This window comes from Ammospiza caudacuta, chromosome Z, assembly GCF_027887145.1.
Source record: "Ammospiza caudacuta isolate bAmmCau1 chromosome Z, bAmmCau1.pri, whole genome shotgun sequence".
Taxonomy (NCBI): Eukaryota; Metazoa; Chordata; class Aves; order Passeriformes; family Passerellidae; genus Ammospiza; species Ammospiza caudacuta.
In genome coordinates this window covers 64671890-64743358 of record NC_080632.1, presented here as the reverse complement: position 1 = coordinate 64743358, position 71469 = coordinate 64671890, and the positions used below count along the sequence as shown (strand labels likewise).

The window sequence follows — 71469 nt, the reverse complement described above, 5'->3', positions numbered from 1 at the left end:
TGGTCAGGGCACTGGAGGGGTGCAGGTGCTGATTGAGGACAGCTGCACAGGATGGAGCAGGACACCAGCCCTGACAGGATTTTCCACAGAATTAGTCAGGATGTGGACCCTGCCCGGCAACCAGAGAAAAAAACAGATGGTAGTACTGGAATTTCCATCGTGGTGGCTTTTTGGGCTGTTGAGAAATAGCACGTAAGCATTCCAGGGATTAAAACTAGTCATATCCAGGGAGAGTTATCGTATTCCCTCACTTTTTGAATCCACAAAAACCAGTGAATTTCGGTTCCTAATTGTGTTGTCTCATCTCCTGACTGGATTTTATCAGTCCAGATTAAGGTGACCTTCGTACATTTCATATTCTCTCAGCTCAAACCAGCAGTAAGAGTGACATCCTGGAACCTATACCCAAGGAAATCCCTCTGGCGCCTGATTTTTGACACAGTAGCTTGTTCAGGGTGACCTCTTAGCATGAGGGGATAACCAGAGCTTTGTCTGACCCCTGAGAGGTACACGGTGGTCCTCAACAGCCACGGTGACTGGTGCTGTGACCCACAGCTTGGTGACAAGGAGAAAATGCTCCAGATGCCACCAGCAGCAACCAAAAACCTGATGGCCAAGCAGCCCTGAGTGAGCCTCGCCCCTTCAGAGGGACAGGGACATCTCTGTCTGGAGCCCAGTGCCCCAAAGCCAGTGGAACCTTGCAAGGACACACGATGTGCTGCTGTGCTGCAGGCCCAGCAAGATTCTTTCCAGGTGATTTAAAATTAATATCACTTTCAACTTTCTCCTGTGGGGGAGAAAGAGTTGGTAGACAGGCAGCCTAATGCCTAATTGCTTTGCAATTATATTTTCCAAGGAGATATATTAATATATATTGCTAAATCTCATGTTCTTACTGCTATAATTAAGGGTCTGTCACGGTTTCCATTACAAAACCATAATTTTAGGGATTTATAACTATACCCAGACCACATAAGTTTGCTTCAGGCTGCAATTTGGTATACGAAGATCTCAAGCTAAGAACAAAATAATTGACAAAAGCTTACAAATATGCAGTTTCTGTGCTACTGATTTATTTTTGCAAGATGTAAAAAGTAATGCACACTCATACATGTGTACATATATTATATGTCTATAAATTTGCTGGCACATTTTTGCAATTAAGGAATTCAGATGTAGGTAGTGTATTAATCCAAACTGGAGTTCAAATGACATTTGCAGTTGAGGTTCATTAATTCTTTTATTTCTGACAACAGTACAAATTTATAAACTGAAAGTATCTCATGATTTTTATTCAACCACTGTCAACATTTTTTTCTTATATATCTCCAGAAAGAAAATTTAAGTTCTCTCACAGGCACTTAAACTGAAGGTACTGCAGGTCTATGATTCTCTGGGCACATAATGTCATGAACCTCATTCCAAAATTTCTTTGATTTGGGTTTGAGTCAAGAGCATGTAAAAGCTGAGGTGGGTTTTCTCTTTTGTCTTTCACAGAGAAAGATTTTCTTTTTAATGCTCTTCTCTTGGCTAGAATTCACTATTATCCCCAAACCAGTGGCAGCATTTGCAAGACCAGCGCCCTTGGATTAAACCTTGCTGCCCAAGGCTGATTTGCTGCTTTCTCTGGGATGATCTTGCTTTTCAGTTGGTCTAGTCCCTCGTGCTAATTAAAAAGGACCCTCTTTGGCAAAGTACCTATCTGCTCTACATATGTAATTTGGATCCTTCCTTCCTGCCATTATAAATAGGGCCAGGAGACCAGCTCCTTTGAAAGGCCTTTATTAAAGACAGCTCCGGGTGCGGAACCCGAGGGGTCGCGTGCAGCGCTGCTGCTCCCACTGGACAATGCTGAGGAGGAGGAGCGCAGCTTTGTGTCTCGGCAGAGCTTCCCTCCTCACGAGAGTCCTTGGGAAGGCAATAATGGCTGGTGGTCCAGGGGTATCCTCCAAGCTGGGTACTATCAAAATTATGGTGACAGGAGACAGAATCCAGCTCTGGTCAAGAGTGGGTGACTTAGTGTGGGTTAAAGTCAAAGTTCATGTGCTGGTTTGTGGTTTTGAGAGGGTTCCTATAGTTCCTACAGCCTCTCACTTGAATTCAGTCCGGGGGCAAGGCCTCCTGGGAGCAGGGGAACAGGGGAAGTGGTTCCCGACAGAAATGGATACAAATCTGGGGTGAGACGGAAAGGGGTACAAATACAGAGTATGGCGGGGAGAGATACAAATACAAGGTAAAATAGTAACATCTAACAGCGGCAACTAAAGGCAAGTCTTAGAATTCTAACATTCAATGTTTAACAACAGACTAACATGGGTACAAATACAGAGTATGAGGGGGAGAGATACAAATACAAGGTAAAATAGTAACATTTAACGGTGGCAGCTAAAGGCAAGTCCTAGAACTCCAAAATTCAATGTTTAACAACAGACCAGCACTTCAAATTAAGACCTCATCAACTTCATTAACATCAACTACCTATTACTACTCTGAAAAAGAGCTCTCATCTCCAGGATTTCATACCTCACACTGCCTTCCTGCCTCCCTGCCTTCCTGCCTCCCTGCCTCCCTCCCTCCCGTCCTTCCATGGAGTTATTGCCAGTTAAATCACAAGCCATGCCATTAACTTACAAAATCAGTAGTGTTTGAGGCTTTTGCAGGCAGCATTCATGACAGACTTGCACAAGCACTGATGCTTTCAACCAGGATTTTATCTGTGAAATTATTAGCATGAACCCACAGAATTACTGAAATGTTGAAAATGCAGCTGGTCTTGATATACTGTCAATAACTCATTCATTCCATGAATGGTTCTGAGTGCAGATCTTGTGGATTTAACGCAAACCACGTTTTGCACTCTCGACCACTCTGCTTGAAACTGCTCAGACTCTTGGCTTTGACAATCTGGAAAGGAAAAAATCCTCACTCTGTTCTGCAATCTAATACCAACTTAAAGCTGGACAAAGAGATTCTTGTAGGAATTTCTACAAGGTGTTGCAACAGACACCTCCCTTTTCTAGGGAAAAAGAGGCTGTATCTTTATGAGCTAATTCATTTTTCACCTCTGTGGGAGACAGAGTGCAATTACTTATTTTGAGAGCAAGTTGGGGAAGGGGTTGTGGAAGAGAAGGATGCACCAGATCCAGGCATCATCAGCATTAAACTTTACAAAGAATCAGAATATAGATAGATATAGATGAAATAGATAGATATAGATATAGATATAGATATAGATATAGATATAGATATAGATAGATAGATAGATAGATAGATAGATATAGATGAGCACAGAATTATTCTCTGTGAAAGAAGAAAAAGCTAAAATTCACTTTAGCAGTTGTTATATTTATTTAAGATTTCCATTAAAAATAAACCTCATTACTCTTGCTCCCATATTCACTACAGCCTGAGCTAGCATCTATCACCACTCTGAATTGCCAAGAAGTTGGCTAATCATCCATTTCATTACTCTTTCTGGCAGCTGTGCAAGATGGCACACAACTGGAAGTAAACTGTTAAAAGTTCCAAAGTGTTCCGTGATTAGTGGGAATTAATGTGAATCAGGACTTGAAGAGCCAACACAGATTGCTGTGCATAACGTTTTCAAAGGGAACCTGATTTCTTACTGGAAAAGCAAACAGGGTGAGTGACGTACCTTGGAGTGGCTTGGATCTTGATGTACCTTGGTGGTAAGGATCTCCAGGGTCAGGGACTCTCTGCTTTGTTTCCACTCATACCCTGGGGTGGTTGCAGCCACCTTTGGGTGTCAGTTCCCAAACTGTGTGTCAGAACTGGAGGACTGAGTTCATTGTGGGGACAGGGCTCTGTGGTGGTGCACACAGGGAACCTTGGGTTTGTGGTGCCAAGAACATCCCTGCATCTGCAGTGGCTGGATGCCAGGCACCCATCAAAGCTTCTCTCCCACTCCCCTCCTCAGGTGGACAGGGGAGAGAAAGTATAACAAAGGTTGCATAAGTTAAGGAACAACGTCACAGGAAAACCAGGCTGAACTTGGGGGTGTTAACTCATAAATAAATCAGGGCAGGATAATGAGAAGTAAAATAAGTCTTGAAAGCATGGGGCATGGGGGTTGGGTCAGTTTATCATGTATTTTTTCTCCAGCTGTTCAGGCAGAGGAGTTATTCCCCTGCAGCACTGTGGAATCCATCCCACAGGAGTCAGTTCTCCATGAACTGCTCCAAGGTGAGTCCATCCTACAGGAGTCAGTTCTCCATGAACTGCTCCAAGGTGAGTCCATCCCAAGAGCAACAGTTCTCCATGAGCTGTTGCCATGTGGGTCACACTGCCATGGGGTCAGTCCTTCAGGCACAACCTGCTTCAGTGTGGGCTCCCCTCTCACAGGGTCACAGGTCCCTGACAGGACCTTGCTCCAGCACAGGCCTCCCACAAGGTCACAGCCTCTCACAGGCATCCCCCTGGTCCTGCATGGGCTCCTCCAGGGGCTGCAGGTGGATCTCTGCAGCCCTGTGCCCCCCATGGGCTGCAGGGCAACCTCAGATCCATGCCTGCAGCACCTCCTGCCCCTCCTTCTCCACTGGGGTCTGCAGAGTTGCTCCTCTCACATACTCTCACTCTGCTCTTCACTGTCTGCAATTACATCTGCACAATAACCTTTTTTTCCTTCCTAAATATGTTTTCTCAGAGCCATTAGCATTGTCTCTGATGGCCTTGGCCAGGGCTGGGTGCACCGTGCAGCACTGGCTCTCCTGGACTTGGAGAAGTTTCCAGCAGCTTCTCCCAGAAGCCAGCCCTGTAGCGTCCTGTTTCCAAACCCTGGCTACACAAACCCCATACAATCTCTGGGCTGGGCAGTTGGCAGTGGAGGTTGAGTTGTCCAGGGCCAGCACAGAGGGGGACAAAAAACTTCAGGGCTTAGGTAATGCCAACACCTGGACTAACTGGACTAGTGCCTTATTTTCCTCCAGAGACCAAACTGAGCCACTGCATTAAGCACATCCCTTTTCATCCCAAACTCCTGGTTGAGAGCTACTCCACCATCACATTTTGCTGTTCTTCTGCAGTCAGTTTCTGCAAGACATTTGCCCTGCAGAGACAGGTCCGGGGCCACGAATGCTGCCCTTGGCATTGCACCTGGGCTGAGATCCCGTGTGGGCACGGGTGTCCTGATAGAGCTGGGACCGTGGCTGGTGCTTCCCAGCTTGCTGTGAGAGCAAGGGCTCTTTGCTGCTGGCTGTGTGCTCTGTCCCGGTGCAGCTGCTGTTGGATGCTGTGAGTTATCTGGCAGCAGAATTCAATTTATAAGGATTGATTCAAAAACAAGTGGATGGAAGAGTAATGACAAAACATAATAAAACACTTCCCAAAACCACACCACCTTAAACAAGCATTTGGCAGCTGATTTCAGTTTCTTTTTTTAAAGAAGGCCTTTGTCTGGAATTAGGTGCTCCCCTGGGTTCCGAGTCGACACCAGAAAAGCTGCCAATTGCCCAGGACAACATGTGAGATTAAAGAAATATGGTGTTTCCTTGCACTGCAGTTCCTGGGAAAAGCATGTGAGATTAAATAAATATGTTATTGCCTTTGCACTGCAGTTCCTGGGTAAGAAAACATCACCAGTAAATCATCCAGGCCCAGAAAAACAACCAGGGAAATATACCCCAGAGCATTGAGCTTGTAGTGTTGCTAGGTTGTTTTTTTCCCCAACAACCTTGTATTACACATCTGAAATGATCTCACTGATTCTGCAGAACAGTTTTTTGTCTCTCTTGTTGGCAAGACACACAACTTGGCAGTGTGGTGACTTGGGTGAGTTAACACACCTCAGGTCACAAGCACTCTCAGAGAAATTGATGGATTTCTTTTACTCAACTCCTTTTTTGTTCTTCTTGTTATGTGTTCTTATTTTGCCAATTAACAAAACAAAAGACAAATAATATTCAAAGCAGTTTCCTTTTGCTGTTCCTCCTTTTCTATTTTTCCAAAGGCGAAAGAAGTCATAAAACAATGTTCACTTCCCAAGCAAACCTTCTTATGTATTCTTTTGCTGTTAAGCACAAATAACATCAATATGCAGACGGTACAAAATACAATTTATATGGAATTAAAAAAAATATTGGTGAAAACATATGCATTAAAAAAAAAATCTTTGCATAGGTAAATGCAAAGCATAATTTTATTTATGCAGGTCCAAGAGCCACACTGCATATACCCGTGATGATTCCAGAAGTCACATTGCTTTTCTTTATTGTGCCTATTTATTTTATAAAATGCCTATATGTATGCCTATACACATGCAGGGGTGGATCTGTACAGTTCTCAGTAATGCATAAATATCTACAGAGATGCACGCATGCATCTCTTTTGGGTTTTATGGTATTTTAGGGGTTTTATCATAAGTGGTACATTTTATTACTACTTATGGAACTGAGCTCTTGTTTCAATTTTCTTACAATTTTATGTCTTTTCTGTTTCCAGTTTCTGGCTTCTGCACAGTGTGAAACTGTGAAGGTTACTCTTCTTAAAACAGATGAGTGCACAGCAAGGGAACCAAGCTATTTAATAAATTAATCATAAAAAGATGGTAAATGGTCAGACACTATTAGACAATATGTTTGATTTGGGAGACTGTTTCTGTGAGATTGTCAGGTTTTTTTTCATCAAACATTTAAATCATGCTAAAAGAAGTGAAATATCAAGGTCAGGTCTAAAACTGTTTCATTCAAAATGCAAATGCTGTTTGACCTTCCTGTGCTCTCGGTTTCTATCAGTGTAATTTTACTGGTGCAGTTTTATTACATTTGTCTCAGGATGAAGGTGCTGAAAGTATTGGATTGTCTTCCCTTGTAGCTTTCTCCCCCTTCTCCATTCTTCTTTAGTAAGTTTTAAATTAGAAGACATATACTAAGAGATAGTTCAAAGGCATGTTAAGGAAATTAATATTGTGTATCTCAGACACTGAAATTAGGACTGCAGGAACTGTTTCCCTTCATAAACTGTGATGACTTGCACTCACAGCCTTGGTCTTAGCCATCTCATGGTAATTGCATCTGTGTGTCATATCCAGTACTACCAAAAATCACCCTCTAAAATCATTAGAAGGAACTCTGTCATCACTTCAAAATGAGGGTCACCACTTCATGGATTGCAGCTTACATCTCTGAACGTCAAAGTGGGCCAAGGCCAGCCCCAGACACCTTTTATTTTCTCCTTTGGATTCACAGTATCACCCATCCATGCTCCACAGGACATTGATGCCTGATTACAGTTCTTCTTGACGTGTGTTTAAATGACAGGATAACATCTAAGAAGCTGTGCTTTAGGATGTTCCAGAGAGGTGTGATCCCTTAAATTCCCAAGCAGTGAAGTCATATATAAAGAGGAAATGCTACTCTAAATATTCTGCATTTTACTCAGGAGATGAAATTGTTAGCCTTCGTTTTCAACTTGCTCTTATTTCATAGCAGTTTTTTAAACTAAAGATAGAAATAAAACCAGGACTAGAAGTATTGCTGCACTGTCACTTTTTACTCAACCCAGTCTGATTAAAGTTGCCATGTGCTTATATTTATACATTTACAACATTTTAAAATATTTGCAATAAAATTCAAGCATCTCCTGGTTGAGAAGAATGGCATGTAACCTTTATATACTTTTGTATACAAACCTTAGAGAAATGTCCTTTAAACTACATGAAGGAATTAATTCTCAGTCACTTCAGGGTGATATGTTCTGAGTGAGAGCACTGCCAGATACTGTGCATGGTCCACAAAACACTTCTGTGCTCTAAAAAGAAAATTTGGGGTAGTTCTCTTTTCTTTTATTTTTTTTTTTTTTTGTAACCAAATAGGAATATAACCAGTGTTCTCAGCTTTTTATTACTTCTTTTTACTGAGCCAAGTTACACACCCAGCACTGTTTCCATATGCTGTTGAATTTCAGGTAGGAATTAGGTTAGTGGTGGATGAAGCGTGAGATCCCTGGCACAATGATAACATCTGCTCATATAAAACCAACATCATCCTGAGATGCACACACACATTTATCAGCCACGAGATTTGGAAACTGGCCTTGCTCCAGCTGGAGAGGCCTCGTTTGGAAGACTGCTTGCACTTCCTCACTCTCAGCTCTGGAACGGTTCACACAGCAAAGGGAAGAATAGAGCATATGGCTGTGAGAGTGATAAAGGGACCAGGAGATAATGGATCTCTGGAAAAGCAGGAGAAAGTGCAGGGGCTTGACATCTCCTGAGAAAGTGGGACATGCAGCAGCATCTCAATGAGGTGACATGAGGTGTGCAGAAGCCTGAGTGAGTGGCTGTGGAGCTGGAACGAGCCAGTGTTAAATGAGGAAACAAAGAATTCTGGCAGCATTTCCATACAAGACAGTGAATATAGCATGAGAGATTAAGCTGTTAACAACATTAGCAGAAAGGCAATTCAGAAAGTCTGACAGTTGGCAGGAGGGCATAGACATTAGTAAAGAAATAGAACAAAAGCAGGTAAATCAAAGAGTGTGCTGTGTTTTCCCCTGCTCCATTAAAATTCCCTTCCTGCCAGGGCAGCATACAGCCCCTGAGAGGGCAAGACACGTGGGACACCACAGCAAAGCCAACTGGAGGGCCACCAAGAGAGTTACCAGATCCAGAATTTGAATTTTAGAAGCCTTTAATACTTCAGTCTCCAGTTACAGTAACAAAGCTGATTCCAAGGGGCCCAGGACTGATATCAGTCCAGGGATCGGGTGAGGGACACAGAGGCATTTTCCTCCAGCACTGGCCCCCAGCAGTGAGAGTTTTCACCCTCAGGGCATGGGCACCCTTCACTGTGAGCCACAGCGTGTCCCCTGGGGGGAGAAATTCTGCTGGAGCCAGGAAATAAACAATCGGATGGATGGATGGATGGATGGATGGATGGATGGATGGACAGATGGACAGCAGTTCAGGTCTGGACATGCAAAAGGGAGTTGTTAAGGGGATCCACAAAATCTCACATCTCAGCCTTGGGATACTATTTTGTTCCCACAGCAATTCCCACAAAAATGGCTGCTGAAAAGACAATTTGCTTCTGTAAAAACTCACCTTAAAATGAGAGTGTAGTGTCATGAAACTTGTCTGAAAGGGAATCAATACAGACTTTCTCCCAACCTCCTAAATAAAAGCAGGAATTTACCAAGAGGGGATGGTGTTATGGATTTTATCCAAATTCTGATGCCAGCTGTACTTTTCCTTACAGTTATCTGCACAGCCATTTTTCCATCTCCTTATTTTTAAAAGAATGACTTTTGACTGAAGTGTCCCACGTGGGCACCCAGCAGGATGCAGATTAAGCAGCTCCCTGGGTTTGTGCAGAGACAGGGAAGCACTGCTGTCTCTGCTTGGGCCCAACAAACAGATGTAATCTCACTGTCCTTGGGGAAATAGCTCCAGTTTAACAGAGGGATCACAAACAGCTTCCTGTTCCTAAAGCCTTGTCCAAATAAAAAAAATCCCATCCCAGCTATGCTACAGCACAGACAGAAGTGAGGAACTTGTTTCTGCCACCGTGACCAGCTGCATGGAGTGCATAATGAGACCAGAATGGATTCATGGAACACAGATAAATCATCATCAGGCAGGTGAATCTCATGGTTTGTGGGAGAAAGAATGGCTAAAAAACATTACATTGTTTTGTCACGTGATCCATCCTCTTCCTCATCTCTCCAGGAAAAGAAAATAATTTAATCTTTGTGTTTTTGTTCAGATAGACACATAAAGACAGGATTTGTCATGTTGTACCTGTCTATCAATTACTTTTCCTGACACAGTCTGGTTAATATAAAACACTATTATGTAAAATGATCATTTCCTCAATAGTGGCCCTAGATTTTGACCGGCATCTGTATAACCATCAGCCTTTTCTTGCATTCTAGGAGTGACTATTACACATTATTTTTTAAAATATTCCACGGTCAGAAGACCTGCAGTCTGAGCTGAATCATGGTATGGACAAGGCCAGAGTGGAATAGTTCAGCTGTAATTCCTATTTAAAATTACCAAAAAACAGTTAGTTGTACAGTCAAACTTTCTAAAACTTTCTTCTGCTTCTTTAGAAGAGTCTAATCAGAAATCAGACATCAGAAATTGTCTCCCTGGGGTTTTTGAGCCTCCAATACCACTTTAGCCAATTTTTAACAGGCTCTTGTTTAATAAGTGCATTTGTATTGAATGTGCTGTTATCACAGCAGCTTGGGAAAACGCCAAGGTTTCAAGGTTTCCAGTGTTGAATTGGGGTGGTTGGGGTTTTTTGTGGTTTTTTGTTGTTGTTGTTGTTTTTAAATACACATTTTTTTAGTAATATTTCCTCTCTATTCTATCTACAAACCCTCCAATAAATTCTCAGCAAAATTTTCACTGACATTGAATCCTCACTGTAAAATCAGTAATGAGATGTTTGGATATTTTTCTGAGATAGAAGGTGGCTTAAATGTTAAAAAAATAAAAAGATTTTGTTAGATTTTTTGGGGGGTGTTTATATATTTTTTTTCCAGAGTCACCATCTAATTCTCTTTCAGACAGACATGGGTAGGAGTAGGAGGGCTCAGTTCTGTGCCCCTTCACAGTGATGTGTTTAAAACCTTGGTCTTAGAACACTTTTGGTATCTTCACAGAAGTTTTACAGGATAGAGAAAGTAAACTTCTTATGGATGAGCAAAATGTTTGCAGGGAGAGTGTAACTGTGGAAGTTGTGATCTGTCTTGTCTCTCTTTAAAAATAGGCATGATTAGATCCAAAGTTTGCTCTTGATTTTAAAGGTTGACTTAAAAGAGAAGTTCAAATGCTGTTGGAGGCTGAGAATGTGATCTGTCCCATCACAGACCTCTTCTGTCGCCAGCAGTGCAGGGATGTCATGCAGCTAAGGTTCAGGATGAGGAAAATACCAGGACCTGCTGATCTAAAAGCGCCCTAGAAATTCTGGGATATTTCTGTAAGAGTGCACCATCTTCATCCTCACAACATAGTGGTGGTTTTCTGTGTCCCTGAAAACTCTTTTCAAACCTTCAATATAAACAAAAAGGCCTAGAGATTATAAGAGATTTAGTTATTACTTAACAGTAACTATATATATATAGTTACATATATATATATATATATATACATACACACACACATATACTATATATATATATATATATATAACTTTTTTCAGGATGAAGTGGTTTAATAGGTGAAGTACTGATGTGAAACTAAGACAGGAAAATAAAAATAAAAAATGCAGCCTACTTTTACTACATTTTTTTAATCCAGGCTCCTCTTCCTTCTTTGGAGACTTGCAAAGTGAACCATCTATCTCAAATTATCACCTCTTTTTCTAACTTGGTTTTATGCTATCAAGCATCTGAAAAGCACAGTCATCATAGGTGTTTATGGGAACATCTCACCCCAAATTTTTCTCAGCTACTGTATAGTTAAGCAAACACATATTGTTGGTTTTGGATCAGAACAATAATCAGTAGATGAGAAGGGAAAGTAGTTCCTAAACTCTCCTCCAGACATCTCTCCAACAGAGATGTTGATGTGCAATGAAGTTGACCTGGAGTGCAAACCCTGAACCCACCCACCAACCCCAAATCTGGCGGCTTTTTCTCTGGCCTTCATGGCAGTGTCTGTCTTTTAGGCTGCCTTCCAAACACAACATTAATGGGTCAGAAGCTAACACTACTACTGAATTTTGAAGGAATCATAGAAGTTTCATGGCCTGATGTTGCAGTGCGATGTAAGACCCTGTTTCACTCATCCTGGTTCTTTCCCCAGGTGGGCCAACAACAACCTCTCCCTCCCCCTCCCCTTGCCTCCTGCTGAGAGCTGTCTGTCAATCTCAGTAGGCCAGCAAGGCCCTCATCTGTTTGGCAAAGTTCAAAAGATGCCTCTCAGCCCTGGGGACAGTTGGGCCATCCAAGTGTCATTTGTCCCCTGAGCCTTCCCCCCTCCTACCTGGTGGGTGGCACACCTACCCCTTCCCCTCCCCCTTTCCCCAGGCTTAAAAGGACACTGGGACCACGCGGTCCGGTATTCTGTGGGAGCTGTTACAAGATTCAGAGATCTGTGTGCCAGGAATAAAGCTCTGGATTGAAACCCTCCAGCAGAACCCGACTCCTTTTCACTTCACCTCACCTGAAGCCTCTCCACCAGAGGTAACACTGAGTTCCAGCATGCCTGAACTTGTTCCAAGTGCCAGCTGCAACATCTAGCCAGCCAAAGGTGTCTCTGAGGTGAAAACCATCTCAGTTGCTGTGTCTGGTCAAGCAGCAAGGGCCAGACGAGCCAGGCACGTTCCATCCGGCAATACTGGTATTTATTTTCAATAGCCTAATCCCCCCAGGATTGTTTGACACCAAGGTACAGGAATTGCAGTAAGCAATCCACAAGTTTTAAGTCTTTGCAGTGCTGAATACAGTCTGCAAATGGCAGCTCAATCTCTCTGTTTATAAAATTAGACAGACATAGCAAAGTACTTGGGTCTTATGAATCCCAGCAAATGAATTAGTCTACAGTAAAGTTCCCAAAGAAATGAGGCTGTTGTCACCAAAATTGTGAAGTTTTTTTCCACTTAAGAATTTGAGTGGGAGATGAAGGCCATGAGGCACAAAGGTAACTGGAAGTCTGGTTAAAATGGCAGGCAAAATCTGAGGAAATGTTCTGCCTCTCCCATTCATCCAATGGGCAGGGGGAGAATGGCCTATAGGGCAGAAATTCTGCACCACTGAACTCTTAATTCTGTAAATTTTGGTTGAGTTCTGGGTTAAAGACCCCTACTACCCACGGTTTCAAAATTCACCACAACTGAGAAGAAAAAATTCCATGGGATTGCTCTATTTTTTTTTGTTGAAGTATGGCAAGAAGAAACCAATGACGAATCAGGATGAAATATGTAGGAGTACTTTACCCAGAAAGTGTTAGGAGAGGTGTTTTAGGGACTTCTGAAGCTCCTCAGATGTGTCCTTCAAAAAAACAGAGCAAGAAATCCAGCACAGGTTTTGCTTTGGGCAGATCAGCTTCGTCCAACAAATCATCCTAATGAGGAGTTTGCTGAGAAGTCTGAGGAACAGGAACACCTGGGTCCGCACCCTGGCCTTCCACTGAGGAGTAAAAAATCCTGTAGCAGAAAATTCAAATCAGTTTACACTGATACAAAGCCTGACTTTAATTTCTGTAAAGGCCTGGGGAGAGAGAATGACCTTTTTAAAGAATCTCCCTGTGATTGAACTCTTCAAAGGATATTTGCCTGTAGAACTGTAGAACAGGCTCTTCAAAAAGTTCCAATTTTGAAGTGCTCATTGCTTTCCTACATACTGACTGTGCACAGCTGTGAAAAATTGAGTTTGTATAGAAGCCAACAAGGAAAATTTTCAAAGACTTTTCCAGTGTGTCACGAGACTAAGAAACACTTTTGTTTTTGTTGCTTTTAAAAGGGCATAACGAAGAATGTGGGAAGAGGAAGTAAAGAAGCAAAGTTTCCCAAACCTCTGTGTCCTGGGCCTGAAGGAACTGGATGAGAGATGAGCCTTGTGTTTTCCTGAGAGTGAACATTAATGGAATGTTTAATCTCTGCCTGACCTTCTGCTGTCACAACATTTTAGGGAGATGAATCCACTTGAGAGCTGGATCTTCTAGCCACATCTGACTTTACAAGTTCCTGGGTCACCAGGAAGAAAAGGGACAAACAGAACACAAGAGGGGAGACCCCAGAGTGCCACCAAACAGCCCAGGCTCCTGCTCTCCTGCAGGCTGGGAAATGCACATACCTGAGGAATTTGTGTTGGTATTAATATGTCAATGCCAAAGGTCTCTCAGGAGACGTGGAACAGCAATAAAGACAAGCCCTGCAAACAAACAGATAAATTTTCCCCATTCCAAGGCTGAGTTTTGCCTGAGGCAGGTCTGGGAGGCCAAGAATGCTTTCACTTCTCCGTGGTCCCTCTGCGCTGCTCCTCCCCACATCTCTGCTGCAGCTTTCCTGGGCAGCAAATCCCAAACGGGAGCTGCAGGTGAAGATTCATCCTGCTTGGCAATTTAGGGAAACCATGGAAACCATGCAGGGCAGCTGATAAGCTTTCAGAGGCAGCACTCTGCCTTCCAAAGGGATATAAACACATACCTTGGTCAATTCTTCCACTGCCATGTGTGTGGGACACACCAAAGTTTTTATTTACATTTCCACAAGGACCTCAGTGCAACCTCTGTCTGGTTGTGTTTTTGTGGGTGAGGGGTTTTGTGTGTTTTGCAGGAAGACACAAATAGCTTTCAGGCTCCCTTGCTCATCTGGTTGGATATTGTCATACATGGGCTTTGTGCTGTTCTGTGCTGGCAGCAGCCAGAACACTTGGAGTCACACAGCAGTCTTATCTACAGTTTGTGAATCCTTCTCCTCTGGTTGTCCTTCAGATTAAATATTTATCTTTCATAAAGTGCAGCCAGACAAAGCCAAATAGCCTCTGACCAATTTAAAGCAGTTCATTCCCTCCCCCCATACACATCTTAGCTGGTTTTCACACTGAAAATGTGGTTTTGTGCAGCAAGCAGGGACAGGTTTGCCAGAGTGACCCTAACAGAAAGCTAAGTGCCAGCTCTGGGGTTATGGGCTAGACACTGTGGCCCCAGAGACTCATTCCTGTGAGATTAGAAACCCTAAGTGTTAGGCAAGGTAGGCATTGCATAAAAGACTCTAAATTAGAATTTTTAGAAGGTTGAATATTGTTGAGTAAATGTTATTTTTCCTGTCTTAAGGCCAAATGGTGCAACCAGAGATTTGGCATAGAGGAAAGGAGCCTCTCTCACAGGTTTGTCTGTTGGCTTCTCTTACACTTGTTCATTGTCAGGAGTGTGTGTTTGATTAATTTTTATTTATTTAGGTTTCTTTGTAAAATTTGTTTAGGTTTTTGTTTTTTTCTTTTCTGTTTTTCTTGGTATTGCATGAGGGATTTTCAACAAGAGCCAAGATAGACTCAGATGTCTATGAAAGAGCTCTGGGATTTCTGGAAGCTGCTGCAGAGCAGAGGGAGGACCATGATGGAGCTGTTGTTTGAAGGGATAGGAAGGGGGATCTAAAACAGACCAAAAAGACATTAAGGGGAAACCAAAACAGAAACATTTAATTCAGATACGTCTTAGTAATGGGGAGAGGAGTAAAAAGTGTCAGCAAGAAAACGCCCACAGACCTCTGTTCCCTGCAGATGTGGAGCTCCCACAGAGGAGGGATGGCTCTACCACAGCTCTTTGTTATGAGAAATCCTGTGGTGCTTAGTCCATTCTGCTCCAAATATAATGATGCTTTTTCATCTGTTTTATATGCAAAGCAAAGGGGGTTTTGAGCAATTTTTTTTTTATTTGCTCCTCCTCAATTAGCTACAGCAACCCAAAGCAGAACAACTGAGATTTAGGTTTCTCTGACTTGACTTCACTCTTTTAATATTTTTTTTTCCCTCACCTTGGGGGTGTGATGCTGCTGAAAACCAATAAATTTTAGGGACAGCATTGTGGGAAGGTTATATTCAGTTTTGAGATAATTAATAACCTTGTGAGGAGGAGATCATAAACCCTTTTAGGCACATAGTAGCAATTTGACCTAGCTTTAGGGACATGAAAGAGCAAAGAAATAAACATGTGTTTATTGTTTTTTAGAAAGAAAAAGATATGATCTCAATTATAAAAAGTAATCTGTCAAATAAAACATTTCCCAACTTCCTTAAATTTAATTAAGATATCCATTACAGTAAATAGAGTATGATACCTTATGATAAGAGGAAGAAATTGAAGTATTTTTAAAGTAAATGAATATTGTTCTAGACTATATTAAATAGGAGTTTTTATTAATTAATTGATAGAGCAGGATTGTATTATTTCTACTGTTTTATATCTTGTTTGTTAGCCTGGACAGACATAAGATCTGCCAACTACTATGTTCCAGGATGATTGGGCAGAATACGACTCTAGGGAACAGGCAAATAAACCAGCTTGTGAGTTCAGGATCTCTCCCATGTGGGTCTCTTTCAGTAAGATATTAAAGATAGCTTAAAAAAAGGAAAAGAAGCTCAGCATTTCAGTGTGAGAACAATTTGGATTACATTTAAAACCCCTTAGACTGAATCTTACAACCTCAGAGAAAGTGAGTTGCACCAAGAAGAAAAATGCTGGCCTATTAAGTCAAGATTGACTTATTTTTTTCCTTTTTTCTTTTCTTTTTTTTTTCCCTTTTCAGTAAGATGTTGAAAAGCCTCCCAAGCAAATGATTAAAATACTTGGAGAAACTGTCTTGACCACACTGACTGTAAGTGCCCCTGATTCTGTACACAAGGAGAGCCCCTTTTCTCTCCTCTGTGCTCCTTCCCCATCCTCAGCCTTACCCAGGCAAAGGGAAATTTTGGCTGATGTTGGATCATGGGCTGAGGCCTTTCAAGAAGCACTACAGTATGTCAATATTTTTATGGGTCTACCAGTAATTTCACAGTGATTCTCCAGAAAACTTGTTTTCTGGACATGCTGAAGTCTTCCATGTGTAAGGCCATGAGGATAGGAAAAGCAGGTGTGTGTTATTTTGCAATAACAGAAATATGTTTAAGGCTTTTTATTCTCCTCCCTTTGAAACCCAAAGCAACAGCCAGCGCCCCTCTGGCAGAGAAGAGACAGCCCAGCTGTGAGTGGGAAGAAGTGAACTGGCTGCCAGTGTCATTTTTGTTTATGCTGTTGAGAAATGAGCTTTCCCCAGAAATCAAACAGAGGATTTTGTTCTGATACTTACCAGAACTGTTAATCCTTTTTCCTTGATCACTACTGTGTTAGATCTCTGCTCGTGGCTGGTAAAGAACACCCAGCCTGTGGTCAGACTTAATTCCTCACAGCTGGTTCTCCTCCACAAAAGAGTTTTCTGCACTGAGAGAAGCTGTCTCCATTTCCTATCTGAGCAAGTGTGACACATTATGCTTTTGGCAAACACAAAATCTTCCAGTACAGAGGTTTCCCTTCTGTCCCTCCACTCATGATCACTGACTTTTCTTTTATCCACTTGAAAACAGTTTTCTCATTTCAAGTCTGACAGTATTTTGGAAGCTATTTGGAGAAATTAGTTATTCTATAAAATCACTTCCCCCCCCCACCCTATCCCAGTTTCTAGAGCTTTTTGCCAGAGATCCTCTTTTTGGGGAGATCTTCAGCATCCATTTCAGCTCCCAGACCAAAGCAGGAGGATAAGGCAAGCACAGCTTCCTCTCATCCTGGGCACTTACAATTGTAATCATCTCAGGGGAAATTTCCTCTAGGAAATTGTGAAGCGAAGCTCTCTCTTTTATGTCTCTTTCCATGAAAGCATGGATTTGAGGAGTTTTTTAGCATCTCACAAACATGTAACTAAAAAATACAAGCAGTTTCTGTTAGAACTGTTGGATGCAATGTCTGGCAGATGTGAGGTTGCTACAGCTCCCTGCTCCAGATCCAACTAGCAGTGAGGATCAATGTGTACCACAAACTATTTATTTGCTTTTAAACTTTATATATTCAAAATAATTTCTTAACTAATTAAAAACATGAAAAATATGATGGTGATATGTATTTACTTGACTCATCTGTGAATTACAAAAAAGAGGAGCAATAGAAAGCCAGTGTGAATTGACAATGAGAGCAGGACAAAGAGCAAGGCTTGAGAGAAAAGGTGAATGCGTACTAATTAGTAAAAAGAGTTTCCATGGTTTCTGGAGATGTTTGTTCTGATGAAGAATTTAAAAGCATCTTCATTAACTAATGGGCTATTTCTGCAGTCTGGCTGGCCCCAGTTTTTGGTCTGTGACAATTCTCCTTTCCTGCACAAGGTGTTTTTGAGGTTGCTCACAGCAGCATGAAATGCAGATTTATCCTCCCTGTCTCTGTGTCGTGTAGGAGCAGTTGTTTCATTTATGCATGTCTGAATGCTAAGCCAGTTTTATTAGCTACCTGATTAGGTTCTCATTAAGAACCAAGCCTGTGTTTTTATATCCAAAGTATCATGTGTTTCTCATAGCAATTCCAGCCTATTAGCCAGGCTGCATTTCTTCCATGGGTATTTGTAGGCATTCAGCCCAGATCAGTGTTTCTTTTTACTTCCTCAGAGAAGCCCTAACCATTTTGGCAGTTCACATCAAGCCCTACAAGCCATGAAAATGCCAGGGGACAGATTGCAGTTTTCTCTTTCCAAGAGCAATCTGCTTTCACCCAGATAAAAATAAAAATTTAGTGTGTTAAGGAGCTATGGGAAACCTGTGGTTTTCAAAAGGTTGACATTAAAAATTGTGTTTGTCATTTCAAGCTGAAAACCTTGTTCAGTGTACAGAGGCAGGGTTCATGAAAAGAAGAATTTCTGAAATGGTAAATAATGGCCTTTGGATTTTTTTCTCCGAAAAAACATAATGAAAAAAACAACCTCCAGTGTATAAAGTTTCCCCATGATCAGCTGTGGTTATACATGTAAGAAGGCAATACAGCTAATCAATCCTTGAGCCATTCACTTGCTAAAAAGCGGCAAATTAAAAGAGAAAAACCATTGTGGTGAACTGAATGACTTGTTTATGGAAGAATAATAATAAAAAATTAAGTGTTTCTTAATACACATTTGATTATTGTTTATTTACATTGGTTTTTCTGGTTGGATCACTGTGTGGCAAAAACAGTGCCAGACTCACATTGCACTTTTGAATGTGAGGACTGAAATGGCAATTTAAAAAGAGTCACATTTGTATTGTGAGACACTCTGCCTTTTAATTTGCTCTGCTTACATGTAATAATAAAAAGTATTTTTAGTGTGCAAATAACTCTAGAAGTTAAAAACAGTTAGGGTTTGTAAGGGAAGATTTCATTTTACCCTCATAAGACAACTACTCCCTATTGTAGGACAAATAAATGCATTAGACAAGCTAAAAGCTGAAGGAAATGGTGCCACACTGATTGGATCTTGATTTTCCCTTTAAGCACTTCTAGAAGCTGTATGAAAAGAAAATAATGTACACAGAAGAAAAAAATGTGAATGCCTGTGGTTAAAAAATAAACTACTTGGAAGAGAAAAATCCTAATTGATTTTCCATCTGTGTATCAAACAGAAAATCTCTACATGCTATGAGACCTGAGGGCAAAAGCACCTTACACCTGAAAATGTATGAGCAGGATCCAGAGAGGGACAGCTGAAGTCAGCAAGAAATTGCCTGTTGAGGACAAACACAAACTTCTCATTGTTCTGAAGTTCCTCCAAAACCCCAGTGGTCAGGAGAGCATAGTTTTAAGCACTGAGAAACAAACATTTTAAGACTTGGCCAATATAATTGATATGTGCTGCTTTTTGTATTCATTAAGATCTCATATTGCATTTATCTCATTTCGGTTTTAATTTTCACTCCTGTTGGGGTGAAGGTAGTAGCTGTGTCCAAAGGAATACATTTAATAGGAAGTGAAATCTGTCCCTGTCAATTCAAGATGTTAACAAGAAAAAAAAAACCTGTTTTCTGCTTCAGAAAATGACACTGAAAAAACTGAGTGTCCCAAACAGCACCTGATAAAGATCCTGTCAGTGGGGGGGAAATTTAATTTCTTAATTAAATCCTGACAATGAATCCCTCAAGAAAATACACAGAGCAAACTCTATAAAGAGGAACAAAATAAATGTCTTTTTTTTTTTCATGTGAAACACCATTCTTAGTGAAAATCTAGTCTCTTAAGTGTTCATTGAGACTGTGGTAGGAATGAGGATCAAGTTATCAGACCAGGCTGATGCTCAGAGCTGTCTAAAAACAGTTCAGAAGTCACCTGGCTATGGTATCACCCTAAACTCTTGCCTGTTCCACTTTCTCAAAGAGGTACTTCAGTAACCCAGTTTTACTGGCAAAAAGAGCTGGCAGAAGACAAAATCCAAAGTCATGAATTCAGGTTGTCATGGAAAATCACCCTTTACATTTTCAAGCGCAATTATTGTTGATGGAGGCTTAGGTGGAGCCCAGTCAGAGCAGAGGAAAAGTGTTATGTGGATGTTCTGGCTGCCACAGGGTTTTGGTGGAGAGGGCTGAACATGTTCAGTGAGCCCAGAGGGGAGGAGCAGCCACCCACTGTTCAGGAAAGGGCTGTGAGGGCAGTGGATGGACTGGATGGACTGCCAGCTCCTCTGGGTGCAGAAGATGCTGTGACCAGCTTCAGTGTATCCCCATTCTGCTGCTGGTGTCACAGTGACCTAGTGGCACCACTGATGCCAACTTCAGAGTCTCCACCACCTGCACCAAAATTCAGAAAACAGGAAAAAATATTCTTCCTAACAAAGCTTTTGCCTTCCTTTCTTTCCCTTCCCTGTAATTTCATTTTCAGCCGTTCACAATCTGGTCTTAAAGGCCTTTCTTTTATAGTTTTATTGGATTTCCATATGAATCAGTGGCAAATAATGCCCACAACACAGTATTGCATGCCAAGCAACATTGATTTTGAGGAGAGGGAAAAATCCCTCTATTAGTGGCCAGGTTTCTTGCATCATGGTGGTTGTGATAGCTCTCAATTCTTGTTCTGTTATGCCTTTAGAGTTCCCAAAGCTCCAGTCAGATGTAAAGATCCACTATGCATGCAGCCATGAACTGAAGCATTAACTTTACAGGGGAGTCTGTGCTGAATTCTGGCCAAATTAGCCCAAACAACCCCCTCCTATGTCCCACAAGTGGCTGTTCTGCAGCTCCTCCTCCTCTTTGTATGCCACAACACACATACCTTGCCCTTGCAGACCATGAATGTAGACAGTAAGGGCTCAATGATATAGCCAGAATCCTATATTTCTGGGAGAAAAAAAAAAAAAGAAAAAAAAGAGAAAAAGGGGGAAAAAAGCAAAAACAAAATGAAAAATGAAAAAAATAACAAAATCATTCATTGAATTTTCTTAGCTAGGGGGTTTTTATTTCATAAATGCTCGAATACATGAAGTCATCAGTCATTTCTGTGTGTGTGAGCAGAAATACACCTGCAGATGCTCTCCTGTTAAAAGTTAAACAGTTCATTTGGGCAAGCAGTAGAAAGATACAAAGAGGGAGCAACTTGGCAGCTCCTGGTTTTCCATGTGCTAGAAATGTAAGGCTCAGATGCCTCTGCTCTAGGCATCACTCCCTGGAATGAGCCTTCATTTTTTTTCCAGTGCAGCATGGCACCATGTGTATTTAGTCCTCATTACTGTATGAAATGACATGAGCAGACAAAGCCCTGTAGGGGAAAAGGTGAGCCCTGGAAGCGTTTAAATTATCATTTCACAGGAAGGAAATGGATGCAGAACAGTATTGACACAGAGAACTTCTTGACATAATGGCTTTGAAGTGATGCAGTGTGCCATCATCTCATTTCTCCAATGAGAAGCACTAAATGCTGTCAAATTCATCAAACTTCACCACAAAATTCATATTAATATGTCTGACAATGCAGTCCCTTGACCATCAAAATGCAATAAAATCCCTAAAGTTGGTTTTGAGCTTGATGGGCATCAGTGCAAGGTCATCTCTGGCATGGCCCTTCAGTGCTCTTCTCAGGAAACGTGTACTCGTGGCCCTTGGGACTAACTCATTGCTTGTGTTAATGTTTGCAAAAATTTGTCTATGGACAAAAAAGGTTCAAAGATAGAGTATAAGAGCCAGCTTGGAATAAAAGAGCCATGTACTGTAATAAATGGCAGATTTATAATACCCCCAGAGATACTCCTTTTAATCTAGCACTTGACTAATCAGTTTTATTCCTTTACTTATTATGTGGAATTAGAATAGAATAAGATTCCATGCCAGAGCATAAATCAGTCAGTTACCATGCTTGGTGTGATAGAAAGATAAATTCTCTTTTTTGAAGAAAAGTGGATATTGACACATTATGCATTTCTACAGAGTGTGCTGTATCGACAGTTTGCTGTTCAAATGAAAGTAACTTACGCCGATAGATTAATTTTCCTTGGACTCATTCAGATGAGGCTGTATTTGTATTGTTTTATTTCTCATTTCTGGCTGAGAATTGTGGCTTGGCAATTCAGGGAGTGCACTCTAAAACAGATGCTTTGAAACGAAGACAAATTAAGTTGAATGCAGTTGCTTCAGACTGAGACCAAAACCAGCCACAAGTCTTTATTAAATATAAATTGCTTGAAATTGGCACAAATGTGTCTTCTCAGCCTTTTTGCTAGTTGAATAAGTGATTTGTCCTAGAAATCTCCCTCCTTTTCAGCTACATAGTAACAACTTAGCCTTCTGAAATCTGCTGTAATCAAGGATTTAAACTCCCTAGGAGAGAATCCTGCTTGTCATCTCTATTTTTAGAGACAGCGACAGGCGTTCCAGCACTCCTGGGACTACTTTGTATAACGTCCCCATGTAAGTCTCCAGTCCCAAACCCAGAGAACTTCCAGGTCCCATGACTATGGGATACTGCTGGGGTTTGGAGTCATCGCCATGGAAGCCAAATTCCCGTCGCTTTGTGACACCAGAGGAGATGATCCGCAGATTTTCCACAAAAGCATTTTTCCAACACAAACAAAATTATTGCAAAAATAACAAATGGAATCTGGAGACAAAGGATGCCATTTTAGGAAGTAAGAGGACCAAGGATTTAGGGAGGTGAGTCTGCACCAGGAACTCATTCATCACAAACTCACCAGAGTGCCGCAGTGGCCTTTCAGGTTTTTTAAGCATTTTGCACCTATTCCTTCCAAAAGTAGCTGCATTTTTCTCATCTACCAGATGTATCCCATTCTGCTTCTGATTTTGGTGAATTGTGGTCTCCACATTTCTGGCCATACAGACACAGCACACACTGCCCAGGGTCACTGCTGTTCCTCTTGACACATTCTCCTCAGTGACCTTGCTCCTCCTCATCAGGACTGTGATGCCATTGAGACAGACTGATCAAAAATATTCCCATTCTTCCCAAACAGACTCCTCAAACCAATTTCTTCCAAAGCTGACTTTTCACATCAAAACAAGGTCAGGAGACTGGAGAGGATTTGTTGGGAGACACCAGAGCCAACGCTTCCACCTTGGCTAAGCATTTGGTGTCATCTCTGTGTGATGTCATTCGGAACAGCAGCTAGCTTAAAATTGTATTTTTTCCTTTAACTTTTAATAGAGTTGCCTTCTATAATTTATTTTTATTATTTTTTCCATCATGTTAAGTCATTTTGTCACATGGCACAGTGTCACCTCATTTGGAAAATGTATGTTTTTGCATGTTATGCTCTTGACAGGCTCAAATCTCAAAGGAGATGGGGGATATTTTTTAAGTTCTACTCACTCCTAATGTTAACTTGTAGAAATAAGGTCAAGTCCTGAACACTCTTATTAGAGAACATAGTTTGAAAAATTTTTTGTCTCTGTGCATCACCTGTCTTGATTTATTTTCTCTTCCCTTCTAAACATGGAATATATCTCACACATCTGGAACACCTGTGAAGATGGAAAACTGGAAGTGCTACTATTTCTTCCTGTCTCCATCTCCCTCTTGTTTTTGTTTTTTGTTTTGTTTTGTTTTGGGGTTTTGTTGTTTGTTTGGTTTGGTTTGTTGCTTTTCTTGGAGGGGGTTTGTTTAGTTAGTCAAGTTTTTTTTCTTTTTCCCCTTTCCTTCTTTCCTTGCAACATCTGTGGCAACTTAATTCAGTGGTATATGCTCTTAATTTATTAATTTCTGTCTTTTGGCCTTGCACTTCTATTTTGCAATTTTTATTGGTAGTGTATATTCAATCTAAATTTCACTCTGAGCTTCCAGAACCTCAGGGCTAAAGTTGTGCTGCATGGCAATGTGTAGATATACAATGGTTATACAAGACACAAAGCAAAAGTTGACACTTCCCCATCCTGCACATGCGCAAAGGACATGAATTGTACCTGCTAAGGGAGTCATTACAGGGAGGTTTCAGACATTTAGAGGTTTCAGCTATGAATTACCACACACAATTTGCATAGGTTTCTCAGCTAAACATATTCTAAAGTATTCTTTTTTGGCCTGTTGACCTTTAAAACACATTTTTCAAAGGAGGGGAAGTGTTGATATGGTTATTTTGCTACTCGGAATGCACCAAATTTCTCAGTTGCCATGACTGCACATACTGATGGGGTCTTTGAGTTCCCAGTGTGTTCCTACAGCCAAACAGACACTGAGACTACATCAATCCAAGCACCATTTCCCACAAAAATTGTGGTGCTTGCTTGACAGCTCAGCACAAAATTTGGGATAATACAGCATAGTTTAAATCCATGTCTTTAAATCCAATGGATTCTTGCACACCACAGGCACCAGACACATTCTAAGCAAACTTTAAGAAAAAAGCTGGGATAACAGCTTCTGGGAAAGTAAAGGTCATGTTCAGTTCCAAGTTTTGCATGAGATATTTCCCACATTTTGAATTAAAATGTGGAATTAAATGTCATTCACTTGCTTGTGTTTTTATGAAAGTATTTGTATTTTGCTATAGATATGGAGGCTTTTTTTCCCAGCAATTGAGTGGGAAAGGTTACCTACGCGCCCTGTGCTATTCCTGCAAGACCAAATGTCCTCAATTTAACACAAAATTAAACTTAAATAGTTTTTCCAGGAGTCACAGGTGTTCTTCCCATTGGAAATCTGCAACTTCTGCCTCCCCTTGGACCCTTCTTCTCCTGACTCCCAATAGATCTTTCTCACCTGCCCTCAGACCCCAGACAACTTCCCAGGTCAGGTCTCTCCATGTTGTGGGAGATTGCTTTGCAGTTTTGAAATCCTGTGTTCTGAGTAGGTGATTTGGGTTTGTGATTTGAGTTTGTTTGTTTGGAAACTTCTGGAGAGCAGCGCCTAAATCTGTAAAAAAAAATCCCAAACCCGTGTTCACCACAGTTTTAGTTTCAGAGCTGGTAAATTCCTGGAAACATTTGCAGTTAGTTATTATTTTGAATGTATGCTTGTTCAGTTAAAGACAGGTTGCCCTGTTTTGCTCACAAATTGGAAATTTTTCCTCTCTTGAAACTACTGTATAATCAATAAAATATTACATGTGTCAATAAGGGGAAAAAACCCCATGTTTCTGCCTACACATTTTCCTAGTTGTTTTTTTTTTTTTATTGAGACCACATATTCCCACACATTTTTATGGAAAAAAATAAACAACACTTAAAAAAATAATATTTCCTATATAAGTAAAATCCACCACACATGGCAAAACCGTAAAAGCTCTAGGATTAAAATGGAAAACATTGCTTGTTCAGTATTTAGCCATTTTTGCTATTCTAAGAAAGGCATATGAAATCTGCTATTTATTTATAATTATAGACATGATGCAGAAAACATCAGAGCAGTATATTTATTAGATGGCTTTCAATAAATTATGTAATTATTGGTTCTCTTTAATTCTGAAAATTACAAAGTATCTGCTTTCCTTGTACACTCATTACACATACAAAGGGGTGCATCAGGCTTGAGAGTCAAGGACCTTAGGCTTGTTGAATATAATAATGAATGACGAGTCTTGAAAATATAATTTTTATTCAATTTCTCCAAGAGTTTCAACATCTCAATCCATTACAACTGTGTAGCCCAGTCCTTCTTCATACTGAATTTTGCAAACTTTTTAGTTTCTCTTGTCAATGGATGCTTCAGATATCCCAGGGATAAAGAAAACATTGTCCTTTTATGCAGTCCTCTAGCAGGTGTCTCACCTGGGCACCTTGGCTGGTGGCAGGCACAGTTATATCTGCACAAGGTGGGGACAACTCAGTCCTGCTGAGGACAGGTTTTGTTTCTGCAGCTGAAGGCAATATTTACATAGCAAACTGCTTTAGCAGGGAGAAGGATTCAATGCAGGTAAAATTTTCAAAATTAGTCTTGAATGATGAGAGGGTGAGAGCAATAAAAATATTCATACCAAGTTTAGGAGAATTGCCCAGCAAAATATGAAAAATTTCATAGCCAACTATATCCATAAGGTTCCTTATAAAAATTGTTTGAGGGGCTTTTCCACTGCAGCACTAAGACACCTATTTCCAGGTATTTTTCAACCATCCATCACTCTGATTTATTTCCTTAAATTATTTATGTCCTGCATGAAAAGAAGGCTTCAATTGCATTCACAGCGCTCATGTCCTTCTCAGCCTCCTGACCACCAGGGATTTGGATAAAATTTGCCCTTCACAATTTTTTTCCTCCGTGGCCAGTCTGTGAAATTTGTACCTCTTGCACTCAGGTTGTGATATGAGTCATTCCCCAAGATTGTCAGGGAAACACTGAGCTTGTGAATGCAATAAAAGTCAGGTCTGTAACAAGCAGATACCTAGGAGAACTGGTGTGTGGAAGTACAGGCTGCATGACTTAACCCTGGTGCACAAGCTGCCCCAGATGCTCGCTGGGCCAGACAGCTCAGCCTGCGCTGCCTCCTGCTTTCACAAAAAACAATCCCATTAGCTCTGCTCTATAAAGGGAATTTTAGAGATCCCAGTTGCTTAATCTTATGCATAAAGTTCTTTTATCTTCCTTTCCTTCCTTCTTTATGTTTAATACAAGATCACTGGCATATAACCAGTGTCACAAAGACTGCACGGGACCACAGCTGCTCCTTTTGGCATGTGCCAGCTAAATGAAAGATTAGCAGATTAGCAAGTGAAAGATTAGCAGATTCTATACACATGTTTTAGTTTAATCTGTGCTGTAAGGTGCCTTTGAAATGTGTTTGATGCTGGATTTGCCCTGGCTGTGGATTTTACCAGCTGCCTAAGGGTGATGGTCCAGTGGTACTCTGAGGTTCTTGGTCCAAGTCACAATGAAAATTGCAGTTATTTCAAAGAGAGAAAAAAAGGGTACACACAGGAAGACAATGGTTTGACTTTCATGATGCATGCGTTAAAAAACATGGTCATTTCTCTCTGCAGGGTCAAAAGAGCAGTTTAAAGAAATATGTGATTTGCTTCTCTGGAGAGACAGGGTATTCATCAACATGTCCAGACATGGCCATAGACTCAACCCAGTTGTTCTGAGCCATGGGAACGGTGCTTTGTCTCTAGTTTGGGGCAAATATGAAGTGTTTTGGTTTTGGTTTTGGTTTTGGTTTTGGTTTTGGTTTTGGTTTTGGTTTTGGTTTTGGTTTTGGTTTTGGTTAGGTTGCTCCTCTTGTGGTTATTTCTCTATGACATGCGCCATCCTCTGCAAAACCCCAGAGGCTGATCCAGCCTACTTTCTCACCACACCACAGCAATTCCTGGCCCCTTTCCCCCTTCCACTCTCATGCTTAACAAGGCTGCACCACCTGCAATAGGAGCGAGCCATTGGCATCTGTTCTGAGTCACAGCGTCTGGGCTGGAGTTTGGTATCATTCCAACAGGTGTGTGCCATAAAAATCAGAGCCACTGGAGCACAGCTGGTATTTCAGAGCCCATGAATGTGTGAGAAAAATTCCTTTTGTCCTGCACCAGGGACACTGATCTTCTGCTGGCACTGAGGCAGGAGCTCCTGGGCACGTGGCGGGAAGAGGGACACCAGAGCAGCCGTTTCATCCCTGCCTGGCTTGTGACTTGGTTTCCTCCTGAAGCACCTGATTTAGCCTTCAGAAAGGCTTTGGGGTTTATAATCATGCTGGAATGATTCTTCAGTGGGAGAATCATTTGAGTCTTCTACTGAGCTGTAATGGACTCTTATTGAACTGCCCCATTGCTGTGATTTTGTTTTGCTGCTTAACTCTTCTTGTGTAAAGAATGAAACCAATATCTGTTGATCCCTGGTGCTGCATACGTTTTCCTCTATCAGTGTGTGTCTGCTGCTGTGGTTTGTTGGACCACATGGCTTCACTGAGGAACTCAGTGGCTTTTTTTTGGGAGGCTTCTCTTCTTTTCCCTGCTACATGAAGCAGGACTCCTTGTTTCACTCCTCGAAAGAAAGGCAGTTTTTCCTTAACAGAATTAATGCTGATTTATTTTTAGCAGGCCAGAAAGGCATTAAGCACTAAGCAGGGCCCTGAAGCGTTTCTGCAGGGACGTACAGGGCAGTGATTAATTTTCTGCATCTGCTGACGTTGTCTGCAGCAGGGTCACATGTGGTTCTGCATTGACTTGTCCTTTCATTGCACTTCTAATCTCAATAGGTGGGATAAAATATGAATATCATTTGCCATGTGGATTTACCACAAATATCACTCTTTCTGGATTCAAAAAAAAAAAAAAAAAAGCAAGCATTTTCTTGACGCTTTTCTGAAAATTTTACCTTTCTGTTTTCATTAACTGTGCCCTTTCTGGGAGAATGAAGCACTTTTTTTTTTTGGTAAATTTCTCTCTCTCAGTCATGCTAAGATATTTCTTAATCATTTTCATATGAAGAAAGTCTTATATGTCCATAAGCTCATTTATTTCCCTATACAGCCATCACAGTCTGCTGCTTGGGCAGCAAAAACTGGCTGGGAGACCATAACACAAAGTTTGTTACTTTGCTTACTAAAGCTTCTGCAAAAGTTTCTGATTCATATGACATAATAATCTCTGTGGGTTTTAATTAAATCTACTGAGCAGGATTGCTCTGCCATAAAGGTACCTTTTAACTGTGTAAATTCTCCTTTGAGAATAGCTGTGCAGGGCTGTAATGTCTGTCATCAGCCAATTGTTTTAATTATACCCAGTTTTAATTATACTGGCTTTACAACTACATGGCTTTTGTGTTTCTGTTGTAATAGGTGTGTGACTCACACTCTGCACCAGGCAGACAGACAGATCCTTGTTTCCTTTATCTTGAAGAAGCAATAAAACGTGTAGAATGGCACAGAAACACAATTCCTCCTTCCACTTCCCTTTGATTCCCAATAATGGGTGAAGCATAGTTCAGTGGTCTGAGAAATAATTGTAAACAAGCAAATAAGAAGTATCTATACACATTTATTCAGCTGTGCTGTGGGAGGACAGAGAGACAGATGAGGTTATTGCTGCAAGATCCTATCCCAACACTCCCAAATTGAAGGTTTATCTCCACAGGTTTTGGATTTGTGACTGAATCAAGTCCTGTATGAGTTGCTATGGATTCAGGACTGCCAAAATCACTCCAAAGGCGGTTCAGAATCTATTGGTAGGAAAAGAAATTTATATTGCTTTCTTCTCTTTGTGGTTCATAACTCCTTTCCCTCTCAGGAAAAAAGGGGATGTGCAGAAGAAACACTACTTGTGCCTGGCAAAGGAACATATTTACAAATTATCAGGGATTTTTTCCCCCAGACCCTGGGGAATAAGGAGATACAGCCTGTGATATCTCTAAACACCTTCTTGCTGCAGCCAAAACACAGAGCACCTTTAGAAACTGGGCATTTAACTGAGCCTCAGAGGGGTCCCTGTGGCCTTGGTGGCAGCAGAGTTGCAAGGTGCTGCTGTGGACAAAACACACCAAGAGGGGTTTCCACAACAGAACATCAGAATGTTGATTTAGAAGCTGCAGGGGACATATTCCCTGCAGTGAAAGGCAGGCTAAAAATATGGCTTATTCTCGTTTTTGAGAGATATTTCCACTTCTCTTGCCCCTCCTTTTTTCACTAAATTCAGGGCTGGAGAAGCTGAAGCTCATTTTCAGGGGCCTGTGATGAGCTCTCCTGGTGCTTTGCCCTTTTGTTCCAGCAGTTCTCCACATCTTTCCTCCTCTGTTTTCCATGTCTCATTTCCATCCTCCTTCACACAGTTCATCAGTGGAAAAGGAAACTTTTGAGTTTGTTTTGTTTTTTTGTTTTTTTTTTTTTTTTTAATTAAGAGGCATAGCTCCCTCCTTGACCAACTCATGTGCACTCCAGCGCCTCTTCTGCTTTACCAGCAAGGCACCCGTTGAGCTTTTTCTGCATTGACGCTATTGCCTGCAATTGGTACTGGATCTATAATTTCTAGCTCTGCTCTCTGAGGACATTATTGAACAACTTCAACAAAGAGCCTGAAAGCACTGCCCAAAACTGTGTGAGACTTGGTAAAACACAATAGGATTATAACTTCAGCCTTACTCACTGCCTTGCCAGCTCTCTGTCGTGCCAGGGCTGGAGGCAGAGGCAGAAGGAGAGGGTTTGCTGGCAGACTGCAGGGAGGATGCAGTTGTGGAAAGCAGGTGTTGTTGGCAAGTGATCACGGTTTACTCACACAGAACACACTTCCATCACAGTTTCACTGGAGTAAAAGCTTCCCCTGTTTCTGTCTCAGCTGGCATAAAAGCCTGCTCTCAATTCTTGTTATTTGCAATATTAGGACTGGGTAAGGCATCACTACCAGAATATTATCTCAGCTCTGGTGGGGCTGAGACTTGGCAGTGCCAAATCACATTGATATATGGGGCAGGGCCATAATTTCCTCCTTTTTCCATGATTTGGCCTTGTCTTTTTCCATCCAGATCAGCCACATCTTTACACCTTCTTCTCTTTCCCATAGCTGGATCAATATAATGAACAATATCATGTAACCTTCTTAACTGCATCCGCTTTCATAGATAGGAATTTTACAAAGATTTTACATATCTAAACATGTAGCCTTATTTTGCAGAAAGAAAATATCTTTGACATTTTTATTGTAGAATTTGTAGGCAGAAGATGACTGTAGAGATGACCCAGTCTCTGAGACAGGAGCTAGGCTTGCTCCTGGGCCCCTTCAATTCCAAAAGGGAAGTTGTCTGCTTAGTTTAAGTGAAAAGTTCTCCACTGAGGGGAAAAGAAATTCTCTGTGGTTCAGAAGTAATCTTCATAGGTTTTGCTTGTGGAAATACTCTGAAAGTAGAGCACAGATCTTGTGCCATGGCACAGGGGTACGAGCCAGAGGTGCCCTGCTTCTGCTGGGACTCTGTCCTCTCCTGGCACAGGGAGAGTGTGTGGAACTATCAAATAAAAAAGATTGCTGAAAAATTGAAACCCTAGCCAAGAATCATGGATCCTAGAGCAAAACACAGGCCTGGGACTCACTGGGAGTCCAAAAATGAGGGTAGAATGTGTGTCTGCCCCATCTTTGGAAGTGTCCAAGGCCAGGGGGGCCTTGGATCAACCTGGGATAGTGGAATGTGTCCCTGTCCATGGCAGGAGTGGGACTGGATGGGCTTTAAGGTGCCTTCCAACCCAAACCATTCCATGGCTCTGTGATTCCATGTGCCATCTCCTGCACGCTTCCATCGCTGTCACCACCAGTGCCTGGCTGACAGATCTGTGGATAGATCTGCTGACGAATACAGGGAGAGAAGGTAATACTGATTTGCAACAACCTATTATATCTTTTTTCTCTAAATTAAGTTTGTCTGACAAGTAGGGAGACAAAAAGTTTGATGACATTTTTAGGTAATATGTGAGGAAAAAAGTGATATTCACATATTTTTCTTTGTATTTCTGTGCTTTATTATCAAAGTTGTACTTCCACTTTCCCACAAGCTTTTCAGTGGAAGCTTAAGGTGGCATTTTTGATTTGCTGAAAGTTTGAATGATTGGGCTGCAACTAAGGAGTAAATTAAATCGTGGCCTTGCAGCCAAAGCTAGTGCATGACCTTCAAAAAAAAAAAAGAATTAAAATCTCAGCGATTGCAGGCAAAAGGAAAGTAAATAAAAACAACAAAACAAAGAGAGACTTGTTTGTTTGTTTGTTTTAATTTGAGCAATATTCTCAGGCTGAGGCAGAACTAACTGCATTTTGTCTTTGATGTAGAAACAATTGGCTGTACTTTTGAGTTAGAGTGCTTTTTCTCCTGGAAAACCACTGCAGGATATTTGGCTTGAACAGGTATCAAAACACCACATGGAATGTGTACGCTCTGCCTGGTCTTATTTTAAGGGATCTTCTCTTTTTTAAATATTTAAATAAAGATTGCAGTTTATTCCCTAATGCTTTTAAAGCAACAGCTTTAATTCTCCATGAGACTTGGGCATCTATTGTGATTGTGCTATAAAAGTACTTGAAACACAGTAAATTATCAAATAAGGATGATTTAAGGGTTACCATCAACCCCTGTATGTCAGTGTAGTTTTTGTCCATTAAAACACCAAGAAAAGTTAAATGCATTTGTCTCTGAGGAAATGACAAAATATTGATCAACCTTTGATATATTGCTATTGATCTTTACAACACAACAACCTAAAAAGACTTCTGAGACATCCTCCACAGTCTAGATGTTCCAGGGCTCAAAACAGACCATAAATAGGTGACTGAAAATCTTTTAATAGTTGAAAAAAATTAAGACCAAAAAAAAGAAACGAAGAAAAGTCAGACCACTAGCATGTTTCTAAAATAAAAATTCCTTTCACCTGTGGAGATCATGGTGAAGGTGACAAGAACTCTTATGCAAAATGTGACTATGTTCATTCTTGACTCAAAAGGCAATTAAAAAACCCTTTTAAAGTTGTTGTATCATACAAAAATCAAATAAAAAAACATAACTGCGAAAATAATGGTTGAATATTGATTGAATGTGGGAATACTTGAGCAACATAATGGTTGAAATGTGCCAGCTGACTTTTGTCTCCCAGGGCATCTAGAGCCCAGAAGAACTGCTGGCCCCTCACCTTAACCTCCTCCCGCACCCTGGGGGACCCCAAGACCCCCCCACACACCTGGAGCACACCAAACCCTTGTTCCCAAACCCCTCTCCCAATCCCTCCTGACCCCAACACCTTCTCCCACTCTGAGTCACACCAAAAGAATTCAAACCCCTCCCACCACACTGAGGCACCCACTCCCCAGACAAGCCCCAGTCCTGTGATATGCTCCTTGACAATTACCTGCATACCAACTTTTCCCACAAAAATGCATCCACTACTCCAAAAAAGCCAGAATTTGAGGGGGCAAAATGGAAAAAAAAAAAGGTTAGAAACTTCTGTGCTTATTTTTGGAGTGTTTATTTCAGAAGAATTCCAAGGGCTTCTTGCTGTCTCCAAATTGTTGCGAAAATACCTGGGAATTCTGCCAGATCCTCTTGTATTTCTGGGAATTTTGCATCCCACTGCCAAGGTTTTGTTGTTATTTTTGAGGCAATAATTCAGAGATTTGGGGACTTCCCAAGGCAGGGTGAGAGAAGTGGGATATCCTGCTCCCATGGAGGTAAATGAGAAGGAATTGCAAGTCCCCACCCCACAGTCTGGGTCGCCAAAAATCCAAGTGGGAATGGGGCAGAAACAGAAAGAGGAGGTGGGAAGCGAGAGAGGGGGAGTTCAGCATGGAGGGGGGAGACTGGAGAGGGAGGGTCTCAATGTGGAGCACAGAGCCCGAAACACTGGGGTCACAATGCCCTGAAATTTGGGGTTACAACATCTCAAATTTGGGGATCATATTGTCCCATTCTTTTTGGTCTCATTGTCGCAAAATTTAGGGTCCTCCATTTTCAGATCAAAACATCCCAAAATTGGGGGCCAAAATGCACCACACTTAAAGGTCATTATATCCTACATTTTGGGGTTAAGGTGTCCCTCACAAAGGGGTCACAGTGCCCCACATTTATGGGTAAAAGTAGCCCCCATTTTTTGTCACCTCATCCCACATTTTGGGATCACATTGCCCCACTCTTTGGGGTTGCAAAGGCCCTCACTTGGAGGTCACAATGTTATACTCTTAAAGGCTACAGTGTCTCACAATTTGGGGAAAAATACGACAAATTTTGTGGTCAGAATGCCCCATAGTTCGGGGTAACAGTACCCTATGCATGGGTTATCATGCCCACCCTTAGGGGTTGCAGTGCCACACATTCTTGGGTCACATTGTCCCACACTCTGCTGTCAAGACACCTCACACTTGACGGGTCACATTGTGCCACATTTTGGGGTAACAATTACCTGCATTTTGGGGTAAAAGCACTTCGTGCTTGGGGATCACATTGCCCCACACTTGCGTGTCACAGTGTTTTACTCTTTGGAGCCACAATGATCCATGGCTAGGCGTCACTTTGCCACGAATTTGTGGGTCACGATATGTCCACATTTTGGAAATACCACATGATTTAGGGTCAAATTGCCCCCACAATTTGGGGTCATACTGCCTCACTCTTTGAAGTCACATTGCACCGCACTTTGGGTCAAACATATCACACTTAGGGTCACAGTGCTACCCACTTTTAGGTCAAATTGCCCTACAATTTGCAGTCAAACACCCCACATTTGGGGTTGTGATGTGCCAGACCTGGGGGCCATGGTGCTACAAATTTAGGGATCAGTGTCCTGGACTTTGGGGTCAGAATGCCCCATACTTTGAGACTGCAATGCCCCACATAAGGGTCCCAATGCCCCAAACTTGGGGGTCATATTGATCCACATTTAGAGGTAAAATATCTCTACCCACTGGGATGATGACCCCCCCCACCCCAATTTTCCAGCTTAGCAAATGACCCTCAAATTCACACCCCAAAAAAGCTTTTAGAAGCATTTATTAACTGTTGTATCAAAACCAGCCCTTGGCAATATCATTTTTATATGGGAAAAAAACACTGGGATTTGGATCTTTTTCACCTGAATGCGATATATTTCTAGGTTCCAGGGTGTGGATGGCACATCAAGGCATTAGGATCACACAGATTTAATCCATTTGAGAAAATGGATTTGAGGCAAAATCCAGAATTTTCCCAGGTTTTGGGGAATTTGAGGTGGATCCTCAAATGGGATAGATAGGAGCATCAACTTCCTGACGGGTCTGGTGGGAGATGTGGCTGGAAGAGAAAGAAATACTTAATTTTGGGCAGAAATGAGTCAGTTTTGGCAAAAATGCGGCAGCATTATGCAAAATGGATTATTAATGTGCAAATAATGGGTCTTTTTATGCAAAAGTGGGTCAGCATTATGTGCAATGGCCTGATTTGGGGGAAAGTGGCTAATTTTGGTGGAAAAATGGTATTTACTATGCAAAGTGGCTTGTTGGGAAAAATATCTCACTATTGGGCAAAAAGACACCCCTTATAATGAAAGATGGCTCATTTTTTGGCAAAGCAGTTGCTTACCCGGATCGTTCCCACAGGATCCTGCCTCAGTCGCTGCGGATGAAACCAAAGAAACTGGAAAATTCCTTCCAGGATCTGCCCAGCCCCTCCCCCACTGACATTATTGCCAAATTTCTGAGTGGGAAAACATAATTTTCTTTGAGTTTGGGGTAAATAAATTACTGAGGAATTACTCACCACCCAGCAAAATCCCGGGATTTCCACATGTCCACCACTTCTCCAACACTCTGGGCATCACGTCCGTCTGGAAGCTTCAGGTCATCTCTGGGGTTTCCATTGAAATTCCCACAGGGGCCACAGAGACGGGAGGCCAGGCCTGAGGTGACAGTGATGGTTGCCTCCCCATCCCGGGTGATGGTGAGGGACATCCCAGAGCGGTGGCTGATGGTGACATTCTCAGGGGATGATGCTACAAAGATGGAGTCAGAGATGGTGGTGGGAGGCCGGGTGAAGAGGCCATTGACCTGGGAAAATAAGAGAAAATTATTAAAACATTATAGAAAGCCAGTTTGTTCCTGGGCAAAAGGCTCTAGCTTGGCAAGAGCCAAAATCACTCTTCTCTTTTTTCAAAAATGGCTCATTATTGGGCAAAATTGGTCTACACCAGACAAAGTGGCTCACTACCAGGCAAAATCTAGAGAGATTTTTGCCCAGTTCTCTCTAGATTGATCCAAACCACCCATTACTCCCTTACCTGCTGCACTCACCCACACCTCCATGTTGCCATTGACGCTGACAACGCCCTCGCGGACAAAGACGATGGCAGCCGTGGCTGCGGGGACGTTGGTGTCATGACAGTCGCTGACCTCCACCACCACCTTGAACCAATCTGGGACCTCCTCATCGCAGAGGGCTGACACCTTGTAGGTGCCACTGGCCAGCAAGGGCCCAGTGGCACCATCGAAGGTGGTCATGGTGGCTCCAGGTGTGACCCGGCAGTGGCCTTCCATCCTGGCACACACCTGTGCCCCGTCACGGGTGATGCACACCTGGTCCTGGGGACACTGTGTGTCCCGGCACACCAGTCCCCGTGATGGGTGACAATGGCATTCCTTGGAGCAGTTGTTGAAGGTGACAGTCTCACCTGCCTGGAACAGGAAATCTCACAGATTAAGCATAATCTCCCAAATTTTGGGGGAATTTCCTGAATTCCAAAGGGGAAAATCCTAGAAAGTGAGAAATTCGGGTGGATTTGGGGAACTTTGGGCAGCTCAACCAGTTAATAGTAACTTTTTGTCTCCTAATCACAGATTTTTGTGCTGTCCTTTTTTCTCAATTATTAATTCATTTTTGCTGCAACTCCCTTGCCAATTGTCGGGTTTCTTCCCCCAACAATTGTCCTTTTTGCCATTAATTGTCCTTTGTTCACCCCAAACCCTCTACATGGGGCAATTCAACCCCCAGCCTGGTTCCCAGAAAACCAACCCCACCAGTCCCCAGGCTCAGGTGTCACCTGTCCTTGTCACCTGACCTTGAGGTAGCGTCCCCTGTGGAGGCAGCCACAGCGCTCGGGTGACACGCAGGTGTCCCCATCGAAGACGAACCCCTCGTCACACTGACACCCCTCAAAGCACCCCCAGCTGCAGCGGGCGGGGCCCACCAGGGCAGCACAGGTGAGATCACAGGTGCGGGTGCAGAGCTCATAGTGGCTGTTTGGGGGGCAGGACAGGGCTGGGGAAAAAGAGAAAAAACACCATTGTTGGGGCAATTCCAAATTGTGCAGGGTTTTGGTCAAAATGTGAAGGTTTTCTGAAAAAAAGTAGTTTGTTTTTTTTAAATGTGACGACATCTTTTGCAAAAAGCAAGTATTTATCCTAGTTTTGGCATTTCCATCAAAAATGGTTCTTTTCTTATGAAAATTGGTGTGAGTTTTTTGTTCTGTTTTTTTTTTTTTTAAATTTAATGGCATCATTCCAAAATTGCATTACTTGTCATATTGGAATATTTTTAGTAAAATGTTATAAATATTGCCAAAATAGTAAGTTTCTTCAAAAATTTGAGGTTTTTTCCTCCAATTTGAGCAAAATTGGAAAGTTTTCTGCAAAATATTTTTTCCAAACTGAAGGATTTTTTTTCAAACTTAGAGGAAAGAAATTCCAAACTGGGGGAATTTTTCAAAATTAGTTAATTTTTAAAAATGGTAAGCAATTTTTTTAGATTTTGAGGCCTTTCTCACAATTGAAAGGTTTTAAACAAATTTGAGAGACAACTTCCAGATTTTAAAGGAATTTTTGCATAAAGGGAGGATTTTTTTTTTTAAACAGAAGGAAATATTTCTAAAATCTCAGTGAATTCTTTCAAAAATAGAAGACATTTTTGAAATTTGATTTTTTTCAGTTTTTAAGACTTTTTTAAGATACTGGAGAACATTTTCTAAAACTTAAAGGAATTTTTGCAAAATGTGAAGATCTCTTTGAAATGCAGGGGAACTTTTTCAAAATCTGAGGCAACGTTTTCTAAAATGAGGAAAATTTTCCCCAGCTGGAGGAAATTCTTTGAAAAATTATTTTTACAAAACTTGAGGGATATTAGTTTGGTTTTTTTTCCAGGAGAAAACGTAGCTTTTGAGGAAAAAAGCACCTGAAATGACGAAATTCTTCCTGACTTACGGCAGAACTCCTTTGTCCTCCACGCTCCGACCGTAGCGCCAGCAGCTTGGCAAGCAGCGGCGTACGCCTGCAGCGCGTGGCACAAGGCAGCGCGGTCCCCGCTGGCGGCGCAGACGTCATGGACGCAGTGGGTGAAATACTCCACGGGGCTAACGCATGGGTGGCACCCCCGGAATGGCCCTGCTGCGTCACGGATGATCCCACAGGATCCGTTCCTGCCGTACATCGCCTCCTTGGCGACATCACACCTGCTGCACACACCGTCATCGCAGCCATCACTGCACGCTCGGTCCTTCTCTGGAACCTTCCAGGAGGTGACAAATTCCTGGGTGTTTTCCACTAGTGCCCCATTGGGCAGCCGGAAGTCATCACTGGGATCTCCGTCATAGTCGCCGCCCAAGCCGCAGAGTCGGCCACGGTAGATGTCCGGGACAGTGATGAGGAGGAAGGTGGCTGTGTTGTAGAGGATGCGGATTCCTGCAGCAGTGTGAAGGATGATGTTATTCCCCTCTTGGCCAATTCGGAGGTTCTTGTCCTCTGTCACCAGCGGGAGGGTGTAGCGCTCCAAGTCCACCTGGAATGGGGATAGGGTGACGTGTGTGACACTTTGGAACTGTCACTCCACAGAGACAGTGTGACTGTGGAAGGAAACACCCACCCTCTTTATAATCATGGTGTCACCATGGGAATCACTGTATCCTCCCCACAGTTGACATTGTACCCGCGGATGGACACCACCACCCTCTTCATCATCACCACATCACTGTGGGAGTCTCCAGACTTACCATCACCTCCCACTTCCGTCCCCGCTCCATGGTGACGGTGTACCCGTGGATGGATACCACCACCCTCCTTATCAGCACTGGGTCAGCGTGACTGCCTGCCTCATGCTCCACCAACACTGTGAAGTTGACCAATCGTCGTGCTGGCTCGCACACCCGCGCCAGAATGTAGGTGCAGGATCCCGGGATATTGAAGGTGCGTCCATCAAAGGTGACATAGTGGGGATCTCCTGACACAACCAACCGGCCATAACCAGTGGGGTGACATCCCAGCACACCATCTTCCACCCGGCATTCCTCGTGGGCACCACAGAACGCCTCCTGGCAGGTCACTGTGCCATTGGCACCACAGCGGCAGCGCTCCCGGCATGAGGGGTAGAATTCTGTATCCTTTTGGTAGTAGTGACCAAGGTACTCACAGCCACACTCAGAACGGGGGACACAGTCAGAGCCGCTGAGGACATAACCGGTGTTGCAGAAACAGCCCTCAGAGCAAGGAGATGCAGGACAGGAGGTGGGGACGGAGGGGGTTTGGCAGGTGGGCTGGCAGGGGCTCCCACAGAGCTCATAGTGGGAGTGAGGGGGGCATGAAAGAGCTGGGGAGAAAAAAGGAAATAGGGAGTGAGGGAAATATCCGAAGGGATTGGGAGTCCCTCAGAGAAGGAAGGAAGGATGGATGGGGAGGGAGGGGAGAGAGGGAAGGGAGGCTCCCATTTTCCCCCATCCCACCCATACTCACCGCAGAACTCCGCCGTCCTCCATGTCTCCACAACCACCCCATGACTCTGGCATGCAGTGACATAGGCAGAGACACCTTGACAAACAGTGTCACGGTGTCCCTTGTAGTGACAGGCATCGAAAGCGCAGTCCTGCAGGAACGGCTCTGGGTTGATGACACGGTGACACTCCCGGAAGGGTCCCCCTGCTCGGGCAATCACCCCACAGTACCTGTCCCCGCGGTATGGCTGCACCTTCACCGCATCACACACCGGGCACTCTGCGCCACAACCAGCTGAGCACCCGGGGACGTCCCCCACTTTCCAGCTGTCACCCAGCTGGGTCTCATGGGAGGCGCGGTGGCCCGCGGGGGTGACAAAGTCGTCATCGGGGTCACCATTGGCATTGCCACAGAGGCCACAGACAGCACCAGAGTAAGTGGTGGGGAGTATGACACGGGCGTAGCTGTACCAGTCAAAGGTGACAGTGACACCGAAGTCAGTGGTGACAAAGCCATGGACGCCACGGTAGAACACGGAAAAGTGGGGGTGGGTGAAGGGAAGAGACACAAAGGCACCATCCACCTGCAGGAAGGGGAGTGAGACAAGGAGTGGGGACAGGAGAAAAGAGGTTTTAAATCATAGTTTGATAGGTTTTTTTATTTTGGTTTTGTATTTTTATTTATATTATAATTTTAATTTATATTAAATTTTCAATTCTATTTTCTCTTTTTACATTTATTTCTTCTTATTGACTTTTCACTGGCTTTCATTTTTTATCTTTATGCTTTTTATTCTTATATACGTTTTTGGGTATTTTTATTTGAATTATTTCTATATTTTAATTTGGTTTTAATGTATTTTAAGTTTAATGTAATTTAAGGTAAACATTATGGAAAAATAGGAAATTGGTAGAAAAAGAGGGAAATTGCAACAAATAGTTGGATTTAGAGGGGAAAGGAGGAGTTATTGGGAAAAAAAGGGAAAGCATGGGAGACAAAAGAATTTCAGGGAAAACAGGTGATTTGGGGGAACTAAGAGGACTGAGAAAATATGATTTTTAGAGGAAAGAGGTGATTTTGGGGAAAAAAGTAGTATTTGAGAGATAGAAGGGGTACTTGAGTGAAAAGAAGAGTACTTGATCAGAAAAAGAGGAGAATTTGCAAAGAGGCTTTTTAGGGGACAAAATGAAACTTCGTGTGAAACCAAGGGTGAAAAGGGATATTTGGTCAAAAAAACATATTTGGGCAGATAAAGGAGATTTGAAGAATTGGAGGAAGATTTGGGTGAAAAAAAAATGGGGAATCTGGGAGAAAATGGAGAATTGAGAATTTGGCATTAAAAAGGGTAGTTTAGGGGAGAAAAGGAAGACTTGGTGTGGGGGGGAAGGTAATTAGGAAATGGAAAAAAAGGGGAATATGAGATAATTTGGGGATGAAAGGGATTCCTTGAGGGGTTGCCCACCTTGACCTTGCGTGGGTGCTCCTGGCTCATGCTGATGATGGTGCCATAGACCTCCAGGTTGACAGTCTTGGTGAAGGACACAGTGCGGCTGCCACGGTGGTTGTTTTCCACGGTGACATTGAAGGGGACCAGAGTCGGTTTGGGGGTGCAGAGAGCAGCAAACTGGTAGATGCAGGAGCCCTGGAAGTCAAACCTCACCCCGTCAAAGGTGGTGTAGTGCGGGTCACCCGTCCCGATGCAGGTGTAGTGCTTGTTGGGTGTACACCTCGCGATGCCATTAACCATGACACATTTCTCGTTGGATCTGCATGCCCCTGGCTTGCAAGTTACTGTCCCTGGACCCTCACACCGGCACCGCTTCTGACAGCTCCCATCTTCCCAGAATTCCTCGTGGATCTTGTAGGAGCGATTGTTGTGGAAACAAGCAGAGATGGTGGTGCTGGGGTTGGTGGTTGCCTTGATGCCTACAAGGGATTTAAGAGTTTGTGAGATATCATACAGGGATGGTCCTTAGGAAGCCCCAGTGGAATTCCATGTGTTGTGGACACCTGAAGTCAAATCAGGAGGCTTAGAAGTATTTTAGGGAGAACCAACCTATGCAAGCCTTCCCTGAAAGGAGGTGTTGGGTACATTGACACCTAAATCAAACTGGAGTTCAAGATACCCCCGACAGGGACAACCCTCAGGAAAAATCTTAGCACAATTCCCTGGTTTTGGGGCAGCAGGAGTGAGATCAAGTAGATTTTGGGGTCATTCTTTCCCCACTGGTTTCGTTTATGCCTGTAAGTGCTGTGGAGTCAGTGAGACACCAAGCAGGGATGGCCTTCACGGAAAATGCTGGTATAATTCCACGTGTTATGGACACCTGGGGTCAGATTACGTAGGTAGGTGGATTGTGGGATGTTTTGGGGTGAAAAGACATATTGATTGTGTTGATGTCTACCACCATTGCTCTAGGCTAATACCCACAGCTGAACTCTCACATAGATCCTCTTGCCTCTTCCCCAATATCCTCACAGACCCCCACATGAACTCACCACACCCCTCCATGCCCTGTGCAGTCTCCTGGTCTCCACAATCTTCCTGGCATGAAGGATCTGTCCAGCTTTCTGCCCAGTCCTCACCACCTTCACCAGGAATACCATTGGGAACCATGGCTTCATCATCTGTATCCTCATTGAAGTTGCCACAGAGGCCACAGCTGGCCCCAAAATAGCTGCTGGGCACTGCCACCATGATAACCTGGTCCTCATCATAGGTCACCTGCAGCCCAAAATCTGTCTGGAGGATGGTACGACCTTCATTTTGGAAAATCTGGACTTTTCCCTCTTCCAGGATGGCTGGAAGATTGGTGGGTTTGTTGTTAACCTTGTGGGGTGGGAAAATGAGGAGGAGGGTTAAACCTCAGCAGGTGGTTCCCAATCCCACGAAAAGCAAATATGTACAAAGGGAGAAATGATTTTATGAATAATCAATTTGCATTATAAATCAGAATTTTTGCCCTACATCACACCAAGAAAAGCTCAAACTCCAAATCTGAATAATTTTCCACATCTTCTGAGTTAATCTTGTTTTTATGGAGACCAGGATTGAAGAAAAAACACATTCCACCTGGAAAATTGATTTAGAATGGAAAAAATTCCCCAAATTCCACAGGTGTGGCAGTTCTGCTTATTTTTTAAGGTGAACATCAATATTTCAATGATTTATCCTTTCACACTTTTTTTGATATTTTTCCTTGTTTTTTGAAGTTTAAACTCGGCCAGAAATTTTAATCCACTTGGAACAAATTATTTTATTGGAATGATGGATCTGAAACTCACCTGGACCAGCTTGTCCTCACCAGCACAGATGGAGACATTGTAGGCATAGACAAAGACATTGGCCAACGGCTTCTTGGATTGATCCTTGCTCCGCTGCTCCTCCACAGTGAAGGGTTCCAGGGTGGGGTCAGCCCCGCAGTACCTGGCCAGGGTGTACCTGCAGCCACCACGGGGGGACACGGAGGCCCCATCAAAGGTGTGGTACTGCAGGGATGGGGAGCCTGTGCAGGTGCCCAGGTAGTCGTGGCGGCAGGAAGGCGTGCCCTTGTCCAGGTGACAGCTCTCCTTATCCCGGCACTGCACCTGCCGGCAGGGGTCTGTGGGTTTGTTAGTGACAGAGGGTTAAATTCTATTAATTGATTATATTATTGATATGTCTAAGTATATATTTGCTTTATCTTTTGCATGCTTTTGTATCTGATTTGTAGTTACACATAAGTTTTTCTATATTATTTATAAATATATATATTATCTCTATGTTTGTTTGGATATGAATTATTTATCCACATAATGCTTATGTACTTCCATCATACAGAATTACTAAAAATATAATAAATGTATCTGATTCTAAATAATGTATAAATGTAAATTTGTCACAGACATGTTATCTCATATATATATATTGTATTTGTTTCTAGACTTTGATATTTATTATTTATAATATGTTTATATTTATAGATAGGGATTTTTATCTATTATTTATGTATTTCTCCATTCATTCTTATTCATTCATTTAATATATTACATTTAGGTTTTTTACTATTATTCCTATATATTTGTGTCTTAGTATTTTTTTAAAAATATTGTTATTATAATATTATATATTATCATGTAATGTTATATATTATTATAATACAATAATATTATTATGCAATGCTATTATTTTTATTTAAGAGGTGTTTGTCATTTGAATGATTACATATAATTAAATATAAATTTAATTATATTAAATATTAAATAGATATAAAATTTAATTGCATTAATTATCTGTTATTGATATCTATATAATTCAATATCATTTATTGCTATCAAATTCCACCTCCACTCACCACTGTCGCAAGCTCCCTCTGCTCCATAGCGCTTCCCCTGTCCCATCCCAACGTTCCACACCCCAAAGGCCGCTGTCTCATGCTCCACACGATGGATTCCAAATCCGCTTCCCAAATTTATCCCAACCCATGAATATTCTGTCCCAGGGATCTGCTGCCATGCCACACTCCCTAATGGCCTCTTGTTCAGCAGTATTCCAGAAGCTTCTGCTCTCTTGGCCACTAGGAGGATGCGGTTGTCATATCCCTCCAGTGCAACAACGCTGTAGGAGTTGCAGTAACTGTAGGAGTCTGGGATGCTGACAAAAAAGGGCTCAAAGGTTACTGCACCGCTGTTCTCACCACTGCCCAACAGAAAAACCTGGACACCATCTTCAGAAGTGAGGAACAAGCCCTGCGGGGATTGGGTGCCAAAGAGCAGAGAGTGGTTGGGTTGTATCTCTCGCGTGGTTTTGGTGACTTCACCATGACCTGTGACACGTGTTGGTTGGGCAGCAGTGATGTAGATGAGGTTGGATTGTCCCTGGAAGGGCACTGGTGGCACAAGGAAGGATTTTCCCCACTGCGTGATAGGGTGGAGCTGTTCCACCACGTGATCGCAGCGGCTCAACCTGCCCACACAGGTGTGACCAGTGAAGACAGCCACCGGTCTCTGTGCCACCACCCGTGTTCCGGAAAGATCGGCTGCACTTTGGATCTGTGCTGCTTGGAACGGCTCCAGTGGGATGGTGAGGGTGGAGCCACGTCGATGCAGCCGTCCACGGAAGGTGATGTCAGCGTTGAGGTGGATGTTGACTGTGGTGGGTTGATCCCAAGCAGCCACCACAAACTGGGCATTGCGGGTGGGGCCAGGGTTGGGGGTGACCACGTGGTATTCCGTACCCCACCTGTGGACCGGGATAACGACAGCGGAGTCAGCTGCAGTGGGTTTGTCGTTGACCATCACTGCGGTGACGGCAGCAGTGGTCTTCACCACCACAGCGTTTTCAAAAATTTGGCTTCCCACCATCTCGGCTTGGGGTGGGATCTTCACCAGGACTGGTTGGTTGGCAGCTGCTTGCACTGTCATCCGTAATCCAGGTCTCTTCATGGATATGGTGGCAGTGGTGGATGGGGAAGGGCCAGTGAGGAGGAGGAGGCGGAAGTCGCTGCGAATGGTGCGCTGGTCACCATTCTGCAGGAAGGCCACCAGGAATTCATCACCCAGGTGAGGTGGTAACATCTCAGAGGTGATGCTGGGGGCGTGGAAGAGAGCTGAGGGGAGGAAGAAGAGGGGTGGGTAATCTGACAGATTTTTTGGTAATCAATTCATTATTGATTTGATGGATTATTAAATTGATGGATTTCTGATTTTATGCAGATTTTATTGGTTAGATGGATAATTGGTTTGATGGACAGCTGATTTCATGGATCACTGATTGCTTGATTATTGTTTTAGTGGACTACAGATTTGATAACTTGATCAATTTAGTAGGTTATTGATTAATGGATTATTAATTTAATGGGTTCATGATTAGATAAAGTATTGGCTTGATGGACCTTCAATCTGCTAGACCTTTGATTTCATTTGCTAGACCACTGATTTCAAGAAACATTGATTTGATGAAACAGTGATTTAATGGAATATTGAGTCAATAAATTATAGAGCCAATTGACTTTTGAGTCAATGGATTAATAAATTGATGGACTTTTTATTGGACAGACTGTTGATTTGATGAAGTGCTAATTACATGGGTCATTGGTTTTGATTTGACAGTTTATTGAGTTTATGGACTATGGATTTGATTTGATGGGATATTATTTTGGAGAAAGAATTTAAACCTTGATCTGACAGATTATAGCTTTACAGATTTGATGAACTTGATTAATATTATGAACTATTAATTTGTTGGATCACTGATTTGATGGAGTGATAATTTGATAATTGATTTGATCAATTTTTCATACATTCGTTCTCCAGTTAGGAGAGTAAACTCCAGTTGGTAGAGTAAACTCTGAAAAAATATTTAATGAATTAGGTTAATCTGTTGGATTATCATTCACTGGAATAAACAGTTTGAACAGTCATGAATTGTGTTGAAATCCCAATTAATTCCCTGGGAAAAAGATGGAGCTTTTGGGTGGGTAATCCTTCTTCTGTGCTGGATAACCCTTATTTTGAGGAAATTCATTATCTCAGGGGAATTTTATAGCTTTTGGGGCATCTCTCCAACCTGTTTCAGCTTACCCCAGAACATAAAATTCCAAAACCATCTCAGCACATCTGCTTTTCCCAGGCTGCGATCCATGATGCTCTGGGTGAAAAAGGTGAAAAAACAGTCAAATTCTGATATTTTTTTGAAATTTCACTAGAATTTTCCCCAAATTCACCATTTCTTTATATAAAATACACAAATCCCCAAAATCTGATTCAGCCTTGTACTCGTCCCAAAAAACAGTGTTGTACTGAATTTGTCCCCAAAATCTGTTCTTCTCATTCAAGGTATCCTCAAATTCACTACTTAAATTGCATTTACTAAAAAATGTGAATTTTATTCCACCTGGTGCAAAAATTGGCTTTTGGGGGGCTTTTCCACATGTCTTCCCCCACCATCCCAGGTACCTTTCAATCTCTTTTCCTTTTTCCTCTTTTTTTTCTTTCCCCTTTACCTCCTTATTCCTGTTCCTATATTTTTGTAATTTTATTTTCCCCTTATTTTCCCCATTTTTTCTTTTGTTTCATTTTTCCAGTTTCTCCTCTTTTCTTCAGATTCCATTCTTCCATCCAAATCACCTTTTGGCTTTTCCATTTCTTTATCTTTATTCCCTTTTCTATCCCCTTTCCCCCTTTTTACTCCTTTCCTTCACTTTTAAAATTTTCTTATCTTTTTATCCTTTCCTCCCCTTTTCCCTTTTTTCCCCTTATTCCTAAAAAATTCCTTAATTTTTCTTTTCTTCACCCTCCCTTGTTTCCTTTTCCTACCCCCTTTTCTCTTGCCTCACTCTTTTCCCTTTTTTCCTGCTTATTCCCCCTTTTCCATATTTTCCCCTACTTTCCTGCCTTCTTTCCCTGGTTTTCCTTTCCTCCCCTTTTTTCCTTTTTCTCCCCTTTTTTCCCTTATGCCACTCTTGCCCATTTTTTAATTTTTTCCTCTCTTCTTTCCCTATTTTCCCTTTCCTCCCTTTTTTTCCTTTCCTCCTTTTTCCCTTTTCTTCTCTCTTCTTCCTTTCCTTCCTTGTCCCCCTCTCTCATTCCCTTCCAAACCCTTTTCCTGCTCTTTTCTCCCCCAAATCCCTTCATAAGTCTTCCAATCCCACTGCTCCCAGGACCAGACCCAGGGCTGGGGTGGCAGGGGAAAGGAGGGTGGAGGTGGGGAAAGGGGGGAAATTTAGGAGTCTTCAGATGGATTTTCCCACTTCAGGGAAAATCTTTCCTGCCAAAAAAATAATCAGTTATCAGATCTACATTTGCCCTTACCTGCCTTGGGCCCTGCTTGATCCCCAGGTTAGCTCTGTATCCCCAAAGAGCTCCGTTTTATCCCCAAAGCTGTGAAGAAAACACAATCCCAGGACAGCAGATCTGGCTCCTCCCTCAATTATTTTTTAATTTTGGCAGAAAAAGGGGAAAGAAAATGACTAATCCAGGCACCCCCAGGGGATCACCCCACCCAATGACGTGAGATCATTTTTGGCCAGAAAAGGTGAAAACAGAGAGAAAAACAGGGTTTTTTTGTTAAAACTGATGTCAAAAATTGGCATTACTAGATATCGAGGGTTTTTTGCCCAATGTGGTTTAAATTATTCCACAATGACAAGGAAGTGATGGAGCAAATATAGTGTAATTCTTTGAGAAACAGAGGGTGTAATTTGGGCAAAAAAGAGGGGAAAAGGGGAAAAAGGGAAGGGGAGGAAGGGATGGAATAAAAAAATCCCAGCATTTTGTGGATTGAGGAATTGATGGGATCACCAGGCCCATGGCATGAGGTGCTCCAAGGGGAAATGCCAGGTCCTGCCCTTCACAAGAACCTCTTCAGTTCCAGGCTGGGGCACAGTGGTTGGGAAGCTGCTCTTAATAAAAGGCTCTGCGGGTGTTCATGATAGCAGCAAAATCTGAGCCAGGTGCTCCAGGTAGCCAGGAAGGCAATGGCACCTGGGCTGTTCCAGCCATGGTGTGGCAGCAGGAGCAGGGCAGTGACTGTCCCCTGAGCTGGCACTGCTGAGGGCACACCTCAAATCCTGGGGACAGTTTTGGGTCCCTCATGGCAAAAAAGACACTGAAGTGCTGGAGGATGTCCAGAGAAAGGAACAGAGCTGGGGGAGAGTCTGGAGAATCAGGAGCAGCTGAGGGAGCTTAGGGGGGCTCAGCCTAGGGAAAAGGATGATTAGGGATGACTTTATCACTTTCTACAATTACCTGGAAGAGAGGTTGCTGCCAGGTGGGAGTGAATCTTTTCTCCCAGGCAACCAGCAGCAGGACAAAAGGAAATGGTCTCAAGCCGTGCCAGGGAAGGTTCAGGCTGGACATCAGGAGGAATTTCTTCACAGAAAGGGTCACTGGACACTGGAATGGCCTGCTCAGGGAGGTGGTGTAATCACCATCCCTGGAGTGTTCAAAAAACATCTGGACATAGCACTCAGTGCCATGGTCTGCTTGACATGGGGTGTTCAGTCAAAGGTTGGATTTGAGGTTCTTGGAGTTCTCTTCCAGCCTTAATGTTGCCATGGTTCTGTGAGGAGTCAAGGATGGGGAGGGGTAAAGTTGTGTCTGGCATGTTTTGTGTGTCTTATGATGTCCAAGTATGTTGCAGGTAAAGCATTTTGGGGGTGTGTGCCAAGCTGTTTGTTGTGGATTTTGTCTACCGTGTATGTGGCTGCCCCGTGACTTCATATTGCACAAGACCCCAGAAGTTACCACCCAAAAAGGCAAAATTTGATTAATTCTGTCACATTTCACCCCAAAACCCCTCAGATCCCCTGTGACTGTGGGAACAGTGAGGGTGAGGATGACATACATGTGATGATGACATACATGTGATGACATGACCATGGGTGCCATGACAATGACAAGGACATGGACACTGCAATGTCTTAGCTGAAATTTTATTGCTCTGCTAGAAGCTGGCATGATCTTGACCTGCCCAGTGACTTCATTGGTGATAACAGTGGCAGAGGTGATGTCCCTCTGCCACACTCCCCTCAATTCACCTAGAAGAGATATCAACAGCCCAAGAGGTAGAGCCACTTTCCACCCAAATCCCCAATACCTCCCAAAAATATTCCACACAGAAATCCAAATTTTCCTCACAAATTATCCCATAAAATTCCCACCTTCAAACTTCCAATTGTTCCCCAAATGCTCAATTTCCTCCAGTTCCTAATGCCCCTAAATTCTCAATATTCCAATAAAGATTCCCATGGTTCCCCCCCAGTTCCTGATTTTCCCCAACAAATTCTGTCTCCCTCTAAACTCACAGCGGCCTTCACACAGTCACAAATTATTGCCTCAAATCCCCACTTTTCCCCCCTCATTCCTGAATTTACCCCCCTGATTCGCACTTTTCCTCAAAATTCCCAATTTTCTCCTCCAACTTACAACCAGCAGCTGTTATCCAGCTGGGGAGGATCCACATCTGGGGCCTGGAAGTCATCCACCCTAAAGACCCAGCGTCCTGGGACCTTGACGTTGGAGGTGGTGGTGATGTTGATGATGGCATCAGTTTGGGATCCAGGGATGTTGTAGAAGTTGGTGTCATCACCGCTATTGAATCCCGCCTGGAAAATTAAAGGTGGGGGGAGAGAATGTAGGAGGGCTTACCCCACCCAAAGAGCCCCTAAAATTATTTCATGATGCGAATATACTTGTTGTATATACCCAGAAATTATATGTACCAATCCATGACCATCACTATGGCAATCGTCTGCAGAAGAAGGGGGGACAACCTCCTGTCTTCACTATCATCATTATCATCATCATCATCATCATCATCACAATCATCATCATCATCATCATCATCATTCATCATAATCACGATCATCATCACTATCATCATCAATACTGTCATCATTATCATCTCCAATATTTGGGATGGGCCAGCCTCTGACCTCCATCATCATCCTCTCCAGAAGATGGGACAGGGCCGCTTGACCTTCCCAAAATTGGTGTGGACCTTCATCATGATCATGATCATCCCCAGGAAATGGGATGGGCCAATCCCTGATCTTCATCATCATCATCCTCAGAACATGGAGTGGGACAACCTCCCCCTTCTCGTCCACCCTTCCCACCTACATGTGCTGGGGTCCCCCCAAGTCCTGTTTCAGCATCCCCATCACTTGCTGCCCCTGTGGTCCACTGGATGTCCCAATAGTTGAGGATGATGTAGAACATCTTGGAGTCAGTGGTCAGCACAGCCTGGAAGGTGTTGCCCTATGGAAGAAGGTCACAGAGGTCAAGGATGAGTCATGAAGGTCAGAGATGGGTTCTGGAGGCCAAAGTTCAGTCGGCCAGCAAGGCCACCAAGTGGGTCAACGAGAGCCAATGAATTGCCCCACTTCATGCCCCATGGACCATGGGCCTCACCTTGTCAGATTTGGAGCCCCAGTAGGCCACATGGTCCCAGGTGGCCACGAAGGCCCAGGTGGCAGTGAAGGGGCTTTCGGGGAAGTATTGGGTGATGTGCTGGCTGATGTCCCCCAGCAGTGCTGGGTCGGTGCTCTGGCGGTAGAAGATGTCCCCACCCTCCACGTTGTCCACATCTGCCCAGAAGGGAGTCACGAAAGGGCGCCCGTCCGCCAGAGGGAAGGGGTCAGGGGTGTATTGTCTGACAGGCTTGTCAAAGGAGATCACCCCATTGTTGTTCACCTGGAGGTGGCACCAGGAGTGGGTGGGTGCAACACCTTAACTTGGCTTTTGGGGTCTTCAAAATGGACCCTACAAGCATGCCTAGAACCACTACCCACAGGGACCCCCATCACCTATCAACACCCCAAGATCCACCGCTCACAGGACTCCCTCAAAACTCATCAACCATAGGAGCCCTCATCCACAGGAACCCCCCCAGCACCCAAAGAACCCATCAAGATCCATCAATCTCCCAGACACAGCACCACAGGACCTCCCCAAATATCAGACCTATAGAGCCCCCTAACAGCAACCACCCCCAGGACCCTCCCAAGGCCCACCACCCCCAGGACCCCACAACCCCCACAAATCCCCCCGAGACCCACCCATAGAGGACCCTCACAAAATCCACCATCCACATGATCCCACAATGCCCACCTACACACCCCAAGATCCACCCTGTGGGGGACCACCCAAAACCAACCAAGAGCCCCCAGCCATATGACCGTGAAGGACCACACCATCACCCACCATCCTCAGAACCTTCCAAGCCCCTCCAACCCCCCCCCCGCCCACCAATACCACCAGCGCCCTCAAGATCTCCCACCCATCTGAAGATGTTTTCATGTCCAAGGATAAAACCCACTGTGAATTCAAGAAGGGTTGATTTTGGGGGCACACACACACACATACCCCCACACACACACCCACCAGTAAAAAATTCAGTGGAAATGGAGGGGAAATTTGGAAAAATGGAGGAAATTCCCCAAAATATTGAATTTGGGGTGACCTACAAACGCAGTTTGGTGGGTTTTGCCATAGAAGGTGAAGGGAATGGAGAGGGTGATTGCCTCAGATGTCCCATCATCGAGTTTGGGGTTGGTTTCATCCCCCTGGTCTGGTCCATAGGGATAGAGCAGGGATCCTGTGGGAAAATCAGGATTTGGGAAAATCACAATTTGGGATCTGCTCTTAAATTCCCACCCAATTACATGGATTTTGGGGTGTAGCCCACCAAATTTGGGGTTCCCATGGTTACCTAAAAATGGATGTCTCTTCTGGGTTTTCATGATGAAACTGGTGTGAAAGGGAATGACCCCAGAGGAATTACATTGCCCACACATGGATTTTGGGAGACTAGCAGGAAAATGGCATGATGTGGGTGGGAGAAAGTCTGATTTAGGTGGAAATAATGTTGTTTTAGGGCTAAGCCCCCCAAAATTCACCTTTTTCAGATGAGGTTTTGGCGTCCACCATGGAATCTGGAGAAGAAATAGGAGGGAAAATGAGTTGATCAATCATTTTTCCAGCAGGGAAGAAAATGACAAGACTTTTCAGAAACAATATTTACCTAAAATCAGGAGGAAGAAAATACTAGAGGGTGACATCCTCGACCCTAAAATAACTGTTAAAAAAACCTGGAAAACTTAAAAAGAAACTATAAATACATCCGAACAAGCAAACCAGCAACCCTCCACAAAAGAGAGGATGCAGTAAAATGAAGTTCCAGAGACAAAAAAAATTCATATTAAAACACCAAACACACACTTTGTCCAGGATGTTTGTGTGGAGGGCTTTGTGCATGAGTGGTATTTTACCAATTTTTAAAAAGAATTTAAGCATTTGAAAAGTTTTTTTTTTTATTTAATTAGAGTGCATTTTAAAGTAATCATTTAATTTGATTCAGGAGTTTTTAAAATTTAATTAAATTTTAAAAATTTAATTTACTATGATTCAATTAAAAAAAAAAGATTTTACATAAGTGAACATTATTAAATTTAATTTCAATTTTTCATTCTAAATGCATTGCCTTTTATTTAATGGAGTTCTAAGGTGAATGCTATTTTTCTTTATCTTCTGTGTTTTGATTTTTATTATTTTTTATTTAACTGAATCTTCAGTTTTTGCTATTTGTGTGAATGAAGAAATTTTTTCCCTTCTGTGCCCAAATTCAGGATTTTTCTGCCTTTTTTCTGAAAAAAAAAATGAGGATTATTTACATTTTTTTTCATGCATTTTTAAGTGATTTAAAGGCACAAATCTTCCTTAAGTGCATGTAAAACCAGGACTTTAAAGAGAAAATATTCCAAGAAATGACCAAAATCCCACTGGAATAAAAATTCCCTCACCTGGATTTCCATGAAGTGAAGAACTGCAGCCTGAAAATGAGCTGAAGCACCTCAAATGCTGGCTTTCACTTGTTGTGTTCCTTTTTTTATCAAAACAAAAAATACTGAACATGTAATTTGCCAACTTTCCACCCCTCCAATCTCTCTGAGCTCTCCCAGGATCCTTAAGAAAGAGAAATTCAATCACGTGTTGAGGATTTTATCACGTGCTGGGGATTTTGGGCTCCTCCAGATGTATCTTTTTAAGCATAGTTAAGACTTTTTTGGATTATTTTGGTGTCCTGAAGACACCACCCTATGTGAAATTTTTGCCCCTTTCCAAGCCTTCAACTTTCATCCCCTGATTAAATTTTTTTTTAATAAAGAAGTCTTTTTAAAATTATTTTTAATTATAGATCCTTTATCTCCTTTTTTTTCTTTAATCATCAGGAAGAAAATAGATTATCCCTGTTTATTTGGGATTTTGAGGACTCTTTTTTGTTATTGTGAGGCTAAGAAAAATCTTTATCATGTACTTTGGCCTTTCTTTCCTGGAAGAAAGAAGAAGTCCTTATATGCAGGAATTCTACTTTTTGGAAGAAAAAAAAAAACCCTTTAAACCACCAACATTTTTAGTGTGGTTTCTTTCTTTCTTCTAAAAAGAAGTTAATATCATTGGGTTTAGGGATTCTTTAAAGGGAAAAAAAATCTTTTTTTCTGTTTATTTTAAGGAAAAAAAATCTTGTTCCTTATTTACCTGGCAATTTAAAAGTATTTTTTGCAGGAAAACTATTTATTATCACTCTCCTTTTCTCTTCCTCTTTTTCTAAAGGAATACCCCTAAATTTGCTTGTATTTTAAGAAACCTCATTTTCCCAGTTCCAGATGGTTATTTTCAAGCTCTTTAAAGTTGTTTGTATTTTTTTTTTTTGGTCCAGGAGCTAGGCTTGAACCTCTCATTAATTTTGCAAAAAAGCCAGACAGATTTGGGTTTGTTTCTCTGGAAACAGTGGATGGGGGTTAAAGGGCGGGGGACAAGGATTCTGGGGAATTCACTTGATTTTTGGAGGGGCTCCCTGGAGGAGAGTCAGCTGGGATGTCCCTGTGCATTCCCCTCACCCACACTTCTTGTGGGACCCCATCAGTGGCAAGATTCACCCACCCACTCCCAAATTCTCCAGAATTCTGGGGTCAGTTTCTCCCCTCCAGCCTGGTGTGATGAGGAGCTTGTGATGAACCGGCCAGAGTTCAATGCTTGCCTCAACTCCCCAGCCTCACACAGTCCTTGCCCTGAAAATGTCCCCAGGACATTTTTGCAAGGAATAAAATCCTGTGTGATTTTGCTGGAGAGAGCCAACAAAATCGGTAAAGCTCTGCCAGGGCTTTGCAGGGAGAGGGAGCAGAATTCCAAGGAAGGGTTAATGCTGGCAGTCACTTGGTGTCACTGCTTTCAGTGTCTGGTGACAAGGGATGTGAAAACCAGAGGGTGTGGAATTTCCTGCTCTTAGTGCACCATGGAGAAGTTTGTTTGGTTTGGGACTGGTTGGTTCTGTTTTCCTCCCTGATTTAAGACTTTATCACAACACATGGCTTTTATGTGCACTGCTAATGCTGGGAGGAAATGCAAAATTATGCTTGCTAGGAATCTTGCTAAATGCTGGTTTTAAAGTTTATTTGCATTAGTATCATCTTCTCTGGGGACATGACTAATGGATCATAGCCATTCTGATTAGTGTTAAATACTGGTTTTCCTTTTCTCTAGATTGGACCAAACTTTCAGTTCAGGTAAGAGATTTACATATGTAGTTTTAATTAAAATTACTTTTTTCTTCTAAAGTTCAGTTGCTTCTTTCTACCCACTATAAGAAACCACTTTGCTGGCCTCCTAGCCACAGGTGCCTATGAAAAACACAATCTGGAGAGTCATGTCTTTCAAGACCACCCAAAATTCTGGATGGATCCCTTGCTGGGTATTAAACTTTTAGCTCCTGAAGAAGCCTGAGTCAAATGGCACAAATTCTGTCTCCTTGGAAGACTGTAGCTTTAAACACCGGAAAGCAGGAGTTTGGATTCCCATTAGTTTTAAACCTTGGCTTTAGGACATGGTGCTGTGAATATTTGTTGCTGTGTTTGCCCTCATGAGGATGTTGTTGCTGTAATTTCATACAACTTGAACCAGCAAGAGTTACAACAGAGAAAGAGAATACCCTTCCCTGCCTCTTCCCTCTGGTACTGATCACAGAACACTGGATTTTAGCTTGACTTCCTTCTGCCTCAGCAGCTGTGACCCTAAATACAATAAATTCTTTATTTTTCTGGTTGGAGGGAGGAAGCTGACACATCAGCCACATTTTCCATCTGTAAACTTCACTCCACAGCATTCCAACAGGGTGGTCTCTGTCACCTTCCCCCAAAGCCTCTGGAAAGGGCTGTGCCCTGGGCTGTGATGCAGGACGTGGTGGAACACTGATCTGATCCGAGCTGACCTGATGTGGCAGCTCCTGCCTTTCCTGCCGTGCTAATGATCTCTGCACGCAGCTGGAAAAAAGCGCAGCCTGAAGGATCGTCTGTCCCAGCCAAGGGCAGCCTAGGTCGGGAGAGGAAAGCAGGTTTTAATCAGGGTCCCCAGAGTGTGGCAGGGACATTGCGACCCCGTTCCGTGCCATCGGTCACCGCTGCAGACCGGCCTGCCGCCCCAGCCGGGTCACGGGCTGGTCACTGCAGGCTGTTGCTCTCTGATCAAACCCTGCAGGAAACCTGATGGTGATGCCAGCAGCCTTTCTAAAAAGACTCTGCAAGTCCCAGCAAAGCAGCACAACTCCCACTTGCTGCTCTGCAGCAACAGGAGGTCAGGGATGGTTTAATGCTGCACTGAGTTTATTGCATTAATATCCATCAGTGCAGGTTTGCAGTGAAAGTTCCTGTATCACCTCTCTACTGGTGTCTCTGCTTTTAAATCTCTCTGCTTAAATTTCTTGTGCTCCATAATTAGTATAGAAAGAAAGATATGCTGGGAACACCTCCCTGGTTGACGCTTGGGTTTTATTTATCATTAGTTGCATTAAATCTTTTTGCAATGAGTCTTTGGATTAAGAAGGAAATACAAGGAGACACACAAAGAAGCTCATTTACAGCTTTACAATAAAAATCTGAGCACACATTATTAAATTTTAATTCGACTGTCTCATCATACTTCAGAAATTTTTCTTTCTTTTTAAAACTGAAATTAATGTAATTTAGAATAACTTTTTATTTTAACATTTATTTGATTTCAAAGCTTTAAGATTTTGAACTACAGTTTTCTTGGCAAAAAAACAAAAACAAAAATAAAAACAAAAAAACAAACCCAACTCTGAATTAGCAAAGGGTTTTAAAAGGTGCAAAAACATCTTAGTTAGAACTCAGTTCTACATTCCCTGGAACAGATGGAAGGCTTTGACCACATCCTGGTATTGACAGTAGCTCCACTTTCCCATCTGTGTGTGGCTTTACATGCAACCACTTCAGCCCTGGATCTGAGTCACACATGCAAACCAGTCATGAAACAAAGCTGGTCTATCAGCAGAACATAACATTTTAGGATAAAATTTCAAGTTTTCACCAGGCACTTATCTGTGTCTGAATTATATTTATATTAGGGTTCATCTCTGCATTGTGGTGTGAGTTAACAGTCGGCCAAGAAGACAGCTGTATCATGCTCTGGAAAGTGGACCAGCACTTTCCATTAGAAAGGAATTTTATTGGTTGCCAGCAGTTTCCAGCTACAGTCGAGACTAAGAAGCTCAAATTACACAGCTAACTTATTCTGAGAAGCTATTTATTTTGATCAGACTGTAGCTTCCTTTTGTGATGACACTGAGCACGATGCACTCAGGCTTTCTACAACCCAGGAAAGCGTAAGAGCAGCCAGGTAAAGAAGATTTTATCCAAAAAATAATGTTGACCATTAACCATTTAGCATCTTAAGTGAGTTAGAAATAACATTTTAAGAAGAACTAACTTTTTTTTTTTATTCTAAGTATTGGTGAGATCTGGCAGAAAAAAGCTTTGCCTTGGAAAATTTTGTGGGAGAGAACTTCAGTGTTCACAAAACAGATGGGGAAGATAATGGATGTTGTAAATCTTCCCTCCTATTTTTTCTTTTTTCTTCCTGCCAGGCAGACAGATCTGCTTAATTATGACTCACACAACCCTCTTGTTGCTGTTTTATGCAATTTTTGTGCTACCGGTTTACTTCTTACAGCCTGCCAGCAGGCTTTGAACTGGGACTAAGGTTTAATTTGACCTGTGTACAATTAAGAGGGACAAGCAGATTCACCCTTTTGTTTATGAGAGAGGGGCTCTACATATCTGCCACAGTGTCTGGCTACTAAGATCTCCAATTAAGTCAAACACGATATTCAGTAACTTAGGATTTAGAAAGCCAGATTTCACAAGTTTTGTGCAGATGTTTTATAGGATTTAGAAGAGTAGATCTTGTGTGAGTGTGTAGTTTTGGCCTTGAACTTCTTTTCTGACTGTCTAGCCCTAACATAAATGGTCTAATTCTCTTGTGGAGAAATGTCTCCATTCTCTGTATGCAGATCATGAAAATGAAGAGAAGGGGAAAAAAAGAGTTAAAAACTTTGTGCTATCTCGAGTGACAGGAACACCTATGACAATGATTAAGTGCAACGTTAAAGGGATGCTCCCCTGTCAGAAACAAACTCTCCCTATCCTGCAATGGCAGGAATTTGGTTACAAAAGCATGCATGTCTTTGTCCTCTATAAAATGTTAAAGACCAGCTCTAATTTTAACATCAACACGACAGATAATCTCATGTATCTTTCATAATAAGTCCTTTTACATCTGGTGTCTTCCTTTACTCTTACTGACAGATTCCCATGTTCAACACAGTGTTCAGCTTTGACTCATGACATGGTAAAATGCTTCCAGAAGTGTACTGCTGTCTTCTACCCTCAAAATAGCCTCTGCCTTCCCCAGGTGATTACTGTCACCTTATTTTGAATTTCCTTGAAAGTTCAGGTGGCCAGAAACTCCTGAGGTCAGCTAACTCTCAGAGTGACTTCCCATACTGACAGAAGCAGTCTGTCTGCGTGTGGCTGACCCAAAGCGAGCAAAGGTGAGTCAGAGGTGCAGAGGGAGATCTCTCTGAGGCATTACAATTCTGAGGAAAATTTTAAAAACACTGTTCAGAACATCTGTGCCATCCATGACAGTTAAGTAAAAGAAAAAAGCAATGCTCCTGCTCTGCCCTGAGGTGGAGATTTCCTTCTGACCACAAATATGGGGCTGTGTTTCAGATCTGGGACCAAAAGAGCATGGACAACACACAGGTGATTTATTACTGCTGAACAGTGTTTGCACAGCATCTACACCTCCTTTGGTTCTCTGTGCTCTTTCAGGCAGCAGGTGGGGTTTGGAAAAGGGATGGGATTTGGCACAGCTGGGACTCAAAGTGACTCAAAGAAGTATTCTGTATCACCCAGGACCTTGCTCAGAGGTAAAACTGCAGGAGATGGAGAGGAACTCCTCCCAGAGTAGCCATTTTTTGGATACTGTCTGGACCCCAGTTTGCTGGTGGGTGGTGGGTGGGTGACTGACTTTGCACCACTTTTCTGCTTGCTTTTTTATTCCCTCCTCATTTATTAGATGGTTTTAATCTGAACCCATGAAATTCTCATGCTTTTACTCTTCTGATTCTCTTCCCTACCCCTCTGGCAAGGACAGAGCAAGCCAATGACTGTTTAAACTATGAGGAACTTACCCAAATGAAACAGAGCAAAGAAAGACCCTCTTTCTTTAAAAAGGCTGAGGGAAATAAAAGGCCAACAGAGGAACACTGGAGTGAGTACAGAAATATTTCTCTGCTGTGCTTGATGTTGATAGCTGCCTTAAAAACTTTTGGAATTGGCCTTCTATAGTTTTGGGCAATAGAATTTTGGCCTGATTGTAACACCACTGTTCCAGTCTTGACAAGCAATATAAACAAGAATTTATCTATAATTGCTGACTTTCTATGGGCAGTGTAGCGCTCTCCAATTATCTGTGTTTTGGGAAATTATGGATATGGCTTAGGTCAAGCCAAAATTATGCTGACAGAAGTAACGCAAGGGTGTATGTACATTAGCACATACTGTAGAGCAAAAGAAGCAGATCTGCACAACAAAACATTCAGGCTGGCATTCACATCACACAGACTCAGCGTGTTCTATTTAGATTAACCCTGGGCTGGTGCTGTGGACTGAAAGGTTGCAGGAGGTGAAGCATTTTAGGAGACCCTCTGGATGTCAGGGTTTGGTTAAGCCTTTTCCAGAAAAAAAGCCCATCATCATGATCTGAAAGGGCTCCATGAAATGAAGGAGTGTGTCATACAAGCACTGGGAAATTGCCTCTTGAGCCCAGCTGAAGTGATAATACACCTGTGTTATCCACAAGGAGATATGCAGTTACAGAAATTATGTTTCTTTCTTCTAAAACCACAAGTAATACTGATTCCTTTAAGTAAAATTTTAATTAGGGCTCACACAATATAAGCTGTAATGTATTGCAATTGATTTTAAGTATTCATGAGGATCTACAGTAATGCGTAGCAACTTTTTTGTCTGGTGAGATCTGTGGTCTCTGACCAGGTCCCGCCTTCCTACCACCTGACATTTGTAAGACATTGCTTTCAAGAGATCTAAAAAGATGAGCAGGCTTGCCAAACTAATTTGTGTTTCTCTGCTGCTAAGTTTTTGCTGTGCTCCTGCTGAGGGGAAGGGCTGTTGGAAAGCAATGAGCTGATCCTGCGCCCAGGCGAGGGTGCTGCAGGGCAGAGCACGGCCTGACCACGGCTGCCAGGGTCACTGCTGGGAGCGATCTCCTGGACAGTGCCCTCCTAAGCAAACAGTAGGATTCAGCTGGGAACGTCCGGCCCAAAGTCTCTGAGCCACACTTCAGCCAGATGAGATGTGTGTGGTCACTGGGAACTGTTAGCAGAACGCGTAGTGTACTGAGATTAGTATCCTGAAAAATCAGGAAGTGCACAGGAATTTTTTTATTTGCCTCTTTTTTTTTTTCATTTACTTGTGTAGAATGTGTGAGAGAGAATTTAAATTAAGAACTTGTGCTTATGTCTCCTTGGCTTTTTCTCTAAAAAAGCCTATCCATTTCCAGCTGCTGGGGAATCTATCTATAAATCTATCTATTAAATCTATCAATTTCCAGCTGCTGGAGAATGTGAGGCAGTTCCAGAAAGCAAGGCCTTGTCCCAGAGCTCTCTGGTTGTCACAGGCAAGGGGATTCAGTCATCAAGTTCCTCTTACAGTGCCATCAATACAATGATGAAGACAGACCTTTTGGTCAGTAAATTAACATTTTGGATAGAGTTTGGGCCAGCAAAATGATTTTTTTTTCACATCTCTGTAAGAAAAGGCAGGTTTTGACTATCAGTTTACAACATGACAAAGCAACCAGAGGGAGAGAAACCTCAGAGTCTCTGAAGTGACACCAGACTAAATGTGGGTGTCCACCTAGGGCTTGTCGATACCCTACAGAGGATAGGGGATCCTACAGAGATCCCAGTCCTAAAACATGCAGTCTCTGCAGGGTGGGATATCCCACCCTCCTGTGAAGGCAACAGGGTCTTGCACAGTCAGAGCCAGCCTCAGCACCTGCTGATGTCTGCTTATTTTCAGTGTGACTCTAATAAGTATTAATTATTTCTGTGTATAGTTCTTTCAGTAGTTACCACAGAGTTATTCCATTTTACACGTGGCAGAGGAGGTTAATGACCTGGAATCTCACAAGCACTGTATCATAATTATGTCAGTCATTAAAGTTCTAATGGTATGTTTGAAATATGGGAGAGGCAAAATCTCGTCTTGCTGTTCCCTCATGCTCCAAGCTGCCTTGTATATTTTCATATTCGCTGAACTCAGGAGAGGCCAAGGATGTTAAGTCCATGTAGAAATGAGGCTGGCAGATCAGTGGTGTGTTTCATCTAATCTCTCGCCTCTGAAATTAGCTGCATTTGTAGGGAGAATTATTGTGATGTCTAAAGAGTGGCCTGGCTAGTGAGCGAGATTGTGCTGGCTCCATTCTCCCTGGTCAGGGGTTGGTTTTATACCTGTGGATGTGCCACTTCAGCCCTTTGTGTCTTTGTTTCTTCTGCCATGTACCTTCTCAATGACTGCAATTGAATGAATTTCAGCACAGAGCTGTAGGATCAGGACAATAAGCCCCTGGTTTGCTGCTTTTGCACCAAAAATCCTTGCACAGCCAGAGAGGCCACAGTTAGTGACCACTTAGAGTGTTTCTGGTAGTGCAAAACATTGTGGTATGGGCACCTGGATAAATCCTTAATTTCAGCTTCATTTTAACTCTGCTAAATACATAGGTAAGTTTTCCCTGAGTTTTATGTCCAGTGGCAGTTCAGATTACTTCCTCAGCTGCAGAAATGGGAAGCTGCTGAGGAATCAGCAGGGTGGGTTCCACACTTCTGTCAGCCTGCTAAAGGTTTCAGGCTTATCATGATTTTTAGTTTTGAAATATCGATTTTAAAGAACCAAAGCATAAATAACATACATCTAAATTGAAACATTTCCTTTCAGTTTTTAAATTTCAGATGCCTAAAGCGAAAAATCTTGAAAATATGTCTTGTTTGCCACCATGTGTGAGGACATTTAATTGGAAAATAATTGGGATAGATATTTAAAGAAACCAGACTTGTTCATTTATTTTTAACATTTTGTGGTTTATTTCTTTTAATTAAGCTTTTAGTAAAAATTCTGTTTCCTCAGTAGCTTTTAGTTTCTGTGATTAACGTAGACCACATTGTTGTAGATTAAAAATTGAAATTTTTTTAACAATAGTAAATAAATTTACTATTCTATATTAACAGATTATACTAAATAAAGTGCCTTATTTACTATAGCTATGGTTTGTGCAATTATTTAAATAAATATTCAATTATTAATTTTAAGCACATATTTTGATCAGTGGGCTTGCTTGACATTTTCACTCAATTCAAAAATAATTTTTATAACTACACAAAATTGGTCAGAATTTTCAGAAAATTTTGGGATAAAACCTCAAAGTTCACTTATGTGAAGGAGAACAAAGAAAAAAAGGGTTTCCTGAAGAGAAAAATTATGAAAGAAAAGCTAAAGAACAGAATGCATTTATAAGCAGCAGGGATGAAACACTGACAATGATACTACTGAAAGGTTCTTGCTAACAAGACCACTCCCAATACACAAATATGTTTTAAATGGCCTTTTGGTATTCCTATTAGTTGTAGATATTATTAAGGAAAATAAAAAAGCCACAAATAAAGAAAATTATTTTGAAGTGTTTTTTTTTAACAAATATTACTGATGTTATGTTTCATGTAAAAAATTTCATATCTTGACTTTTTTAATGCTGTATCACAGGTTAGCTGCTGGTTTTCTTAGGAAAACATTAATTTTAAGACAAAAGCTCAAAATTGTCAGAAAAACTTGGTAATTTACCTGCTTTTTTCATTGTGATTCCTTTCCCAAACAATTACACACTTTGTGGTTTTATGCTGATTTGAAAAAAAAAAAAAAAGAAGAAGAAGCTTGGAGATAATTCCCATAACGGTCTTTATCTTCATCACCTTTATCCATAAGTTTTTGCAAAGAGTTCTGTGACCAAATTTCTATGCACTCAAATGTTTGGTTACAAATCTCTGCTGGTATGAACAAAAACCAAAACCAAAACTAAAATGAAAATCAAAACCAAAACCAAACCAAACCAAAATAACAAACAAAAAGAGATGTTTCCATTGTGGGGTTTATTTTTAGGTATTGTTAATGTTTAATTTTAACTATATTAATCTAGAAGTTATGTGGCAGGGGAAAATGGTGGCACAATGAGACCAGATAAATACACTGAGTAATACCTCAATAATCCTCTGATACATTTGATGATGGTTGGGGTTGGTTAAGTTTTGGGCGCTTTTTCTGTTTTTACATAAGCTGTTTAGGAAATCCCATTAAGGAGAAAAATAGAATTATCTGTTCTGAAATGTCAACTTTTTCTTTGGTGAAAAGCCTATCTTGGGGGTCAGAAAAGTACTCCAGCTCCTATTTCACATGCTTTAGGACTCCTGTAGAATTATGAAATATTCTTTTCCATTTTCCCTTAGTAATCAATCATAGCAAGAGTGTGCCACTGCATCGGTATTGGTTTTTATGCTGCATCTAAATCTGCAAAAACACAGTGGTAAATAACATCTTCTTTATGTACATAACAGTGATGTAATCTTGCTACTTAAATTTCACTTCACTGAAACATCCCTGCCTTAGGCTGTTCCCTGAGCAGTGTAATAGGCAAAAGTGGGGCCTTCTATAAAGAAATTTATTAATTGACATGGTCAGAAATCTGCACCTCTCACAATGAACTGATAATTCCTTGCATGAGATGTGCCCTGTGCACGTGAAATTTTGCAATTCAAGCAGTTAGCCAACACTGTGAGAATGAGCATTGTGGTGTGTTGCTATTCCTCCTAATTCTTATATTTTTATTATCTACATTTTTCAGCTGCATCTGATGGTGCAGGAATGAGGCCAAAAGCCGGGGATTTTGTCAGCTTTTATTCTCCTTTCTTTCCACAGCTTCTCTATTTCTAGCTAGTCCTCTAAGGTAGTTTTATCTGTGTTTTTCTTCTCTTCTGCTTTTGTAGGCATAATGCTGAATCAATCTTATAATGAAAACCCCCAGCATATGTTTTTTCCACAAATTAACAGAGTGCTCAGGGTTTTCAAGTACTTTCCTGATGAACAATGTAGCTGATTTGACAGCAAAACTCGGGATGCCTTGATCAGAAAGCAAAAAACCTAAGCTCTTCTAGAAATATTACAGTGGTGCTTCTTCCCCAGGATTTTTTAATTTTTTTCAGAAGTATGAGGAGGATTTATTTTGCAAAAGGGAAGTAACCCTGGAATTTCTGACAAAAATTTCTTACAACTCCATTTTTTTAAATGAAGAGCTGAGTGTTTCAGACCCTTTAGAGGAAAATCTGCTGCTTCTCTCTAAAGAAGGAGTTCTTCTCTTGGGCATTGAAATTAGGAATTCAGCTACTTGAGGACATGGGTCTGCAACTTGCAATTAATAACATTTTGGTGAGTCATGATTGGTTTCATTTTATGCTTATAAAAAATATGTGAGCTTTCAAAGATATTTTAACCTTCATTTTTCTTCTGGTGTATAGCTGTGTCTGAAGTTTATTGGTAAAGCTGTAACTGTAAATATTTGGCAACTGGCAATTTGCATTGCTTAAGTTAATTACTTTCACTGTGTTACTTACACTCAGTAATGAGATACTTTTGAAAACTAATTAGATGTCCTTGCTTAGTAGCAAAAAATCTTTTGAAGGCATTTATAATTCAATGTTCCCTGCTTTTTCTGTGTCATCCCATATCAAAGAGGAGCCAAATCACCTATTTTTGTCCTTTTTAGTTGAAACAGGACTATTTCCTCTTTCTGCTCAGGGAGTAGTTGTGTTACCCAGCTTCAGGCACATTGTTTATCTTCACTTTCTTTTGGTGACAATAAAGAGGTTTCTGCTAAAGGAAATTGTAGAAGAAAAGGCATATTCAATTGTTTTTCTTTCTTGATCAGGACAAGGGAAGACACAACTCCTGTACACAGGGGCCAGTTTGCAAAGGCAGCTTAGTCTGGTTTCAGAGGGCCGAAGGAATGACCTCAAGTGCACTGTGTAATTACCCTAATTTACTTCCATTCCTTAATTAAAACTGTGTCATTTCTTATAGCTTTTGCCTTGTGAAAAGATATTTTTCTGCTCAATCTCATCAGAGGAAGAGTAATTTACTTTCTGTACGTATTTTGATGACAGGCACACCATAAATATTGGGATTTCTTAGTCTTGATAACTTCATATGCTTTTGATGCCAAAGTCATTCTGCTGGATGTTTAATTAGAGGACATCAAAGAGGGTTATTTACATTCAATTCTGTAGTTAGTGTTTGGCCTTCTCAGTTTTATGCCAGACTTACAATACAACATCCACGCTGTCTGGTATTAATTTAAGTTGTAAATAATTTGTGTACTTAATTTACTTGGTAAACCTCCCCATCTCATTTTATGACTTTGTTCTCAACCAAGCTGGTGAAAACTAGCTGCACTGGCAAAGGGCTCAGCAAAAACAAATACTTTGGAATTTGTATCAGTGCCCCAAGATGGGTGTGACAGGTGACACATCTCGTCTGATGCTTCATAAAGCTTAACTGCTTGCAAAGAAAGTGTTAACCATCGGTACAAAAATGACTTCTAGGCTTGAATAATTATTATTCCTTTAAAAGCCTTACGGGTTATGTTCCTAGACTTACTGACCCTGGGACCGGAGCTGGAATGGTCAGTCTTACGTTGTCACATTCCCTGGGCCTCCCGAAGTCTCACAGCTCTGGCCGAAAGAGAAATTGCATCAGGGCCATCATGGGCTGCCCCAGCAGGGAACCGAAAGGCAGATAGAGTCAAGAGTAAGTTCAGGGAAATAACTCGTCCAATATGATGGTAAACAAAAATTGCCAACTCAGCAATTTTTTGTTTTTTTCTCATTATTTAAATAGTGACATCCATGAGAGCTTCTTGGTCTGTCTGTCTTTTCTTTCATACAAAGGCTGGTGGGTTTTTTGTTTATCAGGCACAGCTATTTTAAATCACTTTTGTGACAAAGTCTTTTTTCCCTTTGCTCATTGAGTGCACAGCAGCATCCAGACTTTGAAAGGACAGCAGAAGAGGATTTTTGGATAAAATTCTGAGGGCAGGTTCAGCCTTTTTATTACAAACCTTCCTGTCTCACTCTTGCTTCCAGCTCCCTACTGGCTTGTCATGTTGAAAATGTATTTTGGCCTTCATTGTCCAGTGGAAAGGGCAGTTTATGTACAGAAGGGATGCACAGGATGATGGAGATGGTAACAGCACTTGTTTCAAAGGGATTTCCAAGTATGTTCTGATTCTGTGGAGATACCTATGAGCTCAGAGTATTTATTCTGCTGGAAGAACTCGAAACTGGTAAATCCTGGGTCTCCGCTCTAGCTGCCTCTCTGGCCTGTCCCAGCATTGGCTTCCATGGTGGATAAGTCCAGCTGCAGAGCATCAATCCTTTAGGGAAAAGGCTCAGTGGAAACAAACACCTCAACACCCCTTGTTTGATGTGCAGCCCTCCTCTTGAAGTCCTCTGCAGGTTTTCTCTGTGAATGTCAGAAGGAGACCAGGGGAGGAAGGAAACCTGGAACTGAGGCTCCAGCAATCAGCAATGTTTTCACATTGCTGCAAAGGGAACTCTCACCACAATATCCACAGTAAATAACTGCAATATCAGTAAATAGCTGCCTCATTTTATGGCCATGGCTCAAACAGCATGGCACATGGAACTCTGAGCAACAGAGGGAAATAGTAAAAATAATAATCATTTACCCAGTCAGAAAACAGCAAGCTGGTTGAGTTGCCAAGAGATTGAAGTGTTTTTATTATTGGGAGGAAATAGTGAGTTTTAAGTTTCTCAGCTGATTTAGAATACAGTTGTAGAATATGTCTGAAAAGGCAAACAAAAGATTGAGGAAACTTTCCCTGTGGCTGGGCATTTTTTTTCCGATATGGCAGAACTAGGTCAGAAGCTGTGGGATGGATGGAGTTATAACTGCTGCCTTTCATAACCTTACTGAGAATATTCTCTAAAGCCTTGGTTCCACAGGATTCAAATGCTGAGCCAGTTAAATTAATTCAATATATTGCATAAATATATGCACTGATTTAGACAGGGAAAGAGGAAATTGACTGACCTCATATTCTAAACATTAAACCACTGGAGCTGGGTAGAAAAGAGTGTGCTCCTTCTCCTCAATTCGCAGGTTTATTTATTTCTTCATTTGAGTGAAGCCCTGACTTGTGGTGTAAAACACCCATTTTGCAGAATCCAGTGACGAGACAATAGAGCAGGGTGGTGAACACCCATCAGGACTGATGACACAAGGGGCCCCACACAATCCAAGCAGCAGCACTGCCCTGGATGGGCAAACCCCTGGAAATGATTTTGGGTGGGGATTAGAGAAAGCCTCTCTGCCCAGCTGCCATTGGTCCTCATGAACAAATAGCCAACGTGAGCCAGTGACTTTGAATATCTGATTCTTGCAGCAGGCTTCCACAGCACTGACCTCTGATGTTCCATAGCAGAGGCTTGGATAACTGGCTGCCTGGAAAATCAGCAGGCCAGGAAATCTGAGAAGCAGGAAGGATGATACAAACTGAATTTCCTGAGGGGTCCAGGTGTCCTTCAGTGAAGAGAAACATGGTCCTCAGTAAGAGAGACTGAACAACAAAGGGAGTAAGGAGCTGTGGTTGGGAGATATTTTTGTGAGGAAGGAAATTCTGCCTCCTGCAAATGAGAAGTGTATGTTCTGATGATAAAAAGGTGAGTCCAAAGTGGAAAGTCGCCAAGTGAATTAAAGTTTTTTTTGGCAAAGCAGAAGTGGAGTATTTCAACTCAAGTAATGATCGAGTGTTGCAAGTGTTCCCTGAGTTGTATTTTCACAAGTATTACTGAGTTTAGATTCAGAACATGTCACTGTCTCAGGCAAGAGTTTTTACTCTCCCAGCATGTTGCTGCAAGGACTCTCTTTCAAACAGTCAGCATCTTTTGAGTAAAGCTAATAGACAGGAACTCAGAAATATTTCTGACAAACTCTTGCTGCACAATCAAAGAATTTGAAAAGACTGGTTTTTCAATTGAAAAATGTGATGGTATTGTAGGTATTTTCTAAGCAAAATATAGATCTAAAGTAAATATATAGTTTTGAATCTCATTGGAAAATATCTCTCTTCTTGTTCCTGCTCTGCAGTGTTAAATATTGGTGGAAAATTTTACAAAATCAGCACTTAGCTGTTTCTGTGAAGAAATTTTTCCTAAGGGATGCAGAAGGAAATACTTTCTGCTCAGCTTAATATGTGAAGTTTGAACATGTACAAAGAAAAGACCAAATTATTCCTGAGAGGTACTTATGTGTTTTATGGAGGGAATCAATTTCTGTAATGTGTTGACAGCGGCTTATTGCTTGTTAATATATTTAAAAGGCGCTTGAGAGACAATTGGCTGCATTGACTGCAGAGGAAAAATTTATTACCTGTACCACAAGATGGGGAGGGTTGCAGGTTGTCCAAGTATTGGTTACTTTGAATGGACTCGAACTCAGTCTTTTTAAACTGTTACTAATGGAAATTTAGATTGCAGCTGTGTGAAATGAATCTTTTCTTTTTAAATTAATCTATTGGCCTTCTTTCTGCAATGTACAAGCTCTGTGCTAATTGGGTAATGGTTTCTTGTTACAACTCAATCTGCACCAGGGATATTCAGGAAATAGACAATATGGGCTGTCAGAAAGGAAGAACTGGGTGTATTGTAACTATAACATTAAAAAAAAAAAAAAAACAAAACCAACAACAAAGTTTCTGCATGCCCAAGCACCCAGCATTTACTGGGATGCAGGGGCTGCAGCCAAACTGGGGCCCACAGACTGGCAACCCCCAAAACATCCCTGCAGAAAATGTCCCCACAGAGTCCTGCCCTGCCATGGTTCTCAGCTTTAAGCCGAGATGTGCCCAGGGACGGCCCCGCAGCAGGTGAAGCTGCAGCCAGCTGAGGGGTGTCTGTCCATCCCCAGTGTCCCTCCCTTTCCAGAGCCATGCCTGGCACTGGCTCTGACACTGCTGATCTCCAGCTGGGGGGCACCAGTGAAAGAGGAGACAAAGTGCCTGAGCTCCTCCGTGCTGCAGCTCCAGGCACTGAGAAGCCCACGGCCCCCTTTGGTGCAAAGCCACTCCACCAGGTCACACTAGCCAGCAGCACAAATCCTCATGTATATGCATTTTTCAGTCTGTCTTCCTTGAGGAATTCTTAATTTTATAAATCTCCCTCTTTGGACTCTTATGAACACAATTTTTTCTTGAGTCTTTCAAAATCCTGCCAAGCAGACATAGCTTTTTTCACCCTGTCTTGTTTCTTCCGCCTACCCCCATCCCCACCTGCTTTTCTTCATTATTCTTTTGTCATTTAAGACAAGATTAATGATACTGGTGGGCCTGGAGTATTCTTGAAATAAATGGCTTCTTTTATTGTCCCATGCTAAGCATTATTTTGGATTTCAATCACTTGGATTTTGCCTCTCAGCCCCCTCTGACAAAAGCATCCCTCCTGGATATGTATATGTCTGTGAGATTTGTGTGAAGCTGCAAGTCAGTTCAGTGCTGCTTACTACTACTCATCAGTAAAATAAAAAAGAAATTTAAAAATCACCCAAGAAATATTTTTCTGTTGCTGTGATGAATACTCAGTGGCTTCTTTGTACAAAATCAGACTCACTGTGAATGCCAAGAATTTTCTTTTTAAAGGGGGCAAAGATTCTGCTTGTGCAGGGAGGTTGGATTAGATGACCTCCAATGGCCTCTATCAACCATGCCCATTTTGTGTGATTTCATTAAAAGGAAAGTTGGGGCACCTTAATGTTAGAACTTTAGGGGGAAGAACCTGAGCAAAATTTTTCAGAAAAGTTAACAGAGAAAGAGGCAGGGTCATTCCTGGTCATGGCACCATTTGAAATTGGGTTTTGGTGGGGTTTTTTTCTTTTTTATCTACTTTTCCTTTCCAAACAGGAATAAAAACAAGGCCCATAAAATTCTTTTTAGACAAGCTAAAATAAATTAAATAAATTAAGGACATTGAATTGAAATACAAAGGGACACACACCACTTTAATACATATAAAGTGTTCAAAAGACTACCTGAGTGAAATCTGATTAAGTGTAAGGTTAGGAAATTACAGGTTCATGGGTTTGCTTTTATCTATTCTGAGCTCACCACTGAGTAACAAAAATTAGAATCCAGTTTCCTCTCACAGAGGCCAGGCTTTTCCAGAGAGCAGACAAGGAGTATCTTCTTTCTTTCATTTCCAGCATGACAGAAGTCTTTAGTTAAGTCCCATGTTGCCCCAAATCATCTTATCATCTCCAATTAGGGTTTATTCTTCATCAGCACTTTACCTGGCTGGAGGCCAGCATTGCAGGAAGAGATGGACGTTTCAGTACCTTCCATGCCCCAGATCACCTTGCTCCCTGCCACTCTGCCTTTTGAATAGAAAACATCCTAATTGATGACATTTTAGCCACCAAGTCTGGTGATCAGATGTTCCTGCTGATACCAACCTTTTTATCTGCTTTGGATGTGGCAAGACACGGATACACAGCCAAAGGATCAGGGTCCTAATTTTAAAAATGGGCTTTGTGCCAGGAGTGCAGTAACAGGAGAATGTTGTCACTGTTGAGAAAAGGAGAATTGATGGTTGTTTTTCTTAATAATTTTGATGACACAGCCAAAATTTGTTGAAGAAGAGTAGGAAGAGGAGGGGAAGGGGAAGGGGAAGGGGAAGATGAAGATGGAAAAGGAAGAGGAAGACTAGGAAGAAGAGGAGGGAGGGGAAGAGGAACAGAAAAATAGGAGGAGGAACAGGAACAAGGAGGAAGATGAGGGTGAGGAAGAGGAAGAGAAAAGGAAAAAGCAGCAGTTGAAAAGGGAGAGATGGAAGAAGAGGGAGAGGAGGAAGAAGAGGGAGAGGGAGAGGGGATTTCATTGGTAACAGGAGCTCTGCAAGCTCTGTGGGTACCAGCAAGAAGGAAACACACCTCCCGCTGAAGGTGCTGTGAGTGAATGCTCTGAGCAGGGCCACAGCTTGCTCTGAGATGCAAATTCCCTTCCCTGCTGGTAGATGTACAAGTGGCAGTGTCAGGGGAGCCCCACGAAGGCAGAACTCGCTGCTAAGAGGATCATCTGAGATGAGATGTGTCTGTGTGTGTTTTTCCCTGACAGCTGCCACCTTGGCTGATGCTCCGCGGCTCAACCGAGACCCCCCTGCCACTCAGGCCAAGGAAAGACAGAAACACAGAGCTCCCGAGGTCTCAGCTGGGATATCAGAGTCCTGCTGGGAGTCCAGCAGTCACTTGTCATCTGTGGAGTGGCTTTGTCATACGCACTGCTGGGAAAGAAATCTGTCAGAGACTTGTATATCAACACCATTCAGCCAGCTTCTCCTGCTGCCATTCTCTTTGGGATTTACTGGTGCAGCAAGACCTTGTATCACAGTGGTGCATTTTACAGCCCTTTTGGAAGTCCTCTGTATATCAAGGGAAAATCTGGATTTAGGGATATACCTGTATTAGTTTTGAACACCACTATGAAGTAAGGAGGACGGAAAAATTAAGCCAACAGAAAAAATAAGGATTAGGGAAGACCTCAAATGGGAATATTGATCAAGACAAACACTTGCACAGGTGAAGTCTGCTGTAGGTGAAGTATTTGCCCAGGTGTAGAAACTATTTCCAATTCATGTTTTTTACTGCCTGTTGGTTGCTTTGACTGGAGTATGAGTTTCACATGTCTGACAGACATACTGAAACCAATTGTCTGATTTTGCCTGATACACCTGTGTACTTGTCTGCAGCTGAGACTGAAGGCTGATAGGTGACATCCTCACGGTGTGACCTGTTTCAATGTCCCACCACAGAAATAAATCCCGTTTGTACCCCATAACCCACAGTGCTGATTCTGTCTGAGGCTGACCACCATCCAAGGAAGATGTCCCATCCTGTGTTCTTTGCTCTGCTGCCCTGTTGTCCAGGTGCACGGTCCAGCTCCTTCTGGGCTTTGTTTTCAAGGAAATCCCTTCCATGGTGGGCATGGCAGGATGGGCTGGAGATCACATTTCTTCTGGTTTTCCTGATATCCATGGCAGTTCAGCCTGGCTGAAATGCAGTAGTAGCACTTCCATTCCTTCTAGGGCTACTTCATAGACCCTCAGGGAGAAAATTATTTGTGCATCACATGGTCCATAATAATCACTGCCAAGTACCTCTGAGGGGACAGTTCCACCCAAGCATCTCCTCTTGCTTGTGTCTCTCTGTAAGAATGTGCAGAACGGGTGCAGCAATTCAGATTCACAACCTGCCTGAATGTTTAAGTAAAGACAACTCATTCCATATGTTTTCTCATATGCTTCCTGTGTAAAATGTTAGTTGCAATGTGGTTTAGACTTCCTGAACAGACCAGCTAACACAAAATTGTCTCTGTCATAATACTGCTGGAAAAAATATTCGAAATTTATTGCTTCTTTTGATTTTAGTTCACGTTCAGGGAAGTTAAGTC

At 42.2% G+C, this 71469-nt stretch overlaps 2 protein-coding genes across 4 annotated transcripts; both read right to left on the bottom strand.

Moving 5' to 3' along the window:
* Positions 1–34299: 34299 nt before the first annotated feature.
* LOC131570984 (IgGFc-binding protein-like) lies at positions 34300–46866 on the bottom strand. 2 transcript variants are annotated; one of them, XM_058823462.1, is made up of 14 exons: positions 46783–46866; positions 45553–45619; positions 43326–44579; positions 42277–42593; positions 41491–41821; positions 40454–40917; positions 39013–39574; positions 38277–38869; positions 37492–38065; positions 36354–36553; positions 35590–35970; positions 35060–35346; positions 34883–34915; positions 34300–34594 (listed from the first exon to the last, which is right to left on the bottom strand). In XM_058823462.1, the coding sequence occupies exons 2-13, from the start codon at positions 45611–45613 to the stop codon at positions 34909–34911; spliced, it is 5031 nt and encodes a 1676-aa protein (XP_058679445.1). In that variant the 5' UTR covers positions 45614–45619; positions 46783–46866; the 3' UTR covers positions 34300–34594; positions 34883–34908. The 2 variants fall into 2 exon arrangements, with proteins under 2 accessions (XP_058679445.1, XP_058679444.1); XM_058823461.1 differs by lacking the exon at positions 34883–34915.
* Positions 46867–48388: 1522 nt separating this feature from the next.
* LOC131570985 (sushi, nidogen and EGF-like domain-containing protein 1) lies at positions 48389–51462 on the bottom strand. Of its 2 annotated transcripts, none has more exons than XM_058823464.1 (6): positions 51372–51462; positions 50940–51070; positions 49885–50166; positions 49594–49731; positions 48898–49076; positions 48389–48509 (listed from the first exon to the last, which is right to left on the bottom strand). In XM_058823464.1, exons 1-6 carry the CDS (start codon positions 51445–51447, stop codon positions 48506–48508), a joined length of 810 nt encoding a protein of 269 aa, XP_058679447.1. In that variant the 5' UTR covers positions 51448–51462; the 3' UTR covers positions 48389–48505. The 2 variants fall into 2 exon arrangements, with proteins under 2 accessions (XP_058679447.1, XP_058679446.1); XM_058823463.1 differs by lacking the exon at positions 51372–51462 and adding an exon at positions 51185–51278.
* Between the last annotated feature and the right edge of the window lie 20007 nt (positions 51463–71469).

Coding starts and splice junctions, on each gene's coding strand:
- LOC131570985 (XM_058823463.1), bottom strand. CDS start 51,269: ATGTGTGGGCAATGTAATTCCTCTGGGGTCATTCCCTTTCACACCAGT. Junction 50,167..50,939: donor AAACCCACCAAACTGCGTTT/GTAGGTCACCCC, acceptor TGCCACCTCCAG/GTGAACAACAATGGGGTGAT. Junction 49,077..49,593: donor TTGGGGGGACCCCAGCACAT/GTAGGTGGGAAG, acceptor TTAATTTTCCAG/GCGGGATTCAATAGCGGTGA.
- LOC131570984 (XM_058823461.1), bottom strand. CDS start 45,613: ATGGATCGCAGCCTGGGAAAAGCAGATGTGCTGAGATGGTTTTGGAAT. Junction 44,580..45,552: donor TTGGAATTTTATGTTCTGGG/GTAAGCTGAAAC, acceptor TCCTCCCCTCAG/CTCTCTTCCACGCCCCCAGC. Junction 38,870..39,012: donor GAGGACGGCGGAGTTCTGCG/GTGAGTATGGGT, acceptor TTTTCTCCCCAG/CTCTTTCATGCCCCCCTCAC.